At 32.5% G+C, this 55,604-nt stretch overlaps 1 long non-coding RNA gene across 2 annotated transcripts; it reads left to right on the forward strand.

Annotated features, from left to right (window-relative positions):
* The first annotated feature begins 16,303 nt into the window (after positions 1 to 16,303).
* Positions 16,304 to 53,326, forward strand: LOC129233106 (uncharacterized). Of its 2 annotated transcripts, none has more exons than XR_008581428.1 (3): positions 16,304 to 16,459; positions 51,933 to 52,171; positions 52,422 to 53,326. It is a non-coding gene; the product is annotated as an uncharacterized LOC129233106 (long non-coding RNA). The 2 variants fall into 2 exon arrangements; XR_008581429.1 differs by lacking the exon at positions 16,304 to 16,459 and adding an exon at positions 43,172 to 46,212.
* The last annotated feature ends 2,278 nt before the right edge of the window (positions 53,327 to 55,604 follow it).

Raw genomic sequence — 55,604 nt, forward strand, 5'->3', positions numbered from 1 at the left:
ACTCGACTTGCTCTCTGGAGTTGAGAAATGCATCCTAAGTTCGTTTAAATCTTTGCAACAAAAAAGGAACTCTTAATGTTTATAGATTATTTTCCATAATCCCTCTGATTTAAAAATCCAACTGTGCCAATTCCAACCATTTCTTCGGAATTTGGAAAAGGTGCCTTTGTATCTTTTTATACATATGTGTATAAATCAAAGAAGTACCTTTGTGCAGAAAAGTAAAAGAAAATGTAACAATGATAAATCGTTACAGACACCTGTTTTGAGGTTTCAAGGAGCCCCTTTTTCATCGAAAAAAAAAGATTGTGCTCACTTTTCTGCATTAAAACTGGGTGTTCCTTGAAACCCCGAAACACGTGTCTGTAATTCTCGGCAAATTTGTGTAACTCAACGTTGTATTATTATCTAAAATAATATACTTCAATCCTGTACACGCGTTTTCCTTTTATACACTCTAGTAATAACGGCAAAGATCCAAGATTAAATAACCAGTTTTGGAAGAAAAAAAAAGATTGCCCTTTTTAAAAAATTTTATTCAAATAAAAAAACTTAGAAACTTTATGGGAACAATTAGCTATTACTATTTCGGAGTTAGAGAAGATATTAATTTTGAATTTTCCAAAAAAGAAGGGTCGATTTCAGGCTTAACTTATTCATGAAAAAAGTTAAAAATAATAAACGAAAATGCATCGAGGTTTGTGCAAATACTAGAAATGTTATGGCTCTCAATTTTGCGTGACTGTGAAAGTATATGATTAACCCCGAAACTCAATTTATTAAAAATTATTTTACTTACCTTAGCGTAGTTAATGTAGCCTACTTTATAGGTATATTTTGGGAGTGAGTAAATTTACTTCCTATAAAAAATTAATTTAAAGTAGGGGTTCTAAACCTGGAGGGGGTAGGGCGAATTAATTTCGGATTTCGAGGGAGATGTGTATGTTTCAAATTTAAAATGAAAAAGTAAAACTTCTTCATCCAGCAGTTCATTGGCGTAAATTTGTAATAGTGTATCTGTACATACGTGAGAGCATTATTTTTTTTTCCTCCATAAACTTTTCAAGTGATCAAAAAAAAAAAAAAAAAAAATAAATAAATAAAGAAAGAAAAGAAAAAAAAAACGACTTTTGCCATAGCAATTATTTGTACACAACAAGTATTCGTTGCATTCAAACAAAACTCGAGTTTCTTTCATTTTTTCACAATAATTTTCTTGAAGTTTGGGCTTATTATGTAAGAATCGAAAGCTTTTTGAAACTACCATGTAATAAATCTCAAATTCAAAGAAAAAAAAGTCCCGATGTTGTTTGTAATTGCAGCATGTAAATAATTGAAAACTAATATTTTCATTTCATTTTTTGTTTCTTAGGCTCACGAAAACTTTTTAAAAATGTATTCAATTGCTTGGAAATAACGATGGAAAGCATAAATGAGAAAAAAGACCAGGCGGAAATGCTTTGACCACAATGTGGAGAGTTCATTCAAGAGTCATAATGACAATCAGATGTTTTTCCTTGGGCGATGCGAAGTGGGGAGAAACGAGTTCTGGGGGGTTTGCCGATCCACAGGAAGCCCGCCAAGGTTAACCTTGAAAACTCAAATCTTCGCCAAGACAGAAGTAGAGTTACGGCGCTTTGATTTTCCTTTCGTAATCAAATTCTTACAAATTAAGTATATTTAACACACAACAACTTCAACTATATATCTCAACCACATACATTCTCTATTTTTTTCACCTCATTTATGAATTTACACCCGTTTAAACCTCCAAATTTACTAGAACTACTTCTCATCGCGGAGTAGCACATCTCGTACCTTTCCCTTCAGTGCCAACTTAGATTGGAATATACTATAGTATTATTTTTAACAGGTTTCTTTTTTTTTGGGGGGGGGGGGGAACTAAAAACCTAAGAAGTACAAAAAATACCATCGCAATTTCAGCTTAATGGTCTATATGCTGTGTACAATATAGGAAATTATGAGAAAAACGGTTCCTCAAAACAGATGTTTAAAGATTGTGATAACATTGCATAAATACACGTTGGTGAGAAAAAGCTAAAAATGAGTTAAAATTCTACAAAAAAGTTTCTATTTAAGCGATTGTTCATATAAACCTGCTTATAATATTATTTTATGAGTATATTTTGTTTTAAACAGAAACAAATTTTATATTTTAACTAGCTGCGTGCCCGGCGTTGCACGGGCTACTTAAAAAATGAAAGAGATGTCCAATTGATGTTTTTGTATTACTCTGACATCAGTTTCTAAAGCGCTAAGGAGTAAATAAATAAGCGTAATGCAAGGTTTGCAAAACACCAGTAGAGCATATTTTTGGCAAAAACCTCTTTAACGTTAATCATAGTTATCAATGATACAAGTTATGAGTACTTTCAATTAGCACAAAAGATGAAAATATATGCATTATCAACTATAATCTGTGCTCACGTTAAAATGAATTACATCTGATAGATTATATCTGAACTATTTATGCACAATTACAATTAGCTTTTTACATAGAATGACAGATACTTTTTGGTTGATTACGTGAAATTAAAGCACCAAGACTAAATAACTACTAATAAGCATTAATTTAATACCAAGACATCAGATTCCAATTTAGCTTTAGTTAAAATCCTTAAAAACAATATTTTTTGTTCAACTCTGTTTCACATAGAAATCCAAACAATCTTAATGTAACATGTTCTTTTAACGATATAAACTGTATTTTAAAAATAGAAACAGGAAAGAAAAAGAGACTTGCTACAATTCGAAAACTCATCCATGTGACGGGAAAAAGTCCAACAAAATAAACATAATTAGTCGCACATCCTAAGTGTACAAAAATATGAGGGCCTGTGAACTTACACTACAATCAATAAACATAGCTAAAGAAACAACTTTCATATGCTGAAAAGAGTTAAGAACATTGAATGTAAAAAATAAAAAAAGGACAGACGATAAAATAAAGGCTATGTCCGAATAGGGCAACCAATTTTAAACTAATTTAAAATCAAATTCTAGATGGAAGCATTGTTTTAAGATTTGGACAGCAGCCAAAAAAAATCTCTTTTAAAACAATTATTAGAATTTTACTTGCTCACGCATATGCAAAATGGCAACAGGAAAGAAATAAAAATTCCTGAATAACGTTATGTTAATTAACGTTTTAATTAATATCTCCGCTAATTAAAGTTGCACAATTACGAGATTGGTCCTATTGTTTTCTTTGGAAAATTTTGAATTGATCGGTATCTCGTTTGACTCTTAATTCGCAGCGGTTCTTATAGTAGATAAATAATAAAAAAGTGCAAATATGAAATGAACCTTTTAGGCAAAATTAATTTATTGTAATTTTTGTTAAACCTTTGCTTTTTTTGCTCTAAATTATTATTATTATTGTTTAGAAACATGTATAACATGAAATGAAATGAATGTATAATATACAAACATTTAGAATATGGTTATAATTAATGAGAGTTAAGAGAGAAAAAAAAAATAAAATAAGGGGGCCGACTGGTCCGGTCCAACGTGCCTCACAAAGAGTGTACCAACCTACCCCACGTTCTTGGTCTGAAAAAGTGATGTCATAAGTTTTTTTCGTTTTGACAAAAAATGAAAAAAAAAAAATGCCAATTATTATGAACTAAAAAATCTTACTTTAAGAAAGGAGTTCAACTTTTTTTCCACAATCTTGATGAAAATCATTAAAAACATAAAGTTGCAGTTTTCTAAAATTACTCAGGACTACTGAAATAAACACTTACTGGGACAAAATTTGTTCAATATAACTGTACCATGTGATTTCATTACAGGATTTTTAGAGCTATAGGTGCTACTTGTTGGTCATAAAATAAAAAACATTAATAGTTAAGTATTAAAATAATTGAAACTGGTCCAACGTACCCATTCTCCCCCCACACAAATATTAAAAGTTGAAAATGTTTTCAACGTTATTATAAAAATCAGGAATAATAACCACACATAAATGCACAAAGCCTAAAATAATAATAATTGTAGAATTCATGTAAATACAACCAGGGGTTCGTTGCTGGTTTACGATTTATTTGAAAACAGTAAGTAAGCGTGTTTCTTGGTTTGACCTCAAAAAATAAAGTCCTGGGCCGTGATACAGGCCACCAAAAATGGCGTATCGGGCATCGTTTCACATTTCCGATTTTTGGACAATCCTTTTAAGTTCCTTATCTCTAGAACGGTGCATCATATTTTGTAGTGGTTTGTTTTATTTAAAAGGTTTTTTTCCTTTTTTTCTTTAAAAGACGTGAATCATTCTGAAATATGAATTTATTTTTCCCCCCACAGTATTTTTTAAAAATTTAAAAGAAAATCATTTTTTTTTTTATTTTTCTCAAAACTGCCAATTTCAAATTTTTTATTTTCTTTAGTGTTGATCGTTACCATATACTCTACAATTTCCTGAAAAGTAGAGCTTCTACTTTTTTGTTTAACAGTTTTAAGAAACATTTCAAAAAATTTAGGAAATTTTGCAAAAATCGTACCAACAAAGGTTGGCCTACTGCATGTCCTAAACCAGACGTTCTCAAACTTCAGACCTCCGCGGGCCCACTCTGGAAAAATTACGAACTTCGCAACTCCCCCCCCCCCCTTCTCGGCACGCAAAAAAAAGGATTTGACACAGTTAAATCTATTTTTTTCTAATAGAGTTTTGCGCTTTTTTTCCTTTAAATTTATTTATTCTTTGTTCTGTATATTTTTCAAAGCTCTTGTCTGGTTTTTATTTTTTACATTATTATTTTGAGTTACAGAAGTAAAATTCTATTTGAAATTTAGTTAGGTACAAAAATGTTATCACCAAATTTCTACAACAACAACTTTACTAAAAAAAAAAATGAACTTATGAATTTGGGTGAACAAAGCACTGTTAGCCTAGTTTAAGTGCCTTAATTTTTCTAATGAGCTGTATTTTTATGGCGTATTAGGATTTTAATTATTGACTATGGTTCGGACAAACGTACTCTGGCAGCATCGTATTGCTGTAATTAGGATCTGCGTAGTTTTCTCAATGCTGCCTGCTTATATCTCCTGAAAGGTTTCATTTTTATGCTGAATTTTCTTTTTCTTTTTTTTTGCGTAAGTATGGAATAAAATAGTGAACACTTTGGGAAATTTGGGTCAAAACTCGAAATTTTAAGACAAAATTTGAAAATTTCGGAATTGTTGGACAATTCCTAATTAAAAAAAAAAGAAGAATGCTGAAATACTTTAAAATTAAAAAATCTATCGAATTACTTAATTTAAAAAAAAAAAAAAAAAAAAAAAAAAAAGGGTCTTATTTCGTTCAGAAGGGGAACAGTTGCAGTCTCTAACAAAGTTAATTAAAAACTAATTATATGAGCAAAATATCCAAAATGACGAAATTTGTACTGCCTATTTCATAACTCTTTTGAAAGAGAAGCAAGAAATTAAATAAAACAAAGAAAAAAAAAACAATAGCAGCTGCGCAAGGCAGATGTTGAAAATTGGTGCGTTGGAAATAATAATAATAATAATAGCAGCTGGTGGAAGGGGAGTAAAACAAATCTTTTCCTCTCAATTTGAATAGTAATGTGTCTCTGTAAAATACGTATAAATAAGTTGAAAATGATCATCTACACTAAAACAATTCCGAAACGTTTCGAGATTTCGCAGGTTTTCACCAATTTCGTGGGAAAACTAAGAATCTTTGTCAAAACACTTCCTGAATTATTATGAGATGCAGACTTCTTGCTGCTGTGAAAAATATTTTTACCTACAAGTTTAAAGAGTAACTGAGCGTATTTATTAAGTGTATTGGCTACAGCGCACTAATGGCCCATCTAGTTTGACTAAGCTCCCAATGGAAGCGAATAAGCGTCTGGAATCCGCTGCTTTGCAAGAATTGCTGGCAAGCGAGCTTGGTACTTAAAATTCTGCATTAGCTGTGGTCATGATTGCGATAATGCTTCTGGAGCTTTCTTGGCAAGTTAATAATTAAGTTTTCTCTACAAACTCGAGAAACATTATTGGCTTTAACACCCGAGATATTTCTGTGTTTTTTAGAAAGATTAAAGGATCATTTCAGGAGGGCGTTGACTTTTAGAGGAAAATATTCCTGTTTTTTGCATAATATATTACTGGCAGAAATTCGCCACATCAGCTGCCTATTATTTTCCAGGAACGTTTCTGAATCGTTTTTATAGCGTAGTGTAGTATTTTGGTATTTTGATATGCCATTATGGTTAGAGATTTATTTAATCGTTAACATATACAGCAAATAGAAATTCCGCCTAAGTTAATATATGTAGCAACCAACTTCTAGCAATGCTTAAAACATGATAAACTTTGTAGGTATCTGTTTCTAGACTACAAGTAACGCTTTTTTCAAATCCAAAATAGCATGTTGTACTGTTTAGGACATGCAGTAGATCAACCGTTGTTGGTACGATTGTAGAAAAATTCCTGAATTTTTGAAACGCTTTTAAAACCTATTATAAATAAAGTGGAAGCTCTCCTTTTCAGGGAATATAGTTATCAATGGGTAGAAAAATTTAGATCAACGGTAGAAAAATTTAAAAAAATTAAAATTGGCGTTTTTGAGGAAAAAAATTTTATTTTATTCTTTTTTTAAAAAACATGCCGGAAAAAACTAAACATTGGCATTTCAAAAAGGTGCACGCCTCAAAAAAAAAAAAAAAAAAAAACTTTACATGAAACATTCCGCAACAAAATATGTTGTACCGTTCTAGAAATAAGGAACTTCACAAATTTTGCCAAAAATCGCAAGTGAGAAATGATGTCCGACATGCTATGTTTGATGGTCTGTATCTCGGTCCAGGTTTTTTTTGGGGGGACAAAACCGAAAAAAAAAAAAAAAAAACACGCTTATAACAATTTTTTTTACCGAATTTTAACTTATGTTTAACTCAAAAAAAGAAAAAAAAATCAAGAACCATCAAGGTGAACCCCCTGGTTGAATTGACATGGATTCTACCTTATACATGAATATAGTTCAACAAAGGAACTCATAATTAAGGTAGAAACATAGAAGTAGTTAAAATCAAACCACGATTACTCGATTAAAAAAAAAAATAAATAAAAGGTTTTTTTTTGGGGGGAAGGGCGGGTCAATTAAGTGGCCGGTTAAGGAAAATTACAGAAACAAAGAACTATTATTATTATCACGAGGTTTCACATATGGATCTTAAAACTTACTTCATAAGCATACATTTTTATCGTCTCTAATTTAAATGTATTTCTATTAGTTTAATATTTGCATAAGTTAGTATAATTCAAAACTAATGCTCATAATGAAAGAGTTTCGTAGATTAAGTAAAATTGTAAATATTATTCTTAAATGAATATTTCGTGCAGAGTAATATACACCTTTCTGATTGTACTGCATCTTTAATATACAGAGGAAGTCGAGGATGTTGGATCACGGGACACTTAGTATCGTTCTCAAGCATAGAATTTATAGTCGCACAAATCCAACAACGATATACTATGGAAGTTACATTGATCAAATTTTATTATAAAACAATGCTGAGTTAATTTTTAGGTGTCTAAAACTCTTTTATTTTCCCCCGGTTTTAACATCAAGATTAGTATAGTAAATTGAACTCCTCTGCTCTTTTAGTTCAGAATTAATTACAGATGTTTTTATTTATTTTATTTTATTTTATTTTTTTGTCACAAAGAGAAAAATATGTTAGCATTTTTTCAAAACCAAGAACTCAGATACGTTGTCCACTCTTTAAAGACTTCAAAAGAAATAGTCTGTTGATAGAAATATTGAGCTCTGACTTGTGCTGATTCTTGCAAAAATTTAGATGGTTCTGGCGTAAATGGTGATGAAGTATAAGTTTGTTACAATATTGATAATATTCATCATTGCAATTGTAACAAAAGGTTTAAGGTTTTCTTAATGCGGACCAAAGTACCCCAATCTCGGGCTCCGTTTCTCCAAAAGCATAAAGGTATCAATTTATTTCTTATTCCGTGCAATGTTTATTTATTAAAATTTTCGATTTTCCAATTTGTTTATTTCGAACATTAACCAACATTTTGTCTATTGAAATTAACAACTGTTTAGAGAAAAAAATACTTTTACACGGAACTAATTTGAACAGATTATTATTCAGTTAAAATCATTAAAAGAGTAAACTTTCTTAGTTCTCGAACTTTTGTTTCATTTAACGAAATCTAAACAATCTTAATTTAACGTGTTTATTTAAAGAAATCTAAACAGTCTTAAAATAACGTGTTTATTTAAAGAAATCTAAACAATCTTAATATAACGTGATCATTTAAAAAAATCTAAACTGTCTTAATTTAGCGTGCTCTTTTAATTGTACAAAATGTATTTCAAAAGTATAAAAAGGAGGGATAAGAAGAGTTTAAATTCGAAAACTTACCTATTCTAGAGAAGTGACAATGTAAAATAGAAAAGTTCAACAGAATAAACATAATGAGTCGCACAAAAACGAATATATGAGCGTTGGTAATGAAAGAAAAAATAATGCAGCCGATTGGGATTCGGAATAACACACTTTCTAAAACAAACACGGCGAAAGAAATAACTTTCATATGCTAAAAAGATTAAAGAGCGTTGACTAAAAAAATAAAACGGCAGACGATAAATAAAGTTTGAGTTCGAATAGAGCAACCGGCCAACCAATTTAAAATAAAATTCTAGACGAAAAAGTTGTTTTAAGACTTGGATAACAGCCAAAAAACTGCGCTCTTAAAACGATCATTCGAATTTTTTTTTTCTAACCCATAAGTAAAATGGCAGCAGGAAAGAAATAAGAATTCCCGAGAACGTGTTGTTAATTGACGTTTTAATTAATATCTCAGCTAATTAAAGTCGCACAATTACGAGATTGGTCCTATTGTTTTCTTTGGAAAATTTCTAATTGATCGGTATCTCGTTTGACTCTCGATTCGCAGCGGTTCTCGAGAAGATAGATCTTCAGACAGACAGACAGACAGACGCGAACAGATTTTAATATTATAGAGGATATGCGAATTTTTGTGAAATTTCCGATGTTTTTGTGAAGCTACTGATTTTATAACTTGATTTTTGTGAAAGTACCGATTTCAAAACAAGATTTTTGTGAAGGTACCGAAAAACGGTAGCAAAATCAGCCTGTATTGGGCCCTGCCGACTGTATGTGTTACTAGAGTTGTGTCGAGTTTTTGCCACGAATGGAAAAATAGGGTTTTGTCTCGGTGGCAAAATTAGAATTTCGACTGCCGTACTTACTACCTTGCATTGACCGGCATGCCGTTTACTTTGAGGGTTATTTTGCTACGGAACAAAAGTAAATTCCCCCGTTCAGTTCCGATCGGAAAGCAAACCGCCGTAAAAGAGAAAATAAATAGGGTCAGGTGGGGTGAAATGGGTCATGCTTTGTATTTTTATTAATAAAAATTTTTGGTCTGGCTGAATTTTTCTCAAACTTTACACAAGTTATGAGGGGCTTTTTGGCTACAATTCTGATTGTTAAAAAATTTCTGTGTAAATTGCTGGGAGCACTACACTGACATTTTGTTTCTCAAGTCACATGTGAATTTTTAGGAAGCCTGACAAACTTCTTAAAATCTTGCTATACATTTTTTTCTCTTGAAATTCTCAAGTGTTATCAGTTAGAACAGACTTTCATCTACAATTTGTAAAAAACAGGTAGGAAAAGAATCAATTCTTTCTTCTTTTGTTGCTATTTTCATGTGGTGGGGTGAAATGGGGCATAGTTAGGCTTAGCAAATTTTAATTCATAATGAGAGTAAATTGATTTTTAAAATCCATAAGTCGGTCTTAAATGGAAATTTAGAAGATTTTTAAATGTAACAAAAATAAAGTATGTATTATTAATGTGTAGAATTCAAAAGCTAAACTTGCCATCCATATTTACAACCTATTACGTACCTACTCTTTCCTACTTCAAATTTTTTATTTATTCAATGAAAATGCCTGGGGTGTATGTAAGAAAAAGGGAAAAGAAATATTCAGACTCTGATTTAGAGGCTGCACTAATTGAAGTTGAAGGTGGTTTAGCAATTCCTGCAGCTGCAAGGAAATATAATATGCCAAGAGAAAGAGACCGAAGAGATGGGTCTCCAACACACAAAGTCGGAAAAGTTCGGGTGGACGTACAATGAAGAAGAAAGATGTATTGCTTCAGCTCTACAAAGTATGGTTTCCCATTTAATAGAAAGATGCAATCATTGTTGCTAATGATTTCATTAAGACCAATTCTGAAAAATGCAATTGTGGCACTCTTGGCATAGAGTGAGCCAGGAATTTTGAAAAAAGGTCGGCATGCCACTTATGTTAGAGGAAGCCAGAATTAATCACAAAAGCAAGAGCCAGGACAACTTCTAAGAAGCAGCAACTGAATGAAACCCAACTCTTGGATGAAGAAATATCTGAGTTGCTTATGCAAGAACCAACACCTGGGAAGTGGGCTCTTGTCTAATACAATGACAAGAAATCATCAAAAGCCCCAAAGCAAAACACTTAACCATGTTCTGCAACGCAAAATCATTTCACCAAAATTGTTCTGCAAGTACTTCAAGCATTGTATACACAAGCAATCAACGTGACCTTTTCCACAAATCGGGAGCCCTAAATCAAAATCTTTTCATACAGGAGGTTTTTTAAACTTCATTGTTGCTAAGGATTTTCTGTGGAACCTAAACTGATTGAGATTCTCCAAAAAAAATTTTATATGCTTTCTAAAATGCATTGAAAGAGCAAAGATACAAAATTTTATAAACATCCAAACCTAGGTGTCAAACCACGTCTTTTTGGTTAATTTTACATGGCTTAAAGAAGAAATTGAAATAATGTTAATTAATAAATAAATTATTAAAATAATAAATAAAATGAGTTAAGTTAGGGTAGCAAATAATAAAACAATTCAGAGTATGAAATATCTGCAGAAACTGCTGAATTTCGACACATATCTTCCAACTCAACATAGAACTTAGCACAAATTCTACAGATTTCTTTTAGTTCAAAGTATATCTACAGTTCTTGCATTGCATATGACTTATCGAATTCAACAGTTTTCGCAAGCTTTCCGCCAAATTATCGTAATTTCTGAGAAATTTAGATTTTTTTTCTAATTTAAAGAAACCTGCAAATTTGGTCAAAATGTTATTTTGAGTTATGGGAGATATTTGCAGAAAATCTGCAGTTTCTGCAGAAAATTTTGTCTGAGTTTTACTCTCACGACTGAACAGAATTGTTCTGCAGCTCAGGCATCTCTTCTGCGACGTACGTCGCAAATTTAGTAGTATTCTGCTTTGGGGATCAAAAGAATTTGTTGATTACTTGACAGAAGTCAATGACCAGGATTACAACAACGTAAATTTTCTACGAAAAGCCAACTCGGGCAAATACTACTACATCTTCCCTGAGTAGGAAGATACAGACATTGTTTCTAGATGTTAAATTCTGAAGACATTGAACGAGCAGAATTTGATTGTTGAGGACGTTATGTTTTCGAGTTTTAGTTCAAAATATTTTGGTGTTTAATAAGTTAAAATAAACAAATGGTTCATTGGAAACAATTTCTTTCAGCTATTGTACGTCTTTTGGTTATAATTTCTTAGTTATTGTATGTTTCTATTGCTATGACCCATTTCACCCCACCGTGGGCTGAAATGGGTCAGATACTTTAATTGTAATTTTCAGATTGTCAATGACAACAAATTTCAATGAGAAGCAACTTAAATTAAAGGGGAAGAATCAAATGTAAAGAAGAAATTTTTAAAAAAGTACAAAAAAAAAGTTTATGGGTTTGCAAATGGCATCATTTTAAAAAATAGACAAAATCCGCCCCGTTTCACCCCACCTGACCCTAAACCGCAAAAGTAATCTTTGAAAAAAATTGTATTGTATACAGTGAAACCTGTGTAAGTTGACCACTCGCGGTGCAGTACTTTGGCGGTCAACTTAGACAGGTGGTCAACTTATAAAGGGGGTATTTTTTTTTTTTTTGTCATTTCTTGCACCATGTATTCATTTTTTGAGGAATTCACCCTTACTCTTTCTGTTCAACACACTTTCATTGTTTAACATTATTGAAAGTGAAACAATAATTAAAAATACTATTCAAATAATTTTGTTATTTTTTTCCTTGTCTTTAACTATATTAGACACTGTAGTTTTTGAAAATTCATATATGCCAGCTTATTTTCTCTGGCTTTCTCCATTTTCAATTACTTTTAATATTTCATACTTTTTATTAATCTCAAGTTCAACTAACTTTCTTTTTGAAGCCTTTTTATGTAAAAATTATAGTACAAAAAGCAACAAGCTCGAATCTCCTAGTTCGTAAAGGCAAAATTAAAATGTCCTATCTCTTAATCCCTTGCACCAGAAACATGTAACTTTACTCATTAGCAGGTCCAGATCTGTATACCCGCAGTGCGAGGGGCCCGCATCCTTAAAGGAGCTAACGACCCTAGAAATTGAAGAAAAAATAGAAAAAACCTAGCACTAAGGCTTATTTGCTTTACAAATAGACACTGCTGGCCACTAGGGAGGGGCTCTACATATTTTGTTGCAGGGGGGGGGGCGAAAATGTATAGATCCGGGCCTGCTCTTTTTAGCAGAATTCCTGTGTTGCTACAACATATTGCAACTGAAAGAAAAGACTTTGAACTTTTCTACTGACACCTATTTTCATTGAACAGAGTACAAAAAGCTATCTCAAATAAAACAACAAATGAAAAACAAGTTTGGAGAATAAAGAGCAGTATAAGCTTTATGCTGCTGTTTAGTTAGTAAAATGCTAGTATGTCATCAAAGCATTAAAAACATTCTTTTAAAGCTATCAAAAAAAATAATAATTATTATTATTATTATAAATAAATAATAAGATAAAATAACATGCTGAAGAAAGTTAAAAAAAAAAAAAAAAAAAATCCAACTGGTCAACTTACAAAGGGTTTTTTACAATACTCCAAACCAAATTTGGCGTACATTAGTGATCAAGATAGACAGGTGGTCAAGATAGAGAGGTGGTCAAGTTACAGAGGTTTTCCTTCATTATATGAGATAGGACTAATTCCGTTCCTGATAAAAGTGGTCAACATAGACAGGTGGTCAACTTACAAGGGTGGTTAACTTTACAGGTTTTACTGTATAAGATGCGTTTGTTATTTTTAAACTTACTGCTTAATTGTTTGCTTACTTTTAATTTAATTTTTATAAAATTATTAGTTATTATACAATATTTTTCTCGTTAAAATGACAAATGACATTGTTAGTAAATATTTTTACAAAATTAAACTGTTTATAGATATGCATTGTGCTCTGAGCTAATGGCATCAGTGAATGGTATTTCATCACGTGTGATGTCATGTGCAGGAGCGTAAAAAGAGGAAAATGAATCTGTGCGCCGATTAGAATAATTTTTAAGAATATTAAACTTAGTCAAATTATTTAAAATATAAATACAAGTTTCATTTACTAGTTTTTTAATTTTTACTACCTATATTATTAAGATTGTTTCATTCATTAACAATTAAACTACTAAGATGTTTGTCTATTGTGCATTGAAGTTGCAACAAACCAGCTTCATTTCTCTGCTTGTGTGGGGGGCGGGGGGGGGGGGTATGGGGGCGCTATGGGGTCTGCGTATGGCCCGGGTTTTGAACGCAGAAATTAGAGCAGAGCAAAGTAATACAAATTAATAAATAAAAACTGTATTAATCTTTATTGTATCTACTTTCGAATCTTGTACTTTTTTCAATATATTTTGAAATAAAAAGGAAATATGATTTTAAATTAAAAAATTGTGAGATTTTATAATTTCTTCAATACATTTCTTCCGCATTTTTATTGTTCGCTCCTGAAGTATCTTATCCATTTATTATTATTTTTATTCATGAATTTTGCAGACTAGAGATACAAATCATTCAAAAACCCATTCATTTCTTTTTTTTTAAATCTTAAAGATGACTCGAAATTCAAATCGAGACTTTTGATTTCAATAACTGTTTTGAATGTAATAGTTGAAGCAGAGCAAAATGAAATAAATCTGAATACATGAAAAATAACATTCTATCCTCTAAGGAAAATAAACTCATTTCAGTTCAAAGAATTAAAAAAAAAAAAAAAAGAAAGAAAGAGTAGTAATCAGGGTTAGCTTTCATAAAAGCAAAACAATTTTATATAATTAATATACAATTATGTTAGTTTCTGTAAAATAATTTTTGCGACATAAGAGTGAAAAATAGTTTAGATTTTTTCTCTCTCTTTTAAATAGTGCTGATAGCATTTTTTTCTCTCCTCTTGGTACACTAAAAATATTCAACTTGTTCACGATGCTGAATGTTTCATTGAGGTAGAATGTAGTACTTGTAGTTGAGCAGTTTGTGCGTGTAGTCATCTTGAGAATGCTATCAAAGTTCCATATACGAACGTGCATCTAGAGCCTGAAGCAGCGGGGAGCGAGAATGAATCCTGACCTTCATCAGTGGAAATGGGGAAACTGAGGGGGCGGGGCTAATCGGGAAACTTTAAGAATTAATTAAAAAATAACTAGCAGCCCGAATGAACTGAAATTGGTGTTTATCGTTATAAAATGGCCTAAATATTCATTTTAAAAAATAACAAAAATGCATGCAGGTTCCTCATTGCTGAATTCACTTGTTTGAACAAAGAAGAATTGTTTTAATTTATTCTCAGATTATTATTTTCATAAAAATTAAAATTAAATTTTAAAATTGGGGGGAAGGAGGGAGTCTGGTGTGGCTGTCTATCCCGATTTTTGAGACGATCATATGAGGCAGTGAGAAGCAAAGGGACGTAAGTGGACATTTTCATGTTTTTAGTAAAAGATATTTAAAGGTTAGGTCCTAGGTAGGCTTTCATTGAATGTTCTTCAAAACATCCCTTTGATTCTCATTGCCTCATAAAAATCAGTAATAACAAAATTCAATATTATTGTCCAATTTTCAACTAGGCATGGCCTACCAAAACGCCACTATCCCCGCTCCTTGCATCTTCTCAGACCCGCCACTATTTTGTTGCACCAACCTCTTATGGCCAGGAGGATCTCATTTCTAACTACCCCTTCTAATTTCATTGCTTAATGCCAGTTCCATCATTTCGAATGTTTCTAGGGGTGTGCAAAGAGTATATAATCATTGCAAATAATACTCGAAAACAGCAAAAAACTCGCATGTAAATGTCTCGATTTCCCGAGGTTGAGGAGGGCGAAGCAATTGACCCCTCTAAATGATTGGCTTTAATAATGCATTACTAAGGGGCTGCTCACCCCCCAATGACGATGGCTCATCCTCTCAAATCAGGGTTGGCAAGTTTTTGCCGGGGGCGGAAAAAACCACGGTTTTTACCGCCCAGCAAAAATAGGTTTTTGCCAAAGTGGCAAAAATAGATTTTGTGTTAACAACTTACGGACAGTTTGCTTTTTCTTTTATATAAAAGAAAAAGTAGGAAAAGATTTTGATAAAAGGCTTTGCCATTTTCTGTAGAATGAACTAGTATTACTAAAAAGTAGAGTGAATATAGAATGCACATATTGATCAGCTTTTTTTTCTTTCTTTTTAAATTCTTCTCTTGGCTATCCATTTTCCCAGTAAGTGAGAAAAAATGCATTACTTCTTTAGTGAGGAAAAGTTAATATTTTTCTATATTCAAGTAAATATTCTGTTATTAATTAAATAGCTTAAAAATCTTAGTGGGATCCAAAAAAGAAAAAAAGTGATTAATTAAATATATATATATATATATATGATCAGAGTTCAATCTTTTTATTAATTTACTAAGCTTAAGTAAACATTCTTTGTTTTAGCATTGAAGGAATTGGCTCATTCTGAAAAAATTGTTTTAACAAACATTTAAAATCTTAAGTTTTGCAATCCCAACATTTGTTTTTTATTTATTTTTCACCTTATAAATTAGAAGTAACATGGAGAGACATAACTAAAATATTAAAGTGCATATTGACACTATTTCTTGATTCACATTATAATGCAACTTTATTTGCAACTAGATTTTTGCCGTTTTTTCCATTTTTGCCGGTTTTTTCCATTTTTGCCATGATTTTTTCCATTGTCCCGGCAAAAAAGCCTTTTTGCCGGCAAAAAACCCAACCCTGTCTCAAATACTATGGAGCAACTCTCATAACAGGAGGCCTCTAAAATGAGATCAAAAACCTTTTCAATTCCCCCTCCCCCTGAAAATTTCAATGCCAGTTTGCACAATACTAGCTCACCTGGTTTTATCAGTGTCGGATCTTTTATTTTTTCCAGGCTGGACGAATCTTGAAACTGCCACTGTTTTGTTACCCATCTTCCTTCAAGTTTCAGAAAAAAAAAAAAGGAAATCGGCGGACTTTTCCTCCCAAAGAAGTTGTCTTCCAGGATACGGGCTTGCTCCCCCCCAAGATCTGGCACTGGTTCCTACAACACTGAATAAGTTTGTAAATTTTGTGCTTTTTGAACGTGTATATTTGAAACTTTTTATGTAGATTTCTAATCTAAAACTACTCTGTTTAAAATTGTTTTTTCCTATTTAAAAAAAAAGTTATAATTAATAGTCATGGTATTATTTGCCCTTAACTTGATATATCAACTGAGCAAATAAATTGTCAAGATAACTGATGAATTATGTTAAGTTGTTGTTTTGAGATCATGAGGTTCACCCCCCCCCCCCCCCTTTCCCTCACCATTCCAGAACTTATACTCTACTTTTGTGAAAATTTTATATTGATGTAATATTCCTGTTTGAAAAAAAAAAAAGTTTAATATTCTATTTTTAAGAAAAGCTTTTCATTGACATTCATTTTCATATTAAATAAGAAATAAATAAAGCAAACTGAGTGTGAGTTTGCCCAAAAGTATGCTTTCAATTTTGCCAATAGGTTGAAAACATACATTGTACCAATGGTTAAAAAGAAGAAATTGTTGAAAATATTTAAAAGTAAAGCAAATATTTAGGAAATTTATAAAGGAATATTCTTTGGTAAATTTTACTGATTAATTTCAAGTAGAACAATGGTTTTGGAAACAACCTAGAGAATGCCAAATCAGAACAAGCTGCCAAATTATTGCGGCAGTTATTCTGGTGTGCATCTCACATTGTTAAACCGGTTTAGAATTTTTCTCTAAACCCATGCATCAATACTGCTCCGAGCTCCGATGTACAGAATCTGGTCCAGAGTTGCTGCCATTTTAATCTCTATTTTTTTACACTAATGTTAAATTAGCAGTGTGTCAACCAATTTGGCTTAACAATGAAGGTGTGAGAGTTACCTTCATTTCTCCCAAAACATATAAGAGATGCACATATGTTTTTAGTTACTGAGGAAAGATATATTGATGAATGGGTAATTTTTTCATGTGTGTGTAGTCATTTGTCAGAAAAAAAAGTAAAATTAAAAGAGCAAAATAGCAAAAAAAAAAAATGCAGATGTGTATTTTGGTGTTATGGCAGTGGAGTTCCTAGCACAGTCATCACACGGGTCGGTAACTCAATGTCACCGATCTCCCCCCCCCCCCTTTCCCAAACAAAACTGGAAATGTTTTATGTAAATGTGAAATTTTTTCAATTTTCAGAAACAACTCTTCCTATTTTTGTGCCGTAACAAACGTTTGGAAAATAAATATAAATTGCAAATCCATTTTATGCAAAATTTGCCATAGACGCCATATGTAACCTCTCCTTCCCCCAGCAATATTAGGCACTCTATATTTGTTAAATTTGTTGGATTAAATATAATTTAAGATTTATTGGAGGACATTTTCAGAATTAAAGTATTTACATTTTTTCTAAACCCAAATCCTTTTTGAGTCGGAGGATTAAGTTAAAATTATTTTTTAATTGGAAAACTGCTGGATTCTCAACTGCAAGTAATTTTCCAGTATCTAAATTTACTATAGCCACTATCTGACAGAATTGTAATTTAAGGGCAGCTGTCAGTGTTTTGCGCAAATGCTGTACAAGATAAACTTGATAAACACGCTGTAGATTTGTTTACAATAGTCGAAAGAAAATTCAACAAGGTGTGGGGGAGAGTGGTAATGAATGGACCAATTTTTGGTTTTTAATTTTTGTAATTTTTTCTAATACTGGTTTTTAGCTCAGAATTGGCTCTTTAGTTACTTTACTTATTTGGTTACATAAACAAGTCATACAAGTAGGATTAGAAAATGTCTATATTGAATGATAAAAGAAAGTAAAAATATAGAAATTTGGCCCGTTCATACCCACCCATGGGGCTAAATGGGCCATGAAATGAATTCAATGAAAACATGTGGAATTGCTCTCTTAAAAAATTCCCTTAAATAAATAAAAATACAAGCAAAAAATTTACATTAATTTCTTTTAAATTTTAACAATTAAAATTTTAATTCCTTTTGGTAAAACTCAATAGTATCTGTGACAGAGTATTAATAATAATTAAGATATTGTTCAAATTTCCAATAGACAAGCAATTTTGAAAAAAAAAAGTATTATTTAGACATAAACCAGCCTACAAAAGCAAACAATGGGACATTTTCAAAAAATCATATTAAGTCAACAAAGTAGAAGCACACAATACTACTGTAACCTATTTATTAAATACTGGATGGAATCACACTCATATCAAATTCAAATGGTGAAGCACTGGTAGGTGTGGTTAATAACTGGAAAGTTCATTTTAATTATTTATAGAACTTCACTTATCTTTCTAATAAATAGCTAATATTTCTTAGGGTTAAAATGTGCAAATTTTAGAAATTACTATAAACCTTTTCTAATAAGACAGTAATTTAAATCTAAGACAGCCAGTTATGTCTAATATTAAAGAGAAAATCAGAAAAAATGAAGAAAACCCATATTTTGGTGGCTCATTCATAATTATGATATAGTAGCCCATTCAGCTCCGCCTACACTTGATTACACGAAATTGCAAATAATGTCAAAATGCATCTTAAAATTAGTTTACAGCATGGAGTCTATAAGCTAAGGAGATAAATCTCCGCTTCCAAATTGTGGCAGCAAAATTTCACTTTTCTAGAGGGCGCTGCTGCCACATTTTAGACTAGTTGCACGGGAACCTAGGTGATTTTAGTGTAAATTTGAAAATTTTATTTCCGCCAGGAAATATTGAAAACGGTGAAAATAAAAATTAAGCTTTGGCACATGATAACTATGCATACTTCAGATTAATATATCATGCCTAAGAAAGCCGTTAAAAGCTTATATATTTAGAGAGAATTTTTTTTTTAATTGCATCAATGGATCTGTGTCGTCTGCATATCGTACGGCTTCGTCAGAGCACCTTTAAAAGAACCTTTCGCGTAATTTCGTTTTTTGTTGAGACACTAGAAAAAAAACTACTGCTTATTTATTTGCAGGAATTAAAGCATAATCGTCTTCTGGGGCTGTTATGATTTTTAAGAGGAAAACCGGGAAAAATAAGCAATGAGCAGCGATTAAAATGGACAGTTGATTTCTGCAAAACTAAGCATAACTTGCTGATATGTTTTATCCCCCTTTCATTTATTAATGACGTCGCCGACATTTTAATCTATTAATTTATATTTTAACTCTATTTTCCATTCAGTTTTTTTTTTTTTTTTTCATTTTAATGAAATAAAGGCTGTGATATTAATGTCACATAAAAATAACCATGATAAAATCTAACAAAGTAAATGCATAATTTATACTTATTGAATAATAAGGATCAAGCTCGCCCCCTCCCCCTGTTTTTTAGTATAGCTTTCTGCAGTTTTAAAATTGTTTGAAAAATAATAGTCTGGATACTAAAATAAAATCATATTTCTAGTTTCCAATCCTCTAGTTTTGATTAAATTTCATTTCACGTCAGTTGCGAAATCCGGGGGGGGGGGGGGGGAGATGCATTCTCCTTTAAGTGACTAAGGTTATCCTAATAAGGGGAGTTATGTTTTGAAATATTTTTTCTAGACATCCCAGTTCTCAAAATTGACACCTTTGACCAAGGGCTATCCCAGGGTAACATATGGAAGGGCGTCATGTCTTTCATTTACACAATCGGGGGGCATTTTGATTGCCCCTCCTTCCAAGAAATTGGAAACAATTTAATTATGCATTTGTGCATGAATTTTGCTGTTATTCTCTATGATAGTCCCCCTCTCCCTTGAAGTATTCTGTAGTACTGGCCTAAAGGAGGCATTTTTCTAAATTTCAATCTTCTAATTATGTTTGGTAGAGTGGGTTCTGTGTAATACCAAACTTATGCAAAAGAAATATATATATATATATACCCATTGTTACTCTATATTACATGTACTGGAGCTTAAACATTCTCTTCTAGTTTATAGTTAAAATTTTGGTCTTTTGACCATAATTAATGAATCCTCCACGGCTGATGAGCTCTGGATTCACTCTTTATCTATTCCTACTTAATAGCTGTTTGCATTTTTCCTTTTTATCATCTTTAGTTATTCATAATTTGTTTAATATTTGAAATTCTGTTTGCTTAATTTTATATTTACTTGGCTTTTTAGTTTTGCTGCGTTGCGCATCTATGGGCTTTTGGTGTGGTCTTTTCAATATTTTTCACTTTTATTATTATTATATATATATATATATATATATATATATATTTCTTTTGTGTGTGGATTTGTGGAAAAGGGAGGGGTTGTCAAAAGGGGCGGGGGCACTGCTTTAGAGTGGGATTCTGATCTCATTTTTTTTGGGGGGGGGGGGGTGCTCTCGTTTTGGGATAGGGGATGATGCTCTGTAACATTTGAGGGTGATGCAGCATCACCATTAGGAGGAATGTAGACTCCGGTCTCTGTGAGTTCTACTTTTCACTCCAGAGTCCCCTGTACCGAACACTATTTGTGACAGCTCTGATTTTTAGATCCAGACCAGAAACCGATCAATCCCTGGTCCAGAACCCCCTGAGCTATCATTTTGCTTGGAGGTCTTGGTGACCGCGAGCATATCCCTATCTTAAAAATGCACACACGCCACTGCCTAGGAGCAGGGACCCAGCTCGAGACCCCTGAACTATAGGATATTGATGCCATCGTTCAAAAGGAAGGATATGATGGCGGAGTTTGATCTTTGCTGAATGCTACTTGCGTCTTAAAAAGATAAGAGAGATCCTTATATAGAAGTTTGGTAAGACCCCATTTGGAGTATGCTGTTCAGTTTTGGTCCCCTTATCTTAAGAAAGACATTAATGTATTGGAAAGGGTTCGAAGGCGGGCTACAAGGCTAATAAGTGGACTTTCCCACTTAGATTATGATTCCAGGCTTAGAAGGCTAAAAATGTACACTCTTGAGCAAAAAAGAGACCGAGGGGACATGATTCAGCTGTTTAAATTTATTAAAACGAAAGATGTTACGGGGCTAAAGTTTAGCACTGAAAACAGGACAAGGGGTCATTGTTTTAAGCTATTTAAATCTCAGGCTAACATGGATATTAGGAAAAATTATTATTTTAGCAGGGTAGTGGAACCTTGGAACAGCTTACCGGAAGAGGTGGTAATGAGCAAAGGAGTAGACAGTTTTAAGAGGGCCATTGATCTTCACTGGGGATTGTAAATTGACTAGGACCAGTCTAGCTGGGCCCAGAGCCTGTTGCTGGTCGTCACTTTTGTATTTATATTTGTATTTGTATAGTGTAAAGTCTAGAATGTCCGCTATATAGAAAGTCCACATGGCGAACCCGGATCATCAAATTTTGGGCCTCCTGCAAAAAATTACCAGAGAGTTACCACCCACTGGATTGGGCCATGGGACCTTCGGTGCTGCAGGGCCTGCTGCAGGGACAGGAGCTATCTGTAAAACCCTACGAGTAGGGTACTATTGCAACTCATGATTGCGAAAAACATGATTTGAATTCAAGATGTCAGAAGGCAAATTGTGTTATTATTCACTTAACTCGTGAACAGGGCCAATCCTAGGGCATACTTGCCAACTCTACTGTTTTTAACGGGAGACTCCCGTTTTTTGCTTCCATTTCCCGGTTTCCCGTTTTTTACGATTTTCTCCCGTTTTTTCAGCGAATCATCAAAACGTTTTACTTTCTTCTCAATAGATGGCGCCCTTTTTTAGTCTACCAATGTCAAGGAATAAGAAATTTTCCCAATTAATAACACCGTTAGTAAAAATTAATTTTTTGGAAGCTTTCCACGTTGCATGTTCAACGAAGCACGTGCTCTGCCGAAAATTGCAGCAGATTTCAATCTTTTTGCATCTTGAAAATATTTCAATTATTTTGAAAGTTTGAAATTATTTTGACATGCGCTACTCTATACCTACTTATTATATATATTATTTTCTTAAAGCAGAACTTTAAGCAAGTTCACTACTTATTATTAGGGTTTTCCTTTGCAGTATGTTTTTCTTGCTGCTACCAATAAGCTTACATCTGTGAAAAATCCCCATTTCACATTAAATTTAGTATTCATGTTATTTAATAGCACCAGGGTTTAAGCTGGGTTCAAAAGTTCTTTAGCATAAAAGCTAAAATTGATGGAAAAATGTCAGCAAAATGCTAAAATGTTACACATTCTCATATATTTATATATGCCTCAGTGTGTTTCATCTCCAGTTGAAAATAAAATTCATATTTCATTTGTGACATCCTTGAAGAAATAAGTACAACAGCAATTTTTTTAAAACGTAAAATAAAAAAAAAGAAAACATGATTGGTGTTTAGAACGTTGCAGTTCCCTCCTCCTAATAAAGCAGTTTTTGGGGGGACATAATGCTGGATAAGACTAATAGTTATTGAACTTAATTGTAGTTTAAACATCTTAGCTAAGATTTAAAAAAGATTAAGGTGATTATCGCCATGCACGCTTCCTCTCTAGGATCATACATTTCTTCTTTATTTAAAAAACTAATTTATTTTTTATTTGAGCAAAAAAGCGAAAATGCATTGCTTTATTTTCGCAATTCAGATAGTGTTTTCGCATTATGCGAAAAATGCGACCGTAGCGGAAACCCTGAATTAATAATTATGTTGTGAAGATATACCGCTGGTAATACCTCTAGTGGAATCTCCTGTTTTTTTTTCTTCGAAGGTTGGCAAGTATGCTAGGGTGTCGGCCACCTGTGTGCAAAGGCCAAATGCAGTGATTGGAAGTAGCGAAGCTACTGTATTGGCTACATTTTTTAGTTGTTTGTAGTGCAGCGCACTACTTTTCAAAAAAAGTAGTGTTGCAAGTAGTTCGCTACAAAAAAAAAATAGTTGTAGCCATTTATAAAAACTACTTTTCAAAAAAGTTTCAAAGAAAAAAAGAAAATTAGGTTTCAAACAATCTGACTGATGCAAGTCTTACGCCTGAGTAGAACTTGCATCAACCAGATTCGTAACTGCAGTCCTCGGCTGGAAATGACTGAGCTGGTGGTGTATTTCACGTATTTTTGCTTTAGCCCTGGCTAATGGGCGGTAATTTACTGAATATACCTTGCCTTGCGTTCAATCTCAGAGTTGAACCGAACCATTGCTTCGGCCACTCGTCTGGTCTGCTAATTCTAGATTAGCTACCAGTTTGTTTCACACTCTTGGCTTCCTTATGAGGTTTTCCAGCTCCAGCTCAGTCACTTTCCTATGCCGGGCTGATGAGTGCTAATAAGCACGAAACTGCAGTCCTCGGCTGGAAATGATTGAGCTGGCGGTGTATTTCGCGTATTTTTGCTTTAGCCCTGGCTAATGAGCGGTAATTTACTGAATATTCTTCAATCTGCTTTAACCCCTTGAGGACCAGCGCATGGAAAACGAAGCGCAGCTACGGGACCGAACGTTCCGAAATGGAACGCCGCCATCGGCCCGAGCATTTACAGCAGTTAAGCCTAACGGAGCAAAAATATTCATATAAAATCAGCATTTCAAAATAATGACTTGAAATTTTAAATTTGCTTAAACAATGTACTACTGATTACTAATTATTAATATAAAGACTATTACATTATTAGAAGGGAGTGAAATAAGTAGAATACTAAAACTTTAACTATGTGCACGAAGTTAAATAATATGTGCACAAAAACAAAGTTAGAGTTAGACATCGTGAGTGTGCAATCAAAGAAAAAGAAATGTAGCAAAAAAATATGTTCCTTATGTAATTTTAATTAAAACAACTTAGGTCAACGAATTTAAACTAGTTAAATTCCCACGCAACAAGTCTCAAAATTGCTTCATAATTCTCTCGAAAACATTCCCTTTCATTCACTTCGCTAACCATTTTTATTGCAATGTTCCAGTCTCCAAATAAAAAAGAATAAATAAAGAAGAACAATATTAGAAAGGATTCAAAAATAATCATAAACTTCAGTGCCGCTTGAAATCCTTCCTGTACTCTCATCGAACGGGAAATCCCAAAAGTCTGGAACACATACGCAAAAATATTTTAACCTTCCTCCCCTCCCCCATAATTTATTCAGCTAGATGTATATCTCTTTCAATTACTCGTAACAGAAAAAGAGAAGCAAAGATATAAACAAGAGCAATTGAGACCTCATAAATCGTATGCGCAGAGCAGTGATTCACTGTTGTTTACATAAAAAAAAATCTATCCCATTGAGAGGTCCAAATAAGAAACTAAAGCGTGTACATGAAGGTCAAATACCATGTGACTCGAATATGATCAAAGTTATAGCCATTTAGCGCCATCTATTATCGTTTAAATATTCAATTCAATCGTTCCATTTCGAGAAAGCGTATATGTGACGCTGGGACGTCGGCGTCGATCAGAGCGCGTAGCGGATATGTGCCGCTGGGCTGATAAGAGAGGAATTATTGTGTAGCGTCCGCGAGACGCTGGGTGCGAACGGGTTAACCAATTTCTTTACTTCCTATTACCGAATTGAAGCATAGAGAACTGAAATTTTACTGTATTTTTTTTTCTAAAAGCTGTGATATTGAATAAAAATACGGTTAGGGTACACAAAATCAATGGGAAAGAAAGGCATAAAATGAAACAGTACGGTATGTATAGTATGTAGCAAATAATAAAATGCAGCACTAAAATAGTAGTATACAGTAGATACAATAATTATATTTGACTCATTTTTTAGTTGTTCAAGCATATCGAAAATCTTTAAATTTCTTTAGTTGTCAGAAACTTTCTATTTTTCCATCCATTTAAAAATTCCATTCAACTTCATATTTAGAATGGAAAAGATAGGGAGTGGCGATTTGTCAATTAACAAAGCGATGTTTCGACTAGTATAGAGCGGGGTACTTTTGCTTTCAGAGATGATAAAGGGGGAGAAATATTTAGCACCCAATAAAGAAGGTGATGCTTAAGCCTTATGATTACCTTCCGAAAATTTTCTTGTTGCGAAGTGTGGAATTCACGTTGGCTCCAAAATTCGTTGCTCGAGAAAAGCTTGCTATTTAGCTATTTCGCTTAAGTCTAATCACGTTTTTGTACGAGTTCACTGTAGTTTAAAATTGCACCCTGAAGTAAAGTAAGCATTCTAACTTATGGTTTACATTTTGGATATTCATTAATATTTTATTATAAATACTAGTAACATTTGGGATATTTTTAAGGTTGAATTTCTCAACTTTTAAATCCTTTCTTGCAGCGAATATTCGTGAAATTCGTTAGAAATATTTGGAATGACAAATTGGCTCAACAGAGGTGTGGTTAAAAGTGGAATTTGATAAAATTCTAAACCAATGGATACCGGTATAAACAGTAGGTTTATTATACATGTGTCTATTTATATATATATATATATATATTTTACATGTTAACTGTTTTTTCTTTTGTTGAGACAAAAAGAAAATGTATAAAGAACATATTAAAGATTTGCATATGAAATTTCAGTTTATTAAAAAAAATCCTAAGCAAAAGTTTGTGGCAATTCACTTAGGACTTGGGCAAATTGTTTCAGAATTTTGAAAACAGTGCAAGTTAAATTATTTTCTTTGATTTTGCAATTGAAAAAAAAAAAGAAAATAGTGGCATTTAGGTCAGATGTTTCATATGCTTTTTTAATTACTCACTCTGGGTCTCAATAAACATGGGTAAATTTTTCCTTTTAATTTGAGCTACTTTCAGCTGAATTTCTCATAGTGCAGTCCGACACAAAGCAATAATGATGAATCATATTATAAAATGAAATGCAACTAGCAACAGATGCAGTAAAAATTTATTTTCATCACAAAGGTAAAAAATCTTCCTAAGTCCTGAATACACGCGGTAAAAGAACCATTAATCTTTGCATGAAGAAGGTCTGAAATCAGATTTGTTTACACTGTAACATGGAAACCGGAAATGTTGCCATTAAAGCCGGAAACCAAATCTATCTATTAAACGGCGACAGCGCTCATGGTGAGAAAGTGAAATTTTTGAGCCGTTTTCTAGGGCGCGACCGATGGCATTTTTTGGCCGATGGGCCGATGCCGATTGTTGGCCAATTGTTCAAAGATGGCCGATGGCCGATTATTTTTCTCCAAATGGCCGATGCCGTTGGCCGATGGCAAAAAAAAAAATAATCTATCAGATATAAATTGTTAAGATTGTCAGGGATTTAAAGAATCATTTATTTCCCAAAAGCAGAATACTTTACGATGTTCTGCAACGTAAAATCATTGGACCAAAATTGTTCTGCAAGTATTTCAAGCATTGTACGCGAAAAAACGTGACATTTTCCACAAATTGGGTGGCAAAAATCAAAATCGTTTCATATAGGAGTTGTTTATTTTTTTTTTTTTTAAACTGGACTGTTGTTATTTATTTCTGTGGAAATGAAATATTTTCGGAAACATCACAGCTTTCAACCAAATGACTAATTAAAGAGCACATAATTTGGAAAATTAGTTGATCATGAAAACTATAAAATCAAAGAAACTTTAACAAGGTGTCAAACCTAAACCGATTGAGATTTTACAAAAATAGTTTATATGCTTCCCAAAATGCATAGAAAGAGCAAAGATACAAAATTTTATAAAAATTCGAACCTAGGTGTCAAACCACATTTTTTTGGTTAATTTTACATGGCATGAAGGAGCAATTAAAATAATGTTACTAAATAAAGAAATTACTGAAATAATAAATAGAATGAGTCGAGGTTGGGTTGCATATAATAAAACACTTCAAAACAATTGAAATATTTTTTGGATGCAAAAGGATTGAAATCTCAAACAAGACACGCAATTTCCGGCGGTGGACGTGTTTCAATGTTGACATGTTTCCAAAACATAAGTGTATGGCGGAAATTGTAATAATGAAGATCGATTGGGAAAGACCCCAAAGGATTAATCAAATTCAACATAGCGAGTTTTCCGCCAAATTATCGTAATTTGAGATAATTTTAGATTTTTTTTTAATTTTAAGAAGTTCAGTTTCTATAGATTCTCTGCACCGCAATTTTTGCAGATTTTCGGCACCGCGGTTTTTGCAGATTTTCAATGAAATTTGCAGAATTTCTGCAGAAAATTTGTCAATTTTCCTTTCACATTTGAACAGAATTGTTCTGCTGCTCAGGCATATGTTCTGCGACGTATGTCGCAAATTTAGTAGTATTCTGCTTTGGGGTTCACTTTACTTCCTTTCTGCGAATAGGGAATTGTAATCACAAAAGGAAAATCAGATTTCGACCGAAATTTTTGTTTTACGATCACCCAATTTAAACTTCACAAGTTTTTTTCGGCACATCTGTACATGTATATGTACCTAAGAACATATAGATGACCGAAATATCCTCTTGTGCTTTCTACATGCGTATAAACTTGCGTCCCTTAAAAACGTTATGAAATAGTAAGTTGAAAACTCATACTTACGTAGTATGATCTAAAAGTTCGAGGACTAGCTGTATAAAACCTTAACCTGAATAGTTCACATTACCGAAGCACATCTATCTACAAAATAGTCACCTTGAACGACTATGCACTTCTGCCAATGTTCGTAAAGCTTTTAGAAGCACTCCTGGCAGCCATTTTTCGCAACCTCCTGTAAGGCCTTTTGCGCTGCTGCTTTAAGTTCATCGTGGGGAAGAAGGCGATTTTCATGTTGAGGATGCACGGTTCGATTGGTCAATACTTTGATATGACAAACAAATAACATAACGTTTCGTCGGACTTAGCTCCGTGTGACTTTTACCTGTTCCCAGCAAAAAAAACATTAAAATGGCTTCCAGTAGTGTTTTTAAAAGTTATATGAACATTGGCAGAAGTACGTAGTCCGTCAAGGTGACCCTTTGAAGGTGGATGTGCTTCGGTAAAGTGAACTATTCTGGGTAAGGTTTTATCATCTTGTCCCCGAACTTTTGGATCGTACTACGTACAATCTGTATAGGGTGTAGTTTTGCTTCTCCTTTTTTGACTGCTGTATGATGAAAGAGAAAGAAAACAATAGCAAAAAGAAAGAAAGAAGGAAAGATAACCACTTGATTTATTTTTTTAAATTGAACACATAACTAAGATTTCCGTAATAATGTATGGATTTAGGTACACTATACATAGTTTAAAAATTTAAATTATGTTGTTTAATCATTCAAAAAATAAATAAATAAAATGAAATCGTCAAAAAATTACGCAATTAAAGTGGAAAGATTGCACGTAGACATTTTTTAATCACCAAATTAAAGAAAAAGGGTAATAGGTAAATTACAATATTAAATCATAATAGGAATATTTTTATTAAAAATTTATGAGTAGAAAAGTTTGAATTTTTCATAAAAGCTATAACAGGGACATAATTTTTTTGCTGAAAAAAGAAATATCCATGGAAAGTCGAGGTTCTTAATACGCAGCTACAATAAACAAACTCGACATTTACGCCAATTTAATAATAACTGAATACATATACTACTTGATCTGATATGTTTGCACACATTATATTAATCTTTAACAATTAGCTTAATCTTTTATGAAGCCCTCTAAAAAGGTTCTAATTAAATTTTTCAATTTAACAATAATTTTCTGAAATTTAAAAAATTGCATAATAGAAAATCCTTGAAACTTTTCGATAACATATTATTAAAAATATGATGAAAACAAAAATAATTTATTTATTAATTTTATAAAAATACATAAAAATAGTTACTTACAATAGAAAAAATCGATCGCTATAAATGATGCAAAAAAGATAGTGTATTACGAAATATAGGTGAAACAAGTATGAGAAATACAACGCAAAATGACATTTCTTGAGCGAAATAAATTTTCACTAAATACTCAAGAAATGCTTGAAACGCCGAGGGAGGGGGGGGGGGGAGAGTCACCCTCTGATTTTGGAGAAACTCGCAACATTAAACATCGGCCCCACACACAAACTTTGGCCACATTTTTTTAGTACAGAACCGATACCACCAACGCGTCGGAAGGGTTTCTAAACCTACTACAACACTTCCAAAGAAAAAATTCAGAAGACTCTTTGATTTCCGAATTATGTCCTATTTAAAACGTCTTTAATCAATTTCTTACATTAATGTTCTAAACTTTTCCTAAACAATAGATAAAGTTTGAAAAAAAACTCTAATTTTATGAATGGTGTTAGTTTTAAGCAACTCGGAAGTACAACTAGAGTTTAATTTCTGAAATAGAAGGAAGGGGAGGAGGCTCGCAAGTGTTTTCGGAAATACAAAAAATACTCGTAAAAAATTGTGTTCAAAATAATCATAAACAATGAGCAGAAAAACCCATTTAAAACTCGAGTTTGTTTAGACGTGCAGTGGCGGATTTAAAATATAGTAAATGTTGCAATTGCGCCCCATAACCATAGGGGCACCGTAGGAGTTACAAAAATGCTTATGATAAATGTTTTTCAACTTCCATGATAGAGAAATAGGGCCCCAAAACGTATTTCGACGGGCCCCTAACTTGTAACTCCGCATAAGCGATACAGAAAAAACTGCATTACTGTGATTCATATTATAAATATCAAAAAATTAAAAATTACCGTCGGTTCAACGGGAATCTAACAAAATGACACAAAAACAGTTTCGCCATCTCACATTTGTTTCCAAGTTGGTCTCCAATCCAGCAATATTTCACCAAATGATCGCCCAGTCTGAGACGCTATATTAGTTTTGCATGGAAATAAGTAATTAATAACCACAAAAAATGAGACTTTTTAGAACACCCGATTGAAAACAAAAAGGGAAGTGCACAACTGGAACGTACGCACATCCACTATGCGAAATTTTAACTATCTACAGTTTACCATTTTTGAGTTAGGACTTATGAGAGATACATACGTACATCCAGCCGCAAAAAAAACAACGCAATAATTAACTTGTTTGGTACCTGAATGCAGTATTAAAATCTCTTTCAGGGATGACTAAAATAGAAATTCATACTAAAATTTAAGTAAACAATTTTATATGAAAACTATAACTCCCTTTAATAAGATAAATAAATACCTTTGTGCTGAATAGAAAAGTCAGAACAAACACCCCCCCCCCCCCCCAATTTTCTTCTATTTATCTTTATTTTTCCTTTTTTCGAATATTTTTTGTTTCTGTTTATTTTATTTCATGGTTTTCCATTCTGCTTTTCCTTTCTTGCGGTTCACGGTTGCTGACAATTTCTTTTCTTTTTGTTTAAGCTTCGGCTTAATCCTTGTCCAATTGAATTCTTTCTTTCTGGGTTCATACCTAAGAGAAAGCTCCTGGCCTTTGCTTGCATTCCTATTGGTTCCTGATCGGTTTATAACTTTGTCATTGGTGTTTGGTTAATCCGCTGTTTTTATCTTTTAAGCTGCATGCTTTTCTGTTCTTGGCTTTTGTCGGATGTCTTTTCATCCATAAGCTCATTATTTTTTGCATTGAAAAAGGCGTTCCCTGTAACGCCGAAACACGTGTCTGCGGTTATTTACAAATTTGTGCTTCTACTTACGTTGTTTGTTCTGACTTTTATAACTCCCTTTACTTTGCATTAAAAGTAAAAACAGCAAAGGTCCTTTTTTTTCGAAAACATCGGCCAATTCCATCGGCTTTTCGATGTTTTTAAGGCCGATGGGCCGATGTTTCCTGCAAGTTAGCATCGGCCGCCGATGCCGATTGCTAAATTGTTGAACCATCGGCGGTTGAATGCATCGGTCGAGTCCTACCGTTTTCAGGTGTTGCCATTCGTAGGGGATTTCTCTCCTTATATCTTCATGGTTTACAGATCTGGCATCTAAAATAATGTATTAGTGCCATTGAAAACAATTTTATGCAAATTTCATGCTTTGTTAGTGGCCCAATCATCCCCCATGGCCCATTCATTACCATTCTCCCCTACATAAAATTTAGAAAGTTTGCAACCAAAAATAGTATATTTCTTCCCATTCCATGGGTAAGATTAATAAAGAACAGGGTGGCGACAGATCAGGGAAAAGTCAGGGAACTTTATTAATCAGGGAAATATCAGGGAATTTTGAAAAAATAACAAAAAATCAGGGAAAATTGATTTTATGAAGAATTTTTTTTTTCCTTCACAAAATTAAGTGCTCTAATTAATTCCCTACGCATTTTCCGCCAATTATCTGTTTAAAAAAAATAAATAAATAAAATTAATGAGGTGCGATTATACACTGCCGCATATTTGTGCATCTTTTTTCCTCAACATCAAAGTATTGAATCTTTCTTATTTATTGAACCACAGGATTAACTTCCTAAGATTTCTTCTGTATCTGTTAGGTTGTTTATTTTACCTAGCTTTAAATTTCCTTTTACGCTTTCAATGCTACGTAGAATAAACAACCATACATGCAAAGAGGAAGCCTTCATTAATGCCTTAGCTCCTTTGCCTTGATTCCATTGTCTCGAAGTAATTAGCGTACTGTAATCACGATTTCAAGAAGAAATCTTTGGTTTTTGAATTAATACTATAAAAGCTTAAAAGTTATTACTGCTTCGCGTTTTTAATTTAATTGCTAAAATTGAGTTTTCAATAAAAAGAACTTTTGCCGTTTTACTATTTGTTGTCACCACAGATTATAAAGTTTTCTTTTCTTCAGACTTAAGTGATTCTTTACAATTTTATAACCAAGTTGTTTTCTTTTTTTTCTTGCATTTCAAAGTTGTTTGTTACAAAAGCAATCTAAGATTTTTTTTCGTTAGGTACTGAAATCATTTGAAATAGAGTTAACTTGTGTACTTAAGTAAATATCTTTATTTTTTTATTGTTAAAATGCTGTATTCATTCATTAAAACCTATGTTCTTGATAAGAGAAAAGCTCCCTATGAATGGATGTCAAATGGTTTCATCTATTTTGCATAAATATGTCAATTAGTTATACAAGAATAACTATATTACTTCTATTCTTTCACTATTACTTGTTTTCAATTACTTTTTAGTTCTATCATAAATACACATATCTTTTTAAGAGTAATTTTAATAGTTTCTTAAAATTCTTATGCTAAGTGGTATCTGGAAGTAAAGTATATATATATATTTTAATTTTCTATGATCTTTCCATGTAGAAAAATTTAATATACTGTTTTGTAGGATTTTTTCCCCCAAAAAAATTGACTTGACATGTTTTTTTTAACCATTTTATTAAAAAAGTAGCATCTTTTTAAAATATATCTTTAGTTCAACAACTTTATACAACTTAAAACGTTTAAAATACTGCATTTTATACAAACATACAATGGATTTCAAGTAGAGCAAAGAAAGAAAAACATTATCATTGGTAACGTAAATCAGGGAAATTTGGTGAATTTAATCAGGGAAATCAGGGAAAAGTCAGGGAACTTTTTTCCACAGCTCCTGTCGCCACCCTGAAGAAGCAATTTTTTAGTTTGTTAATTATAGACTTCAATCATTGATACTAATATTTTACTTAATTTTAACCTCAATACAAATAGAAATGTTGCGTAGTAAAGGACATTTGTTATAGAAGTAGCTGAGCAAGTTTGGACTTCTTTTAAAAAATCGGATGTGTAGTGAACTCTCGCCTATAGCCATCTTCTAAGACAGTCTATTGAGGGTTTGACTATGTTTTATTTTAAAACACTATTCGCAGAGCATTAATGTTTAATTTTGAGTGTTTAAATAGGAAGCTCTGTATTCAATCCTTTTATCTTCAAACATAAATTTTCAGTCTTGGGAATTTTTGCAACTTTCGTCCCCAAAATACATTTGTATAGGTCCAGCTTGTAGTTCTGCATTTTTAGTACTTTAATTCTGTTGGAATTTTATTTCCTTTTTTGTTTAAGTAGGGGAAAGGGGGGAACATTTTAAAAATTTCTTTAATTTTTCAAAAAATACTATCAATTTCTGAGCACAAAAAAAGTCTTTTCTTAGTGTCTTGGATTTTTTTTTTTTTTTTTTTGAGATTAAAAACAAGTATTTCTGAAATTTATGGTGTTTTAAACATGTCCTGAATTGTATACACATGCCTACCTGGGAGGGTGGAGGGATTCCATTGTGCAGATTATTCTTATCATAAATTGCTTTTAAGTTTCATATAGAGAATGATAGTGTATTTAACATGTGTGTATTAATGCATTTATCCAGTTTTAAATAATATGAAAATATTCTCTATTTAGTTGCAATAAATATCAGATATAACTAAATTGTTGACCAATTATTTAGTAACAAAAATGTTTTAAAAAGATAATAAAAATAAATAAATTATATTTAATAATAATTATTATAAGCCATTAACTTTCAAACTTAATATAGAGAAATATAACAATTATAAATTTACATTTTCTTCAAAGCTTATAATATCCCACCTAAATATTATTGCCAAGAGAATAAGGGAACTAACTGTTCACATGTTCCGCTATGTTTCGTGTTCCCAAAAATACCCTATCATCTACCTTAGAACTAACTCGCACAGGGTTGCTATTTTGTCCACTTTTTTCTAAAAAATTTTTTGGGCAATTTTTTTGGTAACGGAATCACAGATCAGAACAAATTTATAAGTTTTTATTTGAATTAGACTAAGTTTTTTTTTTTTTTTTAAATTTATCATATGTTCGTATAACAAGTGTTATGCACAGTAAACAAAATTTGCATTTGAAATAGTTTACAAACAATCCATATATTTTTTAGAAATTTTTTAATGCTTGGTAATGGAATTACAGAAAACGGACAAAGTTAAAAGTGATGCTTAGTTAAACTTAAAATGCTGTGAATCTAAATCATGATTTTATTTTTTTTCTGTGGTTCAATTGACTACATGTTATATTAAAAAAATATTTGTTGCTGAGGATATACTCATTAGTTAATATTTTTATTTTCAATTTAAATAGATGTAACGAAATCACATCTTACGAAACTTAAACTTTTTAAATTCATAATTTTATATTTAATAAGAAGATACAGCATAAATAGTGCTTGCATTTAACTTTACATCGTATGTTTTTACAAACTGATCATTTGTAAGACCCCTGCCTTCGGAAATTGTCATATTTATTATACTCTTGCATATTTTTTTTCTATTTCTTTTGTGTCCCAGTATAATGTGATAATTTTTTCACATTTTGGTTTGGATACACGAAAAAAAATCTGCAGCATTTCGTATTTACTCTTCCTTGGTGGACAATATTGCTGTTGAGTTGACACGGTTCTTTTAACCATCCCACCAACCCCATCGACAGTGGGGTTTGTTTTGGGAGGGGCCATCCGAAATTTTTAAACAAACTCCCCAGGGCCGAATTGAGCTCCATTGTGCCACTAGGCAAATTTGAAATCTGCCCCCCCCCCTAAAAGAAACAAAATTTCCTTGACTCAAAAAAACGTAAAAAAATGTTCCCCACATTCAAACTGTCAAACTTATGAAGAAATGAACGCGTTTCACATTCTGAGGCGCCCCGATGAAATGATCACAGTGTTCTCCCAAAAAATTTTTTATTCGGCAAATTTTGCGGACGATTCGGCAAATACCATGATTGAAAAATATTTGACTTTTATAAGATGTGTGAAAGTAATCATTATTAAATTACAAGAAAAAATAGTCTCTGTGGAAAATGAAAGAATGCTAATACTTTACTTTCAAGAAACAATTTAATTTAAAAAATGTATTTTATAATAGCAAATTTGCCGCCCTAGGCAGCTGCCTACTCTTCCTATTGGGAAATTGGGCCCTGATAACTCCCCAAAAATTTTATTAAAATGAAGTTTTAAAAACTCTATTTTCGGGGTATCGAGACATTAGGTGAGGGGGTGGATTTAGGAATCTCCCTCGAAAATGTTTCAAAATTTAAATTTCTGAGTAGTTTTTGAAAATTAGGAAACTAAAAATGCATTTTGTGTTTATGATGATGTACGGAGAAAGGTCAGGTTTCGGGCGCTTGCCCCAAAATACTTTTTGAAAATAAAGCTTAAGAACCAAAATATTCTGTCATTATACATTGAGAAGTTAGAAGAGGAGGGGTGCTCTTCAGCTGTCCAGCCTAAAAATGCACCGTTCGGTAATGTTTGCTTACATTAAAAGAAGTGTGAAGCTGCTTAGAATCCTTCCTTCCTGGAAATATTTTACCTTTGAGGCTCTAAAAATTCGATTTTTAACTATATTTATACATATTTTAGAAAGGGATGGAAGATTCATGAGCTCCTCCGAAAACTCCTTTTAAAGCTATCATCACGATATAAACTAGGGAGGGAGGGGGTCCTATCAAAAATCGTTTGTAATTGAAGTCCTAAAAAATTTCATTTAAGTTGCTTTTAAGCAAGTTAAGTGATAAGGGCTGGATAAACTAGTTTCCGTTGACATTTTTTCCAAATAAAAGACTTAAAATGCAATTTTTGGCTATCTATCAAGGCCTTTGTGAAAGAGCATGGGAAAAGGGGGTTCTCTCCGTAGTTTCGAAATTAAAGTCATAAAAACGAAAATTTAGGCTCTCTTTGGTCTGGTGAAAAATATGTATACTCTGAGAGCAACAGCATTTAGAGATCTAGAAGTGTCTGCATTTGGAATCAAGAAATAATGTAATAAAGGAGACAAATTTTGGAAATAAAAGTTTTGCTTTGAGGATAGGGACATAATTTGTCTCCCAATTAAGGCCTATAATTTTTCAGTAAAACACATATGTTAAATTTTGTTATCTTCTCATGATATTTTTTTCTTTTTTTTTTCTTAAAAAAATTCCTACAGTCGCGAGGCTTTGGGAGGGGCCATGGCCCCCCTCTAGATCCGCCCCTGCCCATTGACTGTACCCTTACCATGGCTTATGGTGACATTCCCAAGTGGTATTTCTTTTCAGATGGGTGAAAGCATAAAGCAAGTACTTTTGTTTAAATTGGTTTGCTGCTCCATTAGAAAAAAATACTATCTCATCATACTAATGTTTATGTCTAGCTTCTAGTTCAAGAATTATCATTTTCTAAAATGTTACTATACAGCATATTTATCATGGGACATGTAATCATAAAGGTGTGTGCATTACTGATTCCCAAGCACAGGCAGTAAATAGAGTAATTTGATTGTTGGACCAATAAGAAAATTGAATCTCCTTTTGATTTATTGTTGTAAAATTCTCTGCAAAATCAACCTGTAAAAAATTATATGATTTGTAACTTTCTTTTAAATCTTTAAACAAAATATGCGTTAATCTTCTATTTTTTAAAGTTGTGTAATGTACATCAGACTTATGATTCATTCGTAGATACTGCAAAATACTTTCCTTGTTTAAGAGTGTGATTTTAATTTAATTTTTATTTTTTTATTTATAGTAGACAGCTATGATTATGAGGAAATTAATTTGCATGAATTCATTCGTGTTTATTTGTAATTAATAATGTCTGAATTATCACAGTAAACTATTTCTTAGATTGTTTATAACACGACCCATTTACGCATTAACCCATACGGGTTACGCATTACGCCAATAAGAAAATTGAATCTCCTTTTGATTTATTGTTGTAAAATTCTCTGCAAAATCAACCTGTAAAAAATTATATGATTTGTAACTTTCTTTTAAATCTTTAAACAAAATATGCGTTAATCTTCTATTTTTTAAAGTTGTGTAATGTACATCAGACTTATGATTCATTTGTAGATACTGCAAAATACTTTCCTTGTTTGAGAGTGTGATTTTAATTTAATTTTTATTTTTTTATTTATAGTAGACAGCTATGATTATGAGGAAATTAATTTGCATGAATTCATTCGTGTTTATTTGTAATTAATAATGTCTGAATTATCACAGCAAACTATTTCTTAGATTGTTTATAACACGACCCATTTACGCATTGATTTTTTTTGATAGTTAAAGAGTCAAACAATATTCTCGTATGGAAATCTCTATGTGTGTGGAAATGAAATTACAAGATTTTACCCTTAATTATTTAATTAATTACGAAGAAATTAGGTACAAGTATGAATATTAAACATTCCTTAACAATCAATTCATAAAATCTTCATGATATTCCCAAAATAAAATTATTTTTCTTACAAATAGTGTTTATACCAAATAAATCCGATTTAAAAAAAACGAAAAAAAAAAAATGTTTTTTAACCAACCCTGAGCAAGATAGAAATACACAAGACTAACACTTATCTAAGTTTCCAAAAACAGAATTGGATGTTTACCTCAATACAATCTATTGAGGATAACATGAAATACCCCCGTCAACTCAGTCATTCCAGCCGAAGACTGCAGTTTTGTGCTTATTAGCACTCATCAGCCCGGCTTAGGAAGTGACTGAGTTGGAGGTGGAAAATCTCTTAAGGAAGCCAAGAGAGAGTGCCAAACAAACTGGTAGCTAATGTAGAGGCTTTCAACCTCCAGCTCAGTCACTTCCTAAGCCGGGTTGATGGGTGCTAATAAGCACGAAACTGCAGTCCTCGGCCCACAGACCTCTGTATTTCATGAAAACTTAAAATAAAACTAATATTAATGCGGCAGATTATTTTCAACTGCCCCCAAAATAGTATTGCAGACTGGCTAGAAAGTTTCTGCTACTGGTGTACTGCGTTATGTATGTCCAAAAATGCTTTGGACAATGCTATTATTTGAGAGCTAAGTATGATTTATGTGTTTTAAAGGTATTTTTCAATCCTCAAAATCAATTTTTAATAAATTTCAAGTGTTTTCATACGCTTTTATGCAGTGTCTTTGAAGCAAAATCATTTTTCTTATACATACATGCCCCAAAGCAGAATACTACTAAATTTGCGACGTATGTCGCAGAAGAGATGCCTGAGCTGCAGAACAATTCTGTTCAGTCGTGAGAGTAAAACTCAGACAAAATTTTCTGCAGAAACTGCAGATTTTCTGCAAATATCTCCCATAACTCAAAATAACATTTTGACCAAAATTTGCAGGTTTCTTTAAATTAGAAAAAAAAAATCTAAATTTCTCAGAAATTACGATAATTTGGCGGAAAGCTTGCGAAAACTGTTGAATTCGATAAGTCATATGCAATGCAAGAACTGTAGATATACTTTGAACTAAAAGAAATCTGTAGAATTTGTGCTAAGTTCTATGTTGAGTTGGAAGATATGTGTCGAAATTCAGCAGTTTCTGCAGATATTTCATACTCTGAATTGTTTTATTATTTGCTAACCTAACTTAACTCATTTTATTTATTATTTTAATAATTTATTTATTAATTAACATTATTTCAATTTCTCCTTTAAGCCATGTAAAATTAACCAAAAAAACGTGGTTTGACACCTAGGTTTGGATGTTTATAAAATTTTGTATCTTTGCTCTTTCAATGCATTTTAGAAAGCATATAAAATTTTTTTTGGAGAATCTCAATCAGTTTAGGTTCCACAGAAAATCCTTAGCAACAATGAAGTTTAAAAAAACCTCCTGTATGAAACGATTTAGATTTAGGGCTCCCGATTTGTGGAAAAGGTCACGTTGATTGCTTGTGTATACAATGCTTGAAGTACTTGCAGAACAATTTTGGTGAAATGATTTTGTGTTGCAGAACATGGTTAAGTGTTTTGCTTTGGGGCCTATAACTGTTTTGGAGGTTTTGAAAGCGCACAGGTTCATGGGCTTGGTGTGATATTTCTGTCTACCAAGTGAGATAAGCAACAACAGATTATTGACAAACTAGTAAGTTTATCATATATATAGTCACTTGCCAGGGGAAAAAAATCAATTTAATGGGCAAAATAGCAACAAAAAAACTGCAGATCCATTTTATGCAGAATTTGCCCTAGACGCCATATGTTACCTTCTCATCCTCTTGTGCAATTTGGGCACTCTATTTTTGTTCAATTTTTTAGATCAATTATATTTTAAGATATATTGGTGGAAATTTTCAGAATTAAAAGCTATGAAATCCAGTTTGAGTGTTACCCGGTGAATGACCCCCCCCCCCCCCCCCGACACTACTTTGCATCAAATTTCATTTTTTTGCTTTGAAAAAACAGGCTCATTGTAATCTCTAAACTTTTCTTCAATATTTTTCACTAACTTGCACTTTTAGCACTGCTTTATTTTTAAATAATTTCTCTCAGGTGCTGGAATCAGTTAATTTGTAAATGGAATGATGATACAATTTCTATACCTTGTATATATTTTGAAAAATTTAAACAAACAAGTTTAAATTACAAAAATTAAAAAAAAAACATTGTTTTTTATTGCTACATCTTGATGCATCGGCACATCGCGATGTAAGGTTGGCGATACATCACGACGTAAAAATTTCTACATCGCCCAGCCCTAGCCTGTACATTTGTTTACTTGTAGAGATTTCAATTTACTGAGAAATGAAACTTCATCTTCCATTGCGGATTACAACCTGTTCCGCGATTGTCAATTATCATCATTCCTTTTCAAATGTTTCTACGAACATTCATTCAATAAGAAATAAGTGATATTTTTCTGAATGTACTAAAAGTTAAATGTGTATACTGCCGTGTGCAGGTAAAGGGCAGTAACTGCAAATTTTTCTTTTTCTTTTTTTTTTTGCATTTTTGTCATCTATTGTACATTATCTTTATTGTGCAAGCTTGCTTATTTGACTTCCGCTGAAAAAAACATCTAATTCCAAGGTTTCCCTATGGTTAACATTGATTCCGACACGCATTTCTTCAACTATCTCGAAAACTCATTTCTGCAGATACTGCCGTTTACCTGCACACGGCAGTATAACAGTAGTTATTCTTTTTTAAAATTAGGTAAGCATTTCTTCGTTTTTTCACAGTATCACTCATTCACGGTTGTCACGAATAACGGCTAGTAAGAATAAATTAATGGATTTTTTGACATTTTGTATTAACAAGAGTTCAACTGTATTTGCAAAAATCATAATCTATAAAACAAACTCATACCAAAAATATTGCAAAAACAAAATTCTTTCATGCATGACTAAGAAAATTACTTTCTACCCATTTTAGGAACATGTATAACATTTGATTTTTTTTTCATTTTAGAACATTACTTTCTCCCCAAAACGAAGTAAAATGCTTCCGAGTTATAGTTTACATTTTTAAAGGTTTATTTGAGACTGATATTTATAAGAGACTGAAATACGAAAAAAATTCCACAATGTATTTTGTAATTGAGTTGTGCTTTTTTAAATAAACAAAAGTACTACTAGCCCATGGTAATTATCAAAAATAATGATAAGTATATAGTATAAGAATCTATGGATTTAACCCAGAACAACCTCATGTGTGTCTAACAGTAGATTGTATTGAAACCTATTCAAATTATTTCATTCTTCAGGGGGAGCCCTTTTTTTTCCCTTCACAGAAGTAGGGGCAGAATAGTGTTTCAATAAAACTAATATTGTTTTTTTTAATATTTTTTATTTAGGAATATAAGCCTGATTACAGAAGGGTATACATGAAGTCCCTTTAAAAAACACATTGGAAAATTTATTTTTTAAATCTGCTTTTGCCTTGTTTCTCCTCAGCTAAACCTACAAATGAAAAGAAAAATATATTCAACTGTATTATTACAACACACAAATTTTTTCAAGATGTTATTAAAGAGGTAGACATTACTAATAATACAGGATTTGTCCCAAAAGTAATGAGCCTCATTTTTTTGCCACACACACCTGCGGGAACAGTTGTAACAGGGTTTAAGCTGAGTTCAAAAGTTCTTTAGCATAAAAGCTACAATTGATGGAAAAATGTCAGCAAAATGCTAAAATGTTACACATTCTCATATATTTATCTATGCCTCAGTGTGTTTCATCTCCAGTTGAAAATAAAATTCATATTTCATCTGTGACATCTTTGAAGAAATAAGTGCAACAGCTATTTTTTTAAAACATTAAATAAAAAAAGAAACATGATTGGTGTTTAGAATGTTGCAGTTCCCTCCTCCTAATAAAGCAGTTTTTGGGGGGACATAATGCTGGATAAGACTAATAATTATTGAACTTAATTGTAGTTTAAACATCTTAGCTAAGATTTAAAAAAGATTAAGGTGATTATCGCCATGCACGCTTCCTCTCTAGGATCATACATTTCTTCTTTATTTAAAAAACTAATTTATTTTTTATTTGAGCAAAAAAGCGAAAATGCATTTCTTTATTTTCGCAATTCTGATAGTGTTTTCGCATTATGCGAAAAATGCGACCGTAGCGGAAACCCTGAGTTGTAAGTGGTAGGGGGGACTTCTGGCTTTCCAGTGACATCTGGTTCAGTTGTCTACAAGTTCTCGGAGCAGTGGGACGTCACTTTTTGTGGACCTCCGCCCGCGCTGAACTTTATCGTCGTGTTCAAGATGGAGAGAACTTTGGAGCAACGATTTGTGATAAAACTTTTGGGTCTAACTCCTAAAGACGGAGAAGGAAACGTTTAATTTGCTCACTTAAGCAGAGCCTGATTACCGCAGGGGCATGCGGGGCACAGGCCCCGCCTCTTAGATTTCAGGAGGCCCAAAATCCCCTTTATTTATCATGCTAATTCAAAATAAATAATAATTTTCCTCAGAATCTAGAGTACAATGATGTCATTGATATTTTTGCAAATGCTAAGACAAGGAAAAAAAATCTCTTATTTGTTGATAAAAATTCCCCTTAAAAACCTGATCTCTGTGCAAATCCTAAAACCATTCCAAGTTTAGTCTGTATTTACTATTAAAAGTTATATCATAGATAACTTGAATATTTACGGTTTACTGCAACGGGCAAAGTGCAACTACATCTTTAATAATTATTGTATACTATATCACTTCTACTTTTTAAATATATGGTACTATATTTTGATATGAGGTACCACCAAATTTAGCATGGCTGTGCTAATACGCAAGTATCGAAATATTTTATAGCTTCATTGCATAGAATAAGCAGGAATAGGAGGGGTGGAGCAAAAATGAATTTCATGCCCAGTGTTCTCAAAAACCTTTGTCAGGCCCTAAGGGGGCCCTGAAATAGAATTGTGCCCCATGTCCAATATCAGAATGATCAGGCTCTGCACTTAAGGATGATTGCTAGTCATATTCACAGGTCAAAATGTGGTACAAGTCGTTTAAGAAAGACAAGGAAGAAGTGGCCGATGAGGCGCCCATCAACATTGTGAACGGACGAAAATGTCACTCGTGTGCGAAATTTTCTGAACAAAGACTGCCGATTGAGTGTTCGTCTGATGTCAGAACAATTAAATTTGCGGAAAACAGATGTTCACCGAATTGATTTAGAAAACTTGACCATGCATGAGATTCGCGCAAAACTTATGCCTAAAGTCTTGTCCGTTGGCCTTCGTTGTCAACTCCTACCTGATGTGGTCCAAGTTTTAAACCATGCACAGGCCTTCTATAGCGGTGGCAGAATTCTTCTTGTGTGTGGGGGGGGGGGAGGGGGATGGGAAAAGGGAGTTGAAAGGAAAACATTTGGAGGTCCTGAACAACATACAAAACACAAAGACAATATTAATTTGTTTAACATATTAGATCAATAGTTTTTTTTTTTTTTTTGAAAAAAGGGTGATTACTATCGGGACAAACCCAGTATACATGCACAATGAAAGTAAGAAGCTAGACAAACCTTACCTCTGTATCTCTGCCCTTAAGTCCCGCACGTTGGCATTAATTTCTTGCAAATTTTTAATAATTTCATCAATTTGGGCTTGAAGCTATTAATATATAAATATATATATAAGTTTAAAAAGAAAGAAAATTTGAACTTTACATCTTAGATTCAAATTATGCTTTTTGCAATCACAAGTGTGTGTGTGTGTTGTGTAAGTAGGCATGTATGCGTCTGTGCAGACATGAGTGTGTATTTGTAGGCTCAGAGTATATACCCGAGTATATACCCGAAATGGATTTTTACCTGTTTATTTTCCAGTGAACTCGTTTCAAACAAAATATTGTGAGGCTCTGAGAAGTTGAGCTCCGACTCAGACAATATTTACCTCTGTTTCGGAAAATAAAGAGGAGTAACTGGCGCTAAGTTTAGTTGGGAAACTTTCTTAGTAGTTTTTCAAAAATATTCCAACTAAAACCCGAGCCAGTAACACGTCTATTTTTCACTCAACTCCCCTAAAACAGGTAAACATAGTCAAGGTCACAGCTCAACCAGCTAGAGCTGCACTATACACACATTTGAGGATAGTGATGCAGTCGAGTCTCGACTTATGCAACATTTCACACTGCGTCTTCACATCCCGTCATCGACGTACTTTTTACCTAAAACCAGTTTTCGGCAGGCGTTGCCATGACAGCAAGCCGTATTGTACGGTACCCGTCGACGGGACGAGAAGCCAGATATCTGACAGATCTGACGTCCGTAGAGTTGAGCGTCGCATTTCATTGGTCTTCACGAGATGAGAGCGCTCTCTCTATTGGGTGGTTGCTTTTCTCGCGTTCGCAAAGTATGAATGCTTCTCCCTTTTCGGAAAACGTTACTCTGTCCGCTTTACGTAGCGAACGTGATGTGCGGACTCTGTTTGAATTACGCTTTACGTAAGGGATGCGTTCCAAGACTCCTCGCGTAAAGCGCAATTCAGACATGGTTTAACTTACGCACTCTTTTTAAAATTAAGGCAATACAAAAATCAAATTGCTTTTGGTTCAACAAATTGTTGATATTTACACATATTACAACTGTTTTTTTGCATTTTCCCACAAAATCATATAAATCTAAAGATAGATAACCAACAACTTACATTTTTAAAGACTTCATCCCAGGTCTTGGGAATCTCTTCAATTTCATCAACGGTTGATCTGCAAGTTTTTAATAAACATTAAAATAAGAATAATAAGCCAACTGAAAGTAGTAGAAGAAATGAAAGGAAACTACAGTAATCTCCCGATTATCACTTAACAATCAGGAACATTTTCGCAGCAAAAAGCATTTACCAATGGCAGTTTTTTTTTTTTTTTTTTTGGTCAAAAAATTGAAAATAAACTCAGATGTATTTATTTACTTAATTTTTGTTGTGCTTTCTTCCATCGTACATACACTTGTTCTTTATTAATAATTAGTTCTGTTGTGCAAAAATACAAAATATTTCTGCTGTACTGTATATAATTTCACTGTTTGACGAATGCGTCAATACAGCTACGTTTTTGAGGAAAGGACAATTTTTACCTTATTTATCCCTCATTTTAGCCTTTTTGCTGTTTATCCGCGGCACTTGTGCCATCCACTTCCGCAGATAATCGGGAGTTCACTGTAGTACGAACATGAAATGAATTACTGAATGTAGAAAAATTTTTTTTTAACCAACTTCAACAACAGCTGGAGACTACTTTTTTGATTTTAGCAGTCGTATTATTTACATATGTTCCTAGTGCTTAAACTATTATAACCCCATTTTTTATTAATAAAGTGTTAATCGATTCGTTCCAGAATAACTCCAACTTCATCAATAGGAGGAGTCAAATTATACCTTGTGATCTCAATTTTAACCTTTTTTTTCAGCCTGGGCTCTTAATAACTCAACTATGGGAACAAAAAATAAGAAACTACTTTGGTGTTGCTTGCTATTAAGTCTTATTAAGTAAGATCATTCTTAAATAATTAAATTATTTCTATCAATTTAATAGCAATAAATCAAATTTACCATTCTTGTATCACTCACGCTATTATTTTATTGTCCATCACAGTTGAAAAAAGAAAATATTAAAATTAAAAACATATGAAACTCTGAAAACCGACGACAGCAAAAAACACTAAAAGGTAAGAAATTACATTTGATATCGTCTTATTGAGCAAAAAAAAAAAAAAAATTCTTTCAGATGTAAAAAATTCCCATTTAGTTAGTTTTATTGAAGTTTTAAGTAAGAATCTATTACAAACCTTCTTGCTTCAGAATCAGAATAATCATCATTGCTGCTATCAATTGGGCTGCTCTGTAAGGGACTGTAGACTTTCCCCTATTTAAAAAAAAAAAAAAGAATTAAAAAAAAAAAAAGATAGTTACTCCGATGTTTTAAAAACCTTGAACAACAACTTACGAGATTTATCGAATCCTCTATATGCTTTAAAAGCTCTTCTTTAAATGCAGAATATTCTTCAGGAACCTTTAAATCATCAGTTATCTTTATTTTCCTAATAGTAAAAAAAATGATTAAAATAAGAATTATAATAAGCCAACTGAAAGTAGTAGAAGAAATGAAAGGAAACTACAGTAAACTCCCGATTATCATTTAACAATCAGGAACATTTTCGCAGCAAAAAGCATTTACCAATAGCAGTTTTTTTTTGGTCAAAAAATTGAAAATAAACTAAACATTTCTAGTGTACTGTACATAATTTCACTGTTTGACGAATGCATCAATACAGCTACGTTTATGAGGAAAGGACAATTTTTACCTTATTTGTCCCTCTCATTTTAGCCTTTTTGCTGTTTATCCGCGGCACTTGTGCCATCCACTTCCGCAGATAATCGGGAGTTCACTGTAGTACGAACATGAAATGAATTGCTGAATGTAGAAAAAACATTTTTTAACCGACTTCAACAACAGCTGGAGGCGACTCTTTTGATTTTAGCAGTCGTATTATTTACATATGTTCCACCTAGTGCTTCAACTATTATAACCCCATTTTTTATTAATAAAGTGTTAATCGATTCGTTCCAGAATAACATGGGGTACCAACTTCACCAAGAGGAGGAGTCGATTATACCTCGTGCATCTCAATTTTAACCTTTTTTTTTTTAGCCTGGGCTCTTAATAACCCGACCATGGGGACAAAAAATAAGGAACTACTTTGGTGTTGCTTACTATTATTAGTCTTATTAATTAAGATCATTCTTAAATAATTAAATTATTTCTATCAGTTTAATAGCAATAAATCAAATTTACCATTTTGGAATATAAACTCACGCTATTATTTTATTGTCCATCACAGTTGAAAAAAGAAAATATTAAAATTAAAAACGTATGAAATTCTGAAAACCGACGACAGCAAAAAACACTAAAAGGTAAGAAATTAGGTGCCGTTTGATATCGTCTTATTGAGCAAAAAAAAAAAATCTTTCAGATGTTAAACATTCCCATTTATTTAGTTTTATTGAAGTTTTAAGTAAGAATCTATACAAACCTTTTCGCTTCAGAATCAGAAGCATCGTTTCTTTGAACATCATCGAGTAATTTCTTTACTTCTAAATCGGAATCTTCATAACTGTTGTCTAACAGCCCTCTATCTAACGGCCCGTAGACGAAACGTCTTGCGATAGGATCTGTGTCCGAATCTTCGTCGCTTTTGTCAAGGTCTGTTCTTGACTGGATTTTCTTGATTTTTCGGTCTACTTCTCTTTTCATCTATTTAAAAAAAAAAAAAAAATTAAAAAAAAAAAAGATAGTTACTCCGATGTTTTATAAACCATGAATAACAACTTACGAAATCTATATAACCCTTTGTGTGCTCCACCTGCATTTGTTTGAACTGCAGATATTCGGCAGTTATGTCCATGTCATCAGCTTTATTCCTAATAGTAAAAATATGATTAAAATAAGAGTTATAATAAGCCAACTGAAAGTGGTAGAAGAAATGAACAGAGACTATTATGAATAAAGGTTTAAAAAAATTACTGCACAACTTTAACTGCAGTAGCAGGGGTGGAAAATCTGCAAAGTGCGCCAATTTTCAATTTCTGATACAAACTGATACAAAGTGTCAAAATTCGTGATTTTTGTGTCAAACTGCGCCAAAAATGCGATTTTATTCTCCAAAAACATTTACTAAAATAAAAAAATAACAGTTGCATTCATTTTTTGTCATTGAAAGCTAAAAAGGAGCAAATAAGTAAAATAGGGGGAAAAAAATTCTTTTTATTCGCCGAAAATCGCGTGCTATAATTTAAGTTTCAAGCCTTTTGCATCTGGTAAATTTTTTAACCATTTAAAAAAAAGGAAGTTATTTTGACTCATGTTACTTTAAATTAGCTTAGTGTCTTTCTTTTTTTGACAATTATTTCATGTTTTGAATAAAATTAAGATGTAGGGGAATGTGGGGCAAAGTGAAATTGTTATAACTTTTTTCAAAATGAATGAATTGGAATTTTTTTCTAAAAATGACTGCTCTGTTTATTAGTAGGTCTCAATTAATATTTAAAATGTCAATACCAAGAACTTTATCATTTAATAATTAACAAAAATAATTTTTAAGTAACAAGATATTACAATTCGTGAATCCATTTTTGAAAATTGCTTGTATTATCATATTCTCTGATATTTAGTAGTAATTTTTTTCTTGACTAGAATAGACTACACATGTTAGCTCATAGTTAAAGTATTACTAGACAGGTGCCCCTAAAAGCAGAATTTCACTTTGCCCCACATTCCCCTGCTTATAATTTAAAAATATATGCAGAAAAAGTGTCGAAAGAGTTCATAAAAATATATAATTTATTTTAAAAAAAAAACTGCATTAAAGCTGTATAATCTCTAGTTGTTGTTGTCATGTCTAATGACGTGAAGAGTGCGAAAGGTTTAGATAGCTTCAAAAGTCTTGATAACAAGATCTGCTAATTCTGGAGCCTGATGGCTGTACAAAATGTCAATAGTTGGTGCTCCAAGTTTGAGGAGGGACGAATAATGACCTGACAATGAAAAACATGATCAGGGGTGAGTTGTAAATGGGGACAGTGCTTGCAGATGAGATAGGATTTATTATTAGTTGGTAATATCTCCATGTCTTTGTAATGTCCAGTGCGTAGCCTAGCTATTGCAGAAGAGAGGTTTCTTCGGCAGTGAATTTCGAGGATTGTTGCCTTGCCGAAAAGCTGATAGTAGATCCTTCGCTTGGCAACAGCATTCACGTGGTGGCTGTTTGAGGTTGATCTTGGTGAACGTGCTTCCTTTGCAAGGGCATCTGCACACTCATTTCCCTCGATTCCGACATGAGCGGGGATCCACTGGAGAACACAAGTTATCTTGAGTGAGTGGAGAAGAAAATTAATTTCTTGTGTCAGTCTTGTCACACCATTACGTATGGCTTCGAGTTCTGATTTTGAGTCGGAAAAGATCACAATTTCTCTCACTTGGTCTTTAGGAGTAGGGGAAGAGAGACAATAAGAAAGAGCCACTCTTTAATAGCAATGAGTTCGCTAGTGAAGTTTGAGGCGATTTGGTCAGCGGGTATTTTAAGTTTGACGTTATTTCCTGAGGGACAAATGATGGAGATGCCTGCGCCACCTCTATAACAGTCAATGTCAGAGGAACCATCTGTGTAGATTAATAGTTTTCTTTAGCAAGTGAACGAACGGTGTCTTCACCTCTCTGTAAAAAGATTTCAGTTGGTTCTTTCTTAGAGCATGGTTCAAGTAGGTAAGTATTGATTTTAGTACTCTTAGGCCAAGAGTGGTTCTTGAGTTACGTCCAGGGAAGAATGGGCAAGAGGAATGGCCCCTCTTATATCCCTAACTACACATTTGATGATCTCTGAAGCCTTGATGTCCTGTCTGAGATGACACTGCCCAGTTTGCTGTAGAAGATGAATGCATCTTACGTGGATCCAGGGTGTGCCGCCTTCCAACTAAGATGAATAAGGAAGGATACAACACTGTCCAAGCGTCGAAAGCTCAGTAAGCAATGTGGAATTTATTGTGGCTTCTGATTTTATTTGTAAACTTTACAGTAGCAAGTTTAAGTCTGCTCTCGAGAGAAACAAGACCACTTTCAAGTTCAGCCTTGGTATTATTAGGAGATGACACTGCACCAATGATGATTTTGGATGCTCTATATTGGACTGAGTCTAAAGTGTCTTTGGCAGATTCGAACGCATGTGCCCAAATAGGGGAGCAATACTCAAGTATCAGCCTGAGTATAATCTCTTGCCACACATATATGCATCCATGGCTTTTTAGACATTATCTACTGGCTACCATGCATACCTGGATCGATTTCTTTTAAATTACAGAACAAAATATAGTTTATTTAACACATTTTCTATTAAATAACTACTGATGTTTAGCTAGAAAATTTCCTGTGGTACCAGGTGAAGTTTAAACTTATCAAAAGGTAACTAACTAATCGACATTGGGTGAAGTTAAATACAATGCAAACATGTGGTCACGGCACGTAATGTGTAAATCGATATACAAAATAGCAATGTGGGACCCACATCCTCTTTTTTTTTTTTTTAGCCAAAGAAATATTACTCCTGAAAATGAGCTGATTAATAAAGTTAAAAGTAATGTTCATCTATTGCCAGAAAAGAATCAGTGTGCTCTCTTTTTACATACATGTTGATAAATAATTTCTTCGGTAGTTGTTAATGAAAATTTTGGAACACTTTTAGCCTCTTTTTTAACGATTATCTTTAAAGGTCAGACTAAAAAAGTCTTTAAAGTTTGAAATTTTCTTATTTATTAATTTTTTCTCAAGATTTTATTTGTCAGTGCACGTGGAACCTATTAATTCAAGTATTGAAAGTAAAGTCTCAGATATTGATGCAAAATGGGAAAATTTAAACAGTCTATAAGTTTGGTTGTGTATGTGCCAATAACTTATCAATGTAATACGTAGTTTCTAAATTTAAACAACCAATAAATTCCACAAAAGGTTTTTCTTTTTTTTTTACTAAAGTAAAAAAGAATCTCACATCTTTATACCCTCATCCTCCCCCCCCCCCTCCTCTGTTTTTGTAATAATTACAATCTGTTTATAAATATGGTTTTTTTTCTTTCCTTCTCTCTCTCTACCTTTGAATGTAACAAATATACTAAAGACATTTTTAAATTTAAATGCCATAGTTGTTGTCTGCCATGTAATGCCATGAATGAAAATATGAAAATATTTGAACCATTTGCTATGAAACAGCTAAATTAAGATTCTAACTAAGTATGGATTATTATTAATTGGACATTTACCAAAAGTAGTTTTTGCACACTTTTAGATTGACAATATTACTTCCAAATTGAGTTTTAAAAATTATTTATGTGCTTTTTGCTACAACTGTTTTGTATTTGCTTTAAACTGTTACAAAACCTCGAGTTCACCTAATACAAAACTGATCATTCTGATGCTAAAACGGTGTTTTTACTGACACAAAACTGTTCGTTCTGATACAAAAATGGCATTTTAGCTGAGACAAAACTGATACAGAATTGAATTTTTGATTTTCCACCCCTGCAATAGCAATAATTAAAAGCAATATAAAGTGACTGAAGTACTGCTGGATGGTTTGACCAGCAGTTATTCAGCGACAAAGCACTTTGATCGCACTTTGAATATGTGATTTTTTTTTAAGTAAGAAACTAGACAAACCTTAGATTTCTTCCTGAACTTTTGTTACCTTGGCGAGGTTTTTCGGCCATCATATAGCTGGATCCTATTAAAAGATAAAAATAAAACAACAATTAAAAAAAGAAAGATACAGACCTAGGAACTAGTCTCTTTTATCTCTATGAGTCACTTTTTTTTTTAAAGTCTGCCTCTAAAGTTAACTATTTTCATGTTGAAGTGTCTAAAATCTCTTTTTCTTTTGTGTGAGCTCTACAAAATTCTTATTTTTTTGCTCCATCTTTAATTATTTATTTTTTTAATTTTCAAAAGTTTGTTTTGAAAATGTGTATAGGCGAATCAAATTGTTTCTCTCTATCAAAAAGAGCAAGCTTGGTGAATTTGAATTTATCAGTTTATTCGATAAACCATATCCTTTTTCCACCGTACTTCGAAGAAAGGGTAATATTGCAAAAAAAGGAGTGGGCTCTCTGTTGCATCAGGGTTCACCATCACAACAAGATGAATGTGAGGAGGGGGAGAAATATTTCAGCATGCCAACAATGAGCATGTGCTTAGCAGCTGTTTGCTGTGCTTACAATTTCAATACTTTTGCATCCTTTAAGTTTTGAAATAGGAGGTTATTTTTTCTTATGCTAGCGTCAGTAGACCTTTTTAGTTTTAATATATTACTTTACTTATCCATACACTTTTGGTACTCTCATGTTTTTTGAATAAATACAAAATGTGAAAGGGAGTAAGCTTTGAAGTGTTTACTTTTTCATTTGTTGAAAGCTTAAAATAAAATACTCATTGAAAAACTTTTTTTAAATAAAATACATTTAAGAATAAAAATAATATTCTATGTTCTAACATTAAAACACGTGATTCGCAAGAAAACTGCTTCCTGTTTCAACCCTGTTGCATCTTGCAAACATTTCAACTATTAAGGTATGTAAAAGTTATTTCAAATGACAGAGATGGCATTTTTAAATTAACCATTTTTTTTAGTTATTTATTAATTTTTGTCAGTTGCGTATTTTTGGGAGAACTACTGAATGTAGAAAAAAATAACCCATTAATTGTTTATTTCTTCTTTTATTTTAAAAAAGTTTCTTTTCACCCTTCGTGAAATTGAATTTAGTTGAATGATAAATTATTGGTACTTACTTATTTCAGTACCGAATTAGAGGGTCATTTAATTGTTTGATTTTTTTAGCTGTTTTAAGATGAAAATATAATATTTAAATTTTAAAATGTGATATAAATATAAATAGTCATACAAAGTATCTAAGTATGACAACACTGAAACGTATTTGTCTAAATAAACTTAATTGCTGTGTATGAGATTTTATTCCTTTTGCATCTGCCGATACATTTCATTTATTTAGAAATATGAAAATTCATATAGTAGTTCAGAATGAGTGAAATATATATACTTTTTTTTTGTTTTTATTTATTAATAAATGTTTTGCAGTTGCATATTTTTCAGAAAGTATCGTAAACCGGAGCTACTTCAGCATCCAAGGGCTACTTGAACTAAAATCCGACCTGGTCTCATAAAACTCAATGTATGACCTTCTCCCTGACAGGTAGCAGTACTAGGCTGAGGTTGGTGCATGAAACGGAAGATTCGGCTATTCCCGCCCTTTTCTGATTGAGGTTATGATTGCAAGTTGTCTAAACAGTTGTTTTAGTGTCTGCAAACTTCCACATGTAAGTTTATGGAAATATCTAATGTCATCAAGGTAAAGATAGTTTTTTGTTTGCATTCTATTTCTTAATAAAATAACAGTGTTCTAAGGTATATCGCTATACATTATACAACTAACATAGTAACTAATAAGTTAGTAAACGTGCACTGGTTGTCTTGAAATGGCAACCACATTTCATCACATGTTAAGTAAGGTTTGTAATCTTTTTAAAATAAAGAGGTTAGTTACTATTTATACCCGTTTATTTGCAGTACTAGGCTGAGGTTGGTGCATGAAACGGAAGATTCGGCTATTCCCGCCCTTTTCTGATTGAGGTTATGATTGCAAGTTGTCTAAACAGTTATTTTAGTGTCTGCAAACTTCCACATGTAAGTTTATGGAAATATCTAATGTCATCAAGGTAAAGATAGTTTTTTGTTTGCATTCTATTTCTTAATAAAATAACAGTGTTCTAAGGTATATCGCTATACATTATACAACTAACATAGTAACTAATATAAGTTAGTAAACGTGCACTGGTTGTCTTGAAATGGCAACCACATTTCATCACATGTTAAGTAAGGTTTGTAATCTTTTAAAATAAAGAGGTTAGTTACTATTTATACCCGTTTATTTGCAGGTCTGGGGATAAAAAGTTTCCTAAAGTAAAAACGAACTCCTGGAAGTAGGAAATATGCGGATTATTGGGAGGAAAAATTACAATTTTGTCTACATTCGATTTACTCCGGAGAAATGTCTCAGAAAGTGGCATCAGCCCATTTTGACTTAATCTTTCAACTCTAAAAAGGAAATTAAAAGGTTGGTCACAAAACAAGCCTAGTCATCCTGCAGTATTTAGTAGCGAGGAAGAGCAGGCATTAAATAATATCAGAAGAAATAAATCCACGCAAGCTATTAATGAGAGGGGGTTTTCATTTGTTCTAATGTTTAAATAATAAGCATTTCAATTGGTTTTAGCTGTATCTTGATTATATACAGATATCTATTTGAGAAATTATGTTTGCCTAAAAATATTTTTTATGCATACGTTGACTTTATATTAATTTATATAAATAATTGGCTCATTAGAATGTACGTTTTGAGTTTTCTTTCAAAATCATTGATCCTTCTTGATCCCACCACCTGTTTTATAACCTTTTTTTAACAGATTTTCCGAGTTAAAGCAAGTAGCCCCAACGCGGGTACACTTGAACGAATTTAAAAAAATAGAAAAAATATATATATATATATATATATATATAAAGGGTTAAAATTGTTATTTAAAAATGCTTAAGGTGGTAGCAAAACATGTGAAAAGTGGTAAAAACAAGGTTATCAGTGCACATTATGGGTTTAATCAACAAATCTGTAAAACTCACAAAAAGTATCGAATTTCAGGTCTGAGTAGCCCCGGTTTACGATACTGAATTTGTGAGGAACTTAATTGGGGGGAGGGGTGATCTTTCTATTGTTTTTATATTAAAGTTAAATTTTAGTGAAAAACTTTTAAAATTAGAAAGATAAAATGTGTTTAAACATGCCAGCCTTGAATATTTGCTTCACAAAAAACTGCTTACTGATAAACCACATCCTTTTTCCACCGTGTACTTCGAAGAAAGGGTAATACAGTTAACCCTCGTTTATCGCGGTTACTTCGTTCCAGACTTTACCGCGATAACTGAATTTCCGTGAAGTAGGATTCTGTATTTATAAACCGAATATTTTAATAATTAGAGCGCATGAAACTTACTTTACAACAATTTAAATAGGTTTCTTGCATAGTTAGAGCCCCCTAGACATGAAACAGCATCCTTTGCCACCGTTACATTTGTATTACTGAATATATTGCACAAAATTAGACAAAATATATATCACAGGGTTCGTACGCTCCTTACAAACTCCTTATAAAAATCTGCTTTTTAAGAAAAGAAAATAAGGGCCCTTAAAACTCCTGAATTTTGCTATAATCTCCTTACAAACTCCTTATTTTTTTATTCTACATGGCCTTAAAGATGTTTTTCTATCGCCAATCTGATAGGAGTGATTACGTTGTACCTAATTTTACCAAAATTCCGCTATTTATTCGTCTGCTAATACCGGAGATCCGATTTTTTCGTTAGACAAATTTCTTCCCCACGTCCGAATTTTTTTTTTCAAATTTATGACGATTATGTAGATAGTTATTTGTAAAATAACATCTTGTAGGTTTGTTAAAGTACCATTTTAAAGGTTTTTTTTTTTGCTTCTATAAATTCTTTTATATACCCCCCCCCCCCCCCTTGTATTTGAATTTGATACCGAGGCGGCTCACCTCAAAGAAAATGCAGTAAATGCATATTTTACTATAAATTTAGTATGTTTGTGCGTTCAATGTTTTGTATGAAAACAAAAATAAATAATATTAGAGTTGTACATATTTTTTCTGAAATAGGTTTTAAAAAATACATCTTTAAACAGGAAACTACTCCTTAAAAAATAAAATGAACTCCTGTGAAACTCCTTAAAAGCTCCTTACTTTTGATTTTCAAAGTTGAGTATGAACCCTGTATCACATTGTTAATCATTGAGAAATAAACTACACACACAAATGAAGTTCTTACAATCTATCTACTAATCTATGAAAATAGCTCAACTTGTTTGATGATGAATCAATTGCCAGTTCGTGACCGTATGAGCCCTCGTTCTTCCTCTCTACATTTATCCTCATTAAAGGTATTAAGTATACACCGTATAAGACTTACAAAGCTAGTACATTGTTGAACACCATTTATAGATGCATTTACATCCCCTAGTAATAATACAGTGATTTATACTTTCCAGTTAGTGTCGGTTAAAATGGGACAGCGATTCCCTTCACTTTCTTTGGTGATTTTATACCTCCACCCCTTCTACTCAGGGTTGGCCGGATTGGACTCAATGGGTTGTTTTGAAAAAACCCATTTAAAAAAATCCATTATTTAGCCCGCTTTTGGGTTTTTTAAAAATTTCTGAGAAGTTTTTTAAAAAAAGTTAATTAATTTAAATACTTTCACAATTTAAACTTCTTTTTTATTTGTTCTTCACCACAGACAATGGACATAAAAAATGAATTTTTAACTTTAAAAAAATACTTCAAAGATTTTTAAAAAATATATATTTATCTTTTATCTTTAACTGGTCAATAAATAACTCAAATTATCTTGACTAAGTCCTGTCACGTCTGATTTTTTTAATATTTGTAGATTGTACAGAGGAAACTACTGTAGCTAAAAGGCTTTCATGTGAATTATTTTCTGCAACCCAACATGTCCAAAATCTCGAATAAACAAGGTATTTTTTTTAGAAATTAACAGGTTTTACAAACGGTCGGACAGAAAACAGAATAGGATACACAGTATTTTCATTATCTTACCAAAAAGTTTAATATTTCTTACTCTGTACACAGAAATAGAAAAACAGGCAACATAAAATTCGAA

The sequence above is a fragment of the Uloborus diversus genome, unplaced genomic scaffold (genome assembly GCF_026930045.1).
Source record: "Uloborus diversus isolate 005 unplaced genomic scaffold, Udiv.v.3.1 scaffold_17, whole genome shotgun sequence".
NCBI classification, from domain to species: Eukaryota; Metazoa; Arthropoda; class Arachnida; order Araneae; family Uloboridae; genus Uloborus; species Uloborus diversus.